Below are 71,420 nucleotides of genomic sequence, written 5' to 3'. Positions count from 1 at the left end.
TACAGAGTCACTAATTTTGCACCCTTGTTAGGTCGGTCATCAACAGTGCTGAGTTCTCTGGACTTTTCCTCCCACACTGGGGCAGGTGCTGGTCTTAGCACTGACGCTTGACGTTGAGAGTTTCTTCCGGCTGTTTGAAAGTTATCTGGAATTGTCCTGTATTTTCCAATGTGTGTTTTTTGTACTGTAGGGAGTAATATATCGTTTATCAAATAAACTTGTTAAACATTCCAGTCATTGTGGGATACCTTGATACCAAGGTTATTATAGTTTTGCGTTTTAATATTAGTTTTTATTTCTACATTTTTTCCCTGAATTTCATTTGAATTTTTCTGACTTGTTTTATTTAGTTTGAGTTGTATACAAATATTTCAGTTTAGTTTTTATATTATTTAGTTATAGGGACAGAACATGTGCTGTACTGTTTTTGGGGCAATGTCACTACAGGTGGGCCATTATAAGGTGATAGGTCAGGTCATATGCTAGATTAGGTTTAAACTATAAAGTCAATGGCCCTGTTCGAGAAACCGTGATGTATCATGGGTAAATTGTTATACCATGATATTGATTTATAATGCAAGGTGATTTGTAGATTAGTCTGCCTAGCCTTTAAAGTGGCTGCAAAGTCAAATGCGCCCAGTATCAATGGATTTATCCATACTTGTGAACCTAAGCAACTGTTTAAATTTATACAGGTTATCCGGCACAAAATGTGTATCAGCCAATTAATTTACTTGCACGTGACAGAACGCTAAATTGTATCGAGGTCAATGAGTCAAATTTGAGCAATAAAAAAAATGAGGTTTATTTGATTGAATAGAAGTTTCACAATGCTTAAGTTACGAGTGTACTGATATAAGTAGTTCATGTGACCCTATACGCTATCTCGTCGTTGTCATTGATCAGGCGTACTGTTGTGTCGTCAACAAACTTAATGACAGTGTTGGAGTCTTGCTTGGCCACACAGTCATGGGTGAACAGGGAGTACAGGAGGGGACTAAGCATGCACCCCTGAGGGGGCCCCATGTTGGGGATCAGCGTGGCAGATGTGTTGTTGCCTACCGTTACCACCTGGGGGCGGCACGTCAGGAAGTCCAGGATCCAGTTGCAGAGGGTGGTGTTTAGTCCCATGGTTTTTAGTTTACAGATGAGCTTTGTGGGCACTATGGTGTTGAACGCTGAGCTGTAGTCAATGAACAGCATTCTCCTAGTTGGGAAAGGGCAGTATGGATCGCGATTGAGATTGCGTCATGTGTGTCTGTTTGGGCGGTATGCAAATTGGAGTGGGTCTAGGGTTTCTGGGATGATGGTGTTGATGTGAGCCATGACCAGCCTTTCAACGCACTTACTGGATAACAACGTGAGTGCTACGGGGCGGTCATTTAGGCAGGTTTTCTGTGTAATGTGGCTGGACCACGTAATTGTCGCAGATTGTGGCAAGGGTTCGAATCTCATATGAGTCTACCCCCTTTGGAAATGTAGATATACATGTATTGTGTTGAAAAGGGATGCCAACCGTTTGAAAATTAAGATTATGAATTTAATATGGAGCTATTTATTTTGTCAGACTTGCACAAAACACACTGCTATTGCCTAATAATCATATTGCATAGGCAATATGACATGGACGTGTACATTTAATGTAGGATTACAACATTATAATAATTATCTGCTTTGTATATGTTATTTGACTCGAGGAGGAAGAGCATTACAAAGTGTACAGTAGGATTGTAGTTTTCACTCGTTATCATCAGGTTGGTTGCAACCATTGCAGTATTGCAGTTATTTTAAAATAAGTTTATCGTGAGTCCAGAGGACTCGAATCGACAGTCTTACTGTAGGAAGACACTTGGCTGTCATTAGTATATTCTTGCGAAAGTATTCTCCCCCCTTGGCATTTTTCCTATTTTGTTGCCTTACAATCTGGAATTAAAATAGATTTTGGGGGGGGTTTGTATCGTTTGAATTACATAACATGCCCACCACTTTGAAGATGCAAAGTATGTTTTATTGTGAAACAAACAAGTAATAAGACAAAAAAACATTCAACTTGAGCGTGCATAAATATTCAATCCCCCCAAAGTCAATACTTTGTAGAGCCACCTTTTGCAGCAATTACAGCTGCAAGTCTCTTGGGGTATGTCTCTATAAACTTGGCACAACTAGCCACTGGGATTTTTGCCCATTCTTCAAGGCAAAACTGCTCCAGCTCCTTCAAGGTGGATGGGTTCCGCTGGTGTATAGCAATCTTTAAGTCATACCATAGTTTCTCAATTGGATTGAGGTCTGGGCTTTGACTAGGCCATTCCAAGACATTTAAATGTTTCCCCTTAAACCACTCAAGTGTTGCTTTAGCAGTATGCTTAGGGTCATTGTCCTGCTGGAAGGTGAACCTCCTTCCCAGTCTCAAATCTCTGGAAGACTCAAACAGATTTCCCTCAAGAATTAGGGAAACTAAATTCCCTATATTTAGCACCATCCATCATTCCTTCAATTCTGACCAGTTTCCCAGTCCCTGTCGATGAAAAATATCCCCACAGGATCATGCCACCACCATGCTTCACTGTGGGGATGGTGTTCTCGGGGTGATGAGAGGTGTTGGGTTTGCGCCAGACATAGCATTTTCCTCGATGGCCAAAAAGCTCATCTGACCAGAGTATCTTCTTCCATATGTTTGGAGAGTCTCCCACATGCCTTTTGGCGACCACCAAACATGTTTGCTTATTTTTTTCTTTAAGCATTGTTTTTTTTCTGGCCACTCTTCCGTAAAGCCCAGCTCTGTGGAGTGTACGGCTTAAAGTGTTTCTATGGACAGATACTCCAATCTCTGCTGTGGAGGTTTGCAGCTCCTTCAAGGTTATCTTTGGTCTCTTTGTTGCCTCTCTGATTAATGCCCTCCTGGCCTGGTCTGTGAATTTTGGTGTGCAGCACTCTTTTGGCAGGTTTGTTGTGGTGCCGTATTCTTTAAAAAAATGTATAATGGATTTAATGGTGCTCCGTTGGATGTTCAAAGTTTCAGATATTTTTTTAGAACCCAACCCTGATCTGTACTTCTCCACAACTTTGTCCCTGACCTGTTTGGAGAGCTCCTTGGTCTTCATTGTGTCGCTTACTTGGTGGTGCCCCTTGGTGTTGCAGACTCTGGGCCTTTCAGAACAGTGCCTTGCGAAAGTATTCGGACCCCTTGAACTTTGCGACTTTTTGCCACATTTCAGGCTTCAAAGATAAAGATATAAAACTGTATTTTTTTGTGAAGAATCAACAACAAGTGGGACACAATCATGAAGTGGAACGACATTTATTGGATATTTCAAACTTTTTTAACAAATCAAAAACAAAAATTGGGCGTGCAAAATTATTCAGCCCCCTTAAGTTAATACTTTGTAGCGCCACCTTTTGCTGCAATTACAGCTGTAAGTCGCTTGGGGTATGTCTCTATCAGTTTTGCACATCGAGAGACTGACATTTTTTCCCATTCCTCCTTGCAAAACAGCTCGAGCTCAGTGAGGTTGGATGGAGAGCATTTGTGAACAGCAGTTTTCAGTTCTTTCCACAGATTCTCGATTGGATTCAGGTCTGGACTTTGACTTGGCCATTCTAACACCTGGATATGTTTATTTTTGAACCATTCCATTGTAGATTTTGCTTTATGTTTTGGATCATTGTCTTGTTGGAAGACAAATCTCCGTCCCAGTCTCAGGTCTTTTGCAGACTCCATCAGGTTTTCTTCCAGAATGGTCCTGTATTTGGCTCCATCCATCTTCCCATCAATTTGAACCATCTTCCCTGTCCCTGCTGAAGAAAAGCAGGCCCAAACCATGATGCTGCCACCACCATGTTTGACAGTGGGGATGGTGTGTTCAGCTGTGTTGCTTTTACGCCAAACGTAACGTTTTGCATTGTTGCCAAAAAGTTCAATTTTGTTTTCATCTGACCAGAGCACCTTCTTCCACATGTTTGGTGTGTCTCCCAGGTGGCTTGTGGCAAACTTTAAACAACACTTTTTATGGATGTCTTTAAGAAATGGCTTTCTTCTTGCCACTCTTCCATAAAGGCCAGATTTGTGCAATATACGACTGATTGTTGTCCTATGGACAGAGTCTCCCACCTCAGCTGTAGATCTCTGCAGTTCATCCAGAGTGATCATGGGCCACTTGGCTGCATCTCTGATCAGTCTTCTCCTTGTATGAGCTGAAAGTTTAGAGGGACGGCCAGGTCTTGGTAGATTTGCAGTGGTCTGATACTCCTTCCATTTCAATATTATCGCTTGCACAGTGCTCCTTGGGATGTTTAAAGCTTGGGAAATATTTTTGTATCCAAATCCGGCTTTAAACTTCTTCACAACAGTATCTCGGACCTGCCTGGTGTGTTCCTTGTTCTTCATGATGCTCTCTGCGCTTTTAACGGACCTCTGAGACTATCACAGTGCATGTGCATTTATACGGAGACTTGATTACACACAGGTGGATTGTATTTATCATCATTAGTCATTTAGGTCAACATTGGATCATTCAGAGATCCTCACTGAACTTCTGGAGAGAGTTTGCTGCACTGAAAGTAAAGGGGCTGAATAATTTTGCACGCCCAATTTTTCAGTTTTTGATTTGTTAAAAAAGTTTGAAATATCCAATAAATGTCGTTCCACTTCATGATTGTGTCCCACTTGTTGTTGATTCTTCACAAAAAAATACAGTTTTATATCTTTATGTTTGAAGCTTGAAATGTGGCAAAAGGTCGCAAAGTTCAAGGGGGCCGAATACTTTCGCAAGGCACTGTATACTGAGATCATGCGCGAGATCATGTGATACTTAGATTGCACACAGGTTGACTTTATCCTTTTTGGGATAGGGGGCAGCATTTTCACTTTTGGATGAATAGCGTGCCCAGAGTGAACTGTCTCCTACTCAGTCCCAGATGCTAATATATGCCTATTATTAGTATTGAATAGAAACACTCTGAAGTTTCTAAAACTGTTTGAATGACGTCTGTGAGTATAACAGAACTCATATGGCAAGCGAAAACCTGAGAAAAATCTAACCAGGATGTGGGAAATCTGAGGTTTGTAGTTTTTCAAAGCTTGGCCTACCGAATACACAGTGTCTATGGGGTCAAGTTGCACTTCCTAAGGCTTCCACTAGATGTCAATCATCTTTATAAACTTGTTTTAGGCTTCTGCTATAAAGGAGGGGGAATGGGAGCTGAATGAGTCATGGGTCTGGCAGAGTGTCTCAGGCTCGTGACGCGCGTTACCGACAGAGTTAGTTCTCGTTCCAGTGCTTTTCTACAGACAATGGAATTCTCCTGTTGGAACCTTATTGATGATTTATGTTAAAAACATCCTAAAGATTGATTCCATACATCGTTTGACTTGTTTCTACGACCTGTAAGGGAACTCTTCTAGTTTTTGTCTGGACGTAGTACTCGCGCCTCATGAAGATGGATTACTGGGCTGAACACGCTAAAAACAAGTGGCTATTTGCACATAAATGATGGACTTTATGAAACAAATCAGTCATTTATTGTCGAACTGGGATTCCTGAGAGTGCATTCTGATGAATATCATCAAAAGTAAGTAAATATTTTTAATGTTATTTCTAACTTCTGTTGACTCCAACATGGCTGGATTGGGCTCTGAGCGCCGTACTCAGATTATGCTTTTTCTGTAAAGTATTTTTGAAATCTGACACAGCGGTTGCATTAAGGAGAAGTCTATCTTTAATTTTGTGAATAACACTTGTATCTTTATCAATGTTTATTATGAGTATTTCTGCAAAATCACCAGAAGTTTTGGAATCAAAACATTACTGCACGTAACGCGCCAATGTAAACTGAGATTTTTGGATATAAATATGCACATTATCAAACAAAACATATATGCATTGTGTAACATGATGTCCTATGAGTGTCATCTGATGAAGATCATCAAAGGTTAGTGATTAATGTTATCTATATTTCTGCTTTTTGTGACTCCTATCTTTGGCTGGAAAAAATTGCTGTTTTTTTTACTTGGTTCTCCCCTAACATAATCATATGTTGTGCTTTTCGCTGTAAAGCCTTTTTGAAATTGGACACGTTGGGTAGATTAACAAGAAGTGTATCTTTCATTTGCTGTATTGGACTTGTTAATGTGTGAAAGTTACATATTTAAAAAAAATATTTGTGAATTTTGCCTTTTCAGCGGAATGTTGTCGAGGGGTTCCGCTAGCGGAACGCCTGCCCTAGAAAGGTTATTTAACTAATTATGTGACTTCTGAAGGTAATTGTTTGCACCAGATCTTATTTAGGGGCTTCATAACAAAGGGGGTGAAAACATATTGACGCACCACTTTTCTGTTTGTTTTTTTTTTCATTTTTTTTCATTTCACTTATTTTGTGTATGTCCGTTACATGAAATCCTAATAAATATCTATTTAAATTACAGGTTTAAATGCAACAAAATAGGAAAAATGCCAGGGTTGATGAATACTTTTGCAAGGCACTGTACACACAGGCCTACAGCCTATAGGCTTTTTATTATTATAATCATCCACTTCCTCAAATGCATTTTGAAGAAAGCACTGGCAATTAACAGTTTTTCCTCAACAGATGACAGAGGGGCTCAAACCCACAATTTCGAGTCAACCTCTTTAGCAGTGTGTGCCACCTAGATGCGATGGTGAAAGTCTTAGCCTACATGAATGCAATTTGTCAAATCCATAAGGCTCTTATTGTTGTAAGGATCTAATAGCTATTTTTCCCATGAAGGCACAAGGATGTGTGTGAAACAGATAAACAAAAATTGTGCCAGGACATACGGTAACTGCCACCTGTTGAGGTTAGCACAACCAACCTTGTCTCCCATTAGTTATGTAATAGACGCAGTCATTCTGGGTCTGTTTTGAGCCCCACCTGTTTAGCTAAAAAACGACATATACTGTATATACACACACCGTAGTTACAATAGTCATTTACGACATTAACAATGTCTACACTGTATTTCGGATCAATTTGATGTTATTTTAATGGACAAAAAATGTGCTTTTCTTTCAAAAACAAAACAATTTCTAAGTGACCCCAAACTTTTGAATGGTAATGTATATACAGTTGAAGTCGGAGGTTTACATACACTTACGTTGGGGTCATGAAAACCCGTTTTTCAACCACTCCACAAATTTCTTGTGAACAAACTATAGTTTTGGCAAGTTGGTTAAGACATCTACTTTGTGCATGACACAAGTAATTTTGCATTCATTTGTTTACAGACAGATTATTTCACTTATAATTCATTGTATCACAATTCCAGTGGGTCAGAAGTGTACATACACTAAGTTGACTATGCCTTTAAACAGCTTGGAAAATTCCAGAAAATTATGTCATGGCTTTAGAAGCTTCTGATAAGCTAATTGACATCATTTGAGTCAATTGGCGGTGTACCTGTGGATGTATTTCAAGGCCAACCTTCAAACTCAGTGCCTCTTTGCTTGACATCATGGGGAAATCAAAATAACTCAGCCAATACCTCAGAAAAAAAAACCTTAGACCTCCACAAGTCTGGTTCATCCTTGGGAGCAATTTCCAAACACCTGAAGGTACCACATTCATCTGTACAAACAATAGTATGCAAGTATAAACACCATGGGACCACGCAGCCGTCATACCGCTCAGGAAGGAGACGCGTTCTGTCTCTTAGAGATTAATTTACATTGGTGCGAAAAGTGCAAATCAATCCCAGAACAACAGCAAAGGACCTTGTGAAGATGCTGGAGGAAACGGGTACAAAACGATCTATTTCCACAGTAAAATGAGTCCTATATCCACATAACCTGAAAGGCTGCTCAGCAAGTAAGAAGCCACTGCTCCAAAACCGCCATAAAAAAGCCAGACTACGGTTTGCAACTGCACATGGGGACAAAGATTGTACTTTTTGGAGAAATGTCCTCTGGTCTGATGAAACAAAAATAGAACTGTTTGGCCATAATGACCATCGTTACGTTTGGAGGTAAAAGGGGGATGCTTGCAAGCCAAAGAACACCATCCCAACCGTGAAGCACAGGGGTGGCAGCATCATGTTGTGGGGTTGCTTTGCTGCAGGAGAGACTGGTGCATTTCACAAAATAGATGGCATCATGAGGAGGGGAAGTTATGTTGATATATTGAAGCAACATCTCAAGACATCAGTCAGGAAGTTAACGCTTGGTCACAAATGGGTCTTCCAAATGGACAATGACCCCAAGCATACTTCCAAAGTTGTGGTAAAATGGCTTAAGGACAACAAAGTCAAGGTATTGGAATGGCCATCACAAAGCCCTGACCTCAATTCCTATGTGAGTCTGGAAGGAGAGTTTACAGTCTAACCAGACACCTAGGTATTTGTAGTTGTCTACGTATTCTAAGTCAGAGCCGTCCAGGGTAATGATGCTGGACAGGTGAGCAGGTGCGGGCAGTGATCGGTTGAATAGCATGCATTTAGTTTTCCCTGCATTTAAGAGCAGTTGGAAGCCACGGAAGGAGTGTTGTATGGCATTGAAGCTCGTCTGGAGGTTAGTTAACACAGTGTCCAAAGAGGGGCCAGAACTATACAGAATGGTGTCGTCTGCGTAGAGGTGGATCAGAGACTCACCAGCAGCAAGAGCAACATCATTGATGTATACAGAGAAGAGAGTCAGCCCGAGAATTGAACCCTGTGGCACCCCCATAGAGACAGCCAGAGGTCCGGACAACAGGCCCTCCGATTTGACACACAGGACTCTATCAGAGAAGTATTTGGTAAACCAGGCGGGGCAATCATTTGAGAAACCAAGGCTGTCGAGTCTGCCAATAAGAATGTTGTGATTGACAGAGTCGAAAGCCTTGGCCAGGTCAATGAATACGGCTGCACAGTAATGTCTCTTATCGATGGCGGTTATGATGTCGTTTAGGACCTTGAGCGTGGCTGAGGTGCACCCATGACCAGCTCTGAAACCAGATTGCATAGCGGAGAAGGTACGGTGGGATTTGAAATGGTGGGTGATCTGACGATAGATGGGGGTGATCAATTCACATATGGTGTCCAGGGCACAGCTGGGGGCTGAAGGGGGTCTATAACAACTGGCAATGGTGAGAGACTTGTTTCTGGAAAGGTGGATTTTTAAAAGTAGAGGCTCTAATTGTTTGGGCACAGACCTGGATAGTTTGACAGAACTTTGCAGGCTATCTCTGCAGTGGATTGCAACTCCGCCCCTTTGGCAGTTCTATCTTGTTGGAAAATGCTATAGTTAGGGATGGAAATTTCAGGATATTTGGTGGCCTTCCTGAGACAGGATTCAGACATGGCTAGGACATCTGAGTTGGCGGAGTGTGCTAAAGCAATGAATAAAACAAACTCAGGGAGGAGGCTTCTCATGTTAACATGCATGAAACCAAGGCTTTTACGGTTACAGAAGTCAACAAATGAGAGCATCAGAGGAATGGGAGTGATGCTGGGGGCTGCAGGGCCTGGGTTAACCTCTACATCACCATAGGAACAGAGGAGGAGTAGGATAAGAGTATGGCTAAAGGCTATAAGAACTGGTCATCTAGTGCATTGGGAACAGAGAGTTAAAGGAGCAGATTTCTGGGTGTGGAAGAATATATTCAAGTCATAATGTACAGACAAGGATATTGTAGGATGTAAGTACAGTGGAGGTAAACCTAGACATTGAGTGATGATGAGAGAGGTTTGGTCTCTAGAGGCACCATTTAAGCCAGGTGAGGTCACCGCATGTGTGGGGGGTGGAACAAAAGGGCTAGCTAAGGCATATTGAACAGGGCTGGAGGTTCTACAGTGAAATCAGACAAAAATCACTAACCAAACAGCAATAGACATGGTATATTGACATTAGGGAGAGGCATTTGTAGCCGAGTGATCATTGGGTCCAGTGAGTAGCTAGGCGAGCTGGAGACACGGCAATTCAGACAGCTATCAGGCCGGGATAGCAGGCTAGCAGTTGGGCCTCAGGGGGACGTCGCAACGGAAGAGCCTGTTGAAACCTCCTTGGACGGATTACGTCGGCAGACCAGTCGTGATGGATCTGCGGGGCTCCGTGTTGGCAGCTCATGGTCCAGGCCAATTGGCAAAAGAGGTATTGAAACCCAGGAATTGTCTGATGGATCTCTTCGGCTAGCTGGGAGATGGGTCTAGCTCGAGGCTTGCTCCAGCTAACTGATGCTTGCTTCGGGACAGAGACTTTAGCCAGGAATAGCCACTCGGATAGCAGCAAGCTAGCTGCGATGATCCGGAGTAAAGGTTCAAAGCTTGCAGTAGTAATCCGGAGATTTGGTGGAGAATAAGGAGTCCAATATGCTCTGGGTTGATTTTGCGTTGTGCAGACTGGCAGGAATTGACCGGGCTGAGGCTGGCTGATAACAGTGATGACCGCTAGCAGTGGCTAACTGACTACTAGCTAGTAGCTAGTTAGCTGGCTAGCTTCTGATGGGGGTTCCGGTTCTAAAGTATAAAAAAATAGCAGATCCATACCACATTGGGTGAGGCGGGTTGCAGGAGAGTATGTTCAGTCCGTTGATGGAAATTGAAATTAAAAATCAAAAAAATATTTACGAAATACATACAAAGAAAATGATATATACACGGGACGGGACGGGACAAGACAAACAAAACAGACGCCCGACTGCTACGCCATCTTGGAAATACCTATAAATAATGAAAAGTAATAACATTGGCCAGTATTGCCTAATATCATTTTTCGGGCTTACCCAGAATTGCCGATGAGTATTATTTTCAAATGAGGCTTAGGTTTGTCCAATTACGTCATGAGTTAGAAACATCTGCTCTTTCCATGACATAGACTGACCAGGTGAATCTAGGTGAACGCTATGATCCCTTATTGATGTCACCATTTCAATTAGTGTAGATGAAGGGGAGGAGACAGGTTAAAGAAGGATTTTTAAGCCTTGAGACAATTCGTACATGGATTGTGTATGTGTGCCATTCAGAGGGTGAATGGGCAAGACAAAATATTTAAGTGCCTTTGAACGGGGTATGTCAGTAGGTGCCAGATGCACTGGTTTGAGTGTGTCAAAAACTGCAACGCTGCTGGGTTTTTCAAGCTCAACAGTTTCCAGTGTGTATCAAGAAGGACATCCAGCCAACTTGACACAACTGTGGGAAGCATTGGAGTCACCATGGGCCAGGATCCCTGTGGAATGCTTTCGAAACTTTGTAGATTCCATGCCCGGGTGAATTGAGGCTGTTCTGAGGGCAAAAAAGGGGTGCAACTCAATATTAGGAAGGTCTTCCTAATGTTTTGTACACTCAGTGTATTTTAACAGCATGAATGTACATGTATTTATGTACAGTTGAAGTCGGAAGTTTACATACACCTTAGCCAAAGACATCTAAACTCAGTTTTCACAATTCCTGACATTTAATCCTAGTAAAAATTCCCTGTCTTAGGTCAGTTAGGATCACCTCTTTATTTTAAGAATGTGAAATGTCAGAATAATAGTAGAGAGAAGGATTTATTTCAGATTTTATTTCTTTCATCACATTCCCAGTGGGTCAGAAGTTTACATACACCCAATTAGTATTTGGTAGCATTGCCTTTAAATAGTTTAACATGGGTCAAAAGTTTCGGGCAGCCTTCCACAAGCTTCCCACAATAAGTTGGGTGAATTTTCACCCATTCCTCTTGACAGAGCTGGTGTAACTGAGTCAGGTGTGTAGGCCTCCTTGCTCGTACATGTTTTTTCAGTTCTGCCCACAGATTTTCTATGAGATTGAGTCAGTGAGTGTGTATTTTACAAATATATGTACATACATTTTATTTATTTATATATTTGATAAATACATTTTCCTAATATATTTAAATATATTTATATTTTATTTAAATATATTCCAACATATTATTTTTCCTTGTTCGAAACACAATCCTCATTTTTTTGTCCAGATAAATGTTCTTAATTTATTCAGCTGGTTATTGATTTGAACAATTTGTGCCAAGTCTGTTGAAAAATAAGCTATAAAACATGTTTAGTACATTCCTGAGATTTCAATATTCCATTCACTGCAGTGCACACAATCTCCTCCCAGCTCAGAAAGCAAGAAGCCTGGCATCTTGGAAAGTCCCTCAACAACTGATCCAATTATTTGAAAGTGAACCTTATTATTCCCATTGAATGAAGACACTCCGTTTAAAATGAATGAACCTCGGCTACTGAAACATTTCCACCACCAGAGGGTGGTCATATGATGTTATAAACTCAGCAAAAAAAGAATCGTCCCATTTTCAGGACCCTGTCTTTCAAAGACAATTCGTAAAACCCAAATAACTTCACAGATCTTCACTGTAAAGGGTTTAAACACTATTTCCCATGCTTGTTCAATGAACCATAAACAATTAATGAACATGCACCTGTGGAACGGTCGTTAAGACACTAACAGCTTACAGATGATAGGTAATTAAGGTCACAGTTATGAAAATTTAGGACACTAAAGAGGCCTTTCTACTGACTCTGAAAAACACAGGGTCCCTGCTCATCTGAGTGAACGTGCCTTAGGCACGCTGCAAGGAGGCATGAGGACTGCAGATGTGGCCAGGGCAATAAATTGCAATGTCCGTACTGTGAGACGCCTAAAACAGCGCTACAGGGAGACAGGATGGACAGCTGATTGTCCTCGCAGTGGCAGACCATGTGTAACAACACCTGCGTAGGATCGGTACATCCGAACATCACACCTGTGAGACAAGTACAGGATGGCAACAACAACTGCCCGAGTTATACCAGGAATGCACAATCCCTCCATCAGAGCTCAGACTGTCCGCAATAGGCAGAGAGAGGCTGGACTGAGGGCTTGTAGGCCTGTTGTAAGGCAGCTCCTCACCAGACATCACTGGCAACAACGTTGCCTATGGGCACAAGCCTACCGTCGCTGAGCCAGACAGGACTGGCAAAAAGTGCTCTTCACTGACGAGTCGCGGTTTTGTCTCACCAGGGGTGATGGTCGGATTCGCGTTTATCGTCGAAGGAATGAGCGTTACACCGAGGCCTGTACTCTGGAGCGGGATTGATTTGGAGGTGGAGGGTCCGTCAAGGGTCGGGGGCGGTGTGTCACTGCTTCATCGGACTGAGGTTGTTGTCATTGCAGGCAATCTCAAGACTGTGCGTTACAGGGAAGACATCCTCCTCCCTCATGTGGTACCCTTCCTGCAGGCTCATCCTGACATGACCCCCAGCATGACAATGCCACCAGCCATACTGCTCGTTCTGCTCGTTCGCGTGATTACCTGCAAGACAGGAATGTCAGTGTTCTGCCATGGCCAGCGAAGAGCCCGGATCTCAATGTCCTTGAGCATGTCTGGGACTTGTTGGATTGGAGGGTGAGGGCTAGGGCCATTCCCCCCAGAAATGTCCTGGAACTTGCAGGTGCCTTGGTGGAAGAGTGAGCTAACATCTCACAAAAATAACAGGCAAATCTGGTGCAGTCCATGAGGAGGAGATGCACTACAGTACTTAATGCAGCTGGTGGCCACTCCAGATACTGACTGTTACTTTTGATTTTGACCCCCCTTTGTTCAGGGACATATTATTCCATTTCTGTTAGTCACATGTCTGTGGAACTTGTTCAGTTTATGTCTCAGTTGTTGAATCTTGTTATGTTCATACAAATATTTACACATGTTAAGTTTGCTGAAAATAAACGCAGAGTGAGAGGATGTTTCTTTTTTTGCCGAGTTGATATGGGCCTACTCAAGGATTTCAGGAATCCTGCTAGGGTTCTATCAGCTCTCACTGTTCCAAGGTGTGATGATAGTCACCCTAACCACCATAACCACCATGCCATGATCAATTCATATCTTATATAATATATTAATACACTCAAGAGTTGATCTTACTTTTGATAAATATGTTCAACATTTGATTTCATTATCATAATGCAAAACAATGAGCAGTCAGAGTATCAAATAGGAAATATCTTACATTTTCCAATAGGAAATATAGATTTAGACAGTAAAGGTATTTTATTGTATTTCAAGCACTTGCAACAGTAGAAGCAATCTTTGTCATTCTGATTTTTATATTTAGAATAACATTTACTAGTGGGAGAACTACAAAGAAAGGGCAATAGATGGAAGTGAAACATTTTAACATATATTTGTTATTTTCCTATTGCTGAATAAAATATATAAAAATCAAATCTCTATGAATATGATCTGTTACTAAGCTGTGCTCTTCTCTTCCAGGACCTCTGTAAGACATGCATATCTGTTACTAAGCTGTGCTCTTCTCTTCCAGGACCTCTGTAAGACATGCATATCTGTTACTAATCTGTGCTCTTCTCTTCCAGGACCTCTGTAAGACATGCATATCTGTTACTAAGCTGTGCTCTTCTCTTCCAGGACCTCTGTAAGACATGCATATCTGTTACTAAGCTGTGCTCTTCTCTTCCAGGACCTCTGTAAGACATGCATATCTGTTACTAAGCTGTGCTCTTCTCTTCCAGGACCTCTGTAAGACATGCATATCTGTCTCTCGTGTATCAGATGAAGCAAGTGCTGACATTAGCCTTGCTTAGAGTTCTTTGCACACATATGTTGTGGTGTGTCAATGTTTTATGACAGTTGGGGTGTGGTACCAGCCTATAATTGGTTACTTACAACAAACATAAAAAAGTTATGGACCATTATTGAGTTAATTAATAAAAATCTAAATTATTTGTGTAATAATCTGTCTTTTTACCGTTATAACTGTGTAGATTCCCCAGGAGATTTCTTTCTGGCACAGAGAGCTAGAGAAAGAGAGAGAGAGACAGGCGGGGGGGGGGGGGGGGGGGTATACTGGTATCTGAGAATGGCTCAGCAGCCTCTGTGTGGTAAAGATAACACTACTGCATACACAGAAGACTGTTTCTTCGGAATTGGAGGTCTGACCCCAATGGCCACTGGACTGCCACCGCTGTCCCCCCTCCCCATCATCTTGTCATAACCATATCATAGAACTGCTCAACTGTATATTATAGGTTCCACTTTGTCAGTTTATCTTTCTCTCTCTCTGTGTGTGTGTGTGTGTGTGTGTGTGTGTGTGTGTGTGTGTGTGTGTGTGTGCGTGCGTGCGTGCGTGCGTGCGTGCGTGCGTGTGTGTGCCAGTGCATAGACAGAGATATAAATGTGTGTGTAAATGTGTTTTTTAGCTTATGTACATTTGTGTATTAAGAGTGACATGGCTTTGCAGGTTTTCAGGTTTTATTGGTTGTATGTACAGGAAACACATGGTATACTCCGTCCAACAAAACGCTTATTTGCAGGTTCCTTCTCAACAATTCAACAACAGTAAGAAATAATAAAATAAATGAATACGAACGTAAAGTAAATGGCTCAGTAGAATAGAATAAACATTTTATGATTAGTATAATACCTACTGTATATTCCTCTGTGTCTGCTGGGTGACAGTGTTCCTCTGTGTCTGCTGGGTGACAGTGTTAGGCCCGTAATTCCCGGCCTCCCCCTTTCATCTTGATAACCTCTTATCAGAGACAAGCAGCTCACTGAGTGCCACCAGCCACATCCCTCGCCACCGCTCTCCGCCACTCTCCTCTCCTCACACAAACCTAGCTGTACACAGCCAGGACCTCATCCTCTCTCTCTCTTCTTCATTGTTTTCTCTTTCTTTGAGTGAGCTATAAGGCTCAAAATTATCTCTCCGATTTAAGATTGAATACTTAATTCATCAACAGATATAGTTCCTCTGAATTGTTCTAATTTGAATATTGTGTATTTGAATGCTCTCTATCACCATGATAGGAACAGGGACTATACAGCAGTTGTTCATGTAAATTCTCTTACGTTTCCACTTCAAAAAGACAGTTACAGGCAGTGAGCTACAGTAGGACGTGTTTCTTGTGCAATGAAAGGTTTCACTTCTCTCTAACTCTCTCCTAATTTCCATGAAAACTGTAAATGAACAAAGGAGGAGGAAAGTCGAGGATGCTTTGACTACCAAATGATTGTGACAGAGTGAGGCCTGTCTGAAGCCTGCCTGTGTCCAGACCATATCTCTCTCCATGATTGCAGCACCTCTCCCAATTTGCATTACTGTCCTACACTCTAAGCTGTGCAGAACCACAGAGAAATGTATTCTTTGCATTTTTTATTTGTTTTGTTAAAATGCCCATCTCTCTTTTTTACGATGTTGGTCTTATCAGCGTTGTATGCATAGCCATCAACAGACAAAAATAGTCCCTGCTGCAACTGGCTGCATAACTCAATGAAGATTGTAATTCAGGAGCAGACACTGAGAAGAATTCCAGTGCGCAAAATTCAGTGAAATTCAGAGACAGTGAAATTCTGACGTACAAATTTTATTAGTCCAAGACATTGGTCGAGACATATAGTTGAAGTCGGAAGTTAACATACACTTCGTTTGGAGTCATTAAAACTAATTTTTAAACCACTCCACAAATGTCTGGTTAACAAACAAAGTTTTGGCAAGTCGGTTAGGACATCTACTTTGTGTAAGACACCAGTATTTGTTCCAACAATTGTTTACAGACAGATTATTTAACTTATAAATTTGTTAATTTGTGTTTTTAATAAGTTTCTAGAAGCGAAGAAGCAGGGTGTTCCATGATGTTATATCCTGGGTTTAATTGATTGGTTGCTTACTGTGTAATCTGCATTGCCATTGGCTAGTTATGACTGGTTAATCACTTTGTTTTTGTAATGATTTGTATTTGTCGTTTGTCTCAAAATTCCAGTGGGTCAGAAGTTTACATACACTAAGTTGACTGTGCCTTTAAACAGCTTGGAATTGACATCATTTGTGTCAATTGGAGGTGTACCTGTGGATGTATTTCAAGGCCTACCTTCAAACTCAGTGCCTCTTTGCTTGACATCATGGGAAAATCAAAATAAATCAGCCAATACCTCAGAAAAAAAACCTTAGACCTCCACAAGTCTGGTTCATCCTTGGGAGCAAATTCCAAACACCTGAAGGTACCACGTTCATCTGTACAAGCAATAGTACGCAAGTATAAACACCATGGGACCATGCAGCCGTCATACCACTCAGGAAGGAGACGCGTTCTCGCATCTCCTAGAGATGAATGTACTTTGGTGCGAAAAGTGCAAATCAATCCCAGAACAACAGCAAAGGACCATGTGAAGATGCTGGAGGAAACAGGTACAAAAGTATCTATATCCACAGTTAAACGATTCCTATATCGACATAACCTGAAAGGCCACTCAGCCCAGAAGAAGCCACTGCTCCAAAAACGCCATAAAAAACCCAGACTACGGTTTGCAACTGCACATGGGGACAAAGATTGTACTTTTTGGAGAAATGTCCTCTGGTCTGAGGAAACAAAAATAGAACTGTTTGGCCATAATGAGCATCGTTATGTTTGGAGGAAAAAGGGGGAGGCTTGCATGCCAAAGAACACCATCCCAACCGTGAAGCACGGGTGGCAGCATCATGTTGTGGGGGTGCTTTGCTGCAGGAGGGACTGGTGCACTTCACAAAATAGATGGCATCATGAGGATGAGAAATGATGTGGATATATTGAAGCAACATCTCCAGACATCAGTCAGGAAGTTAAAGCTTGGTTGCAAATGGATCTTGTAAATGCACAATGACCCCAAGAATACTTCCAAAGTTGTGGCAAAATGGCTTTAGGACAACAAAGTCAAGGTATTGGATTGGCCATCACAAAGCCCTGGCCTCAATTCCTGTAGAAAATGTGTGGGCAGAACTGAAAACATGTGTGCGAGCAAGGAGGCCTACAAACCTGACTCAGTTACACCAGCTCTGTCAGGAGGAATGTCCAAAATTCACCCAACTTATTGTGGGAAGCTTGTGGAAGGCTACCCGAAACGTTTGACCCAAGTTAAACAATTTAAAGGCAATGCAACCAAAAACTAATTGAGTGTATGTAAACTTCTGACCAACTGGGAATGTGATGAAAGAAATAAAAGCTGAAATAAATAATTCTCTCTACTATTATTCTGACATTTCACATTCTTAAAATAAAGTGGTGATCCTAACTGACCTAAGACAGGGAATTTTTACTAGGATTAAATGTCAGGAATTGTGAAAACTGAGTTTAGATGTCTTTGGCTAAGGTGTATGTAAACTTCTGACTTCAACTGTAGCCACCAAACTCAACCCCACGATTTGAGATAGAGTTGAGCGGCGACTAGTGTGGGCGGACTGGAGCTCCGACCAAACATAAAATGAAAATGTTATAAAAAAATGACAGATTTCAGCACCCAAAGAACAGCACGCATTTACAGTCTATTGTTGGGGTGCTGAAATGTGTCGTTTTTGATCAAAATAAATAATTTTATGTGACGTTGGAGCTCCAGTCCCCCCACACTAGTTGCAGTTCAAATCTATTGTAAATCGTGGAGCTGAGTTTAGTCGGCTAGTCCAGATATTACTGACACAAGCCACATGAATACCCATCAACTCCCCTTTTTTATACAACACTAACTATAACTAACTATAGTAACTAACTAACTATAGTGAGTCTACCCTAACAGACAAATTAGATCTCTTGGTATAGCAGGACAAGGAGGTGTGTCTTTCAAAAAAGTTCTCCCAACCCCTCCCATCGCACCCTTTCTAACCTTAATCTCAGTCATTTTCGAGGGGTTCTAGAACTCAGTTAGTCTTCTGGAGATTTTCCCACACATACACAGATACAAACCTCAGGCTGATCTCTTAATCTCTCACCTAGTTGGGTATCCTTCTACTGCGGCCGTACTTTCCTCACCTTTGACATCCACTCCTCACAGGGACCTCAGGTAGGTACAGCTTTTCTGTCACATTACAGTGCCACTGTACACACTATCAGCCTGTGAGTGACAGTGGACGTGTAATGGTGTGAAACTAGAACCTGTGGAAGTTCTCATTCTGCATTACTCCAGATCATTCGTTGTTTGATTGGCTGCAACACTATGGGAGATAAAAGTGATAAGTGGCAATGGCTTCGTTAGATAAAGTTCTTAAACTTTTTCATCATGTTACATTTTGGTAACCCTAGCTACAACTGTAACACTACAGTTACAGTAAAGGAGGGCATGGTTGAATTATTTATATCCAGACAAGTGTACACTTATCAACATGGGTCTTAATTGCTCATCATGTCTTTATTGCTAGTATGCTAGTATTTAGTTGGATTAATAATTTGAGTTGAATCTTAATTTAACATAAAGCATTTTCATTCAATTAATTAACATTTTGAATTGTAACTATTTCACTTTACAATTTTGACATCTATTTATTTTTGCCATAACGGCTGGTATACAATGAGAGTAAAACTCTGCTATACCATTGGATATTTACAGTGTCATTTCACTATTTCCTATTGTGATTATTTGGGCAAATTGTTTTGTTGTTGTTGTCATTGCAGTGATAGCATTGATTTATTATGCACAAGTTTTTTATTAAGAGAAGTTCCATAACAGTGGTTTTCTATGGTCCACCGGCTGTTAGTCAGCAGTAAATGTGTGACAATAGATTTCTACTAAATCAGATGAGATTAGTTGATTCCATCATATGCTAGATGCTAGGTATATAAAGTAGGACAATAATGTAGTCTATCTGATTTTCTCAGACTCCATCAGACCCTATTATGATCCTCTTTTCTCTTATCACAAGTGACTAAAGATATGGTGCAACATTGTGTCTACTACTAACTACTAACACCCTACTAACACCCTGCACTGTGTGTTACAGAGCAGACCATACTTCCGTTGTTTCAAGAGATTCATTATTTGTTTTGGCTACAATAACTATTTGTTACATTATACCATCAATTCCATTAAATGTGATAAACTCACTTTATATTATGCAAAATTGTCACTGAACTATATCAAATTATCTAAGCACCAGCACCATGCAAGTGCTGAACATCTATAAACAGATTATTTCCATTGAATTAATTTTCAATGGAAATTCAATTTCATTATTACAATTTTTATTTGTTTTTTCCTTAGAAGAACTCAATGTTTTAGCCCAGGGATGTTTCTCTCAATTTCTGTTTTTACAATAATAATATGAATTCCTATAAAGGTCATTTGTTGTAGTCAGCAAACGTTTATTCACTGTTTGTAATTTCAGATAGGTTTATTAATTATTAGGGTCTACTTTCAGCCACGGGCAAATGAGGATTCTTGAAAGGGAAGTTAGAAAAGAACTGCTGCTGTCGAGGGACCATCATGTCTTGAAGTTACATGGGTTTCTTTAAAATGGCATCCACACAAACAACATTATTTGTAAACACTTGAATGTAAATCACATCGGCCTACTGAGATGCCGGTCCTGTCTGGTTGTTGCCATAGGTCAAATCAGGTCCCAACTAGATCTATTCCCCGGGACTCCCTAAGAATGGCAGATTTCTCCAAATCCTTTCTGTTGTTTCAGAGTCAGTGGTTATCTCTGTAAACATGGAGGATTCCACTGAACAGTCTCACTGGGTGTCTCCGGCTCTGCTCAGCTCTGATCCCCTGGCCAGCTTCTCCTCAGAGCCTGGCTTACTACCTCCAGGAGAGGAGGGAGAGCCCTTCTTCTCCAACCATGAGACTGATTTCACCAGCCTGCCCTCCTACTTCTCCAACCCCAGCCACAGCAGGGCTCCATCAGCCTACAGACACAGCTCAGGTCAGCAGTGTGGAACCTTACATAACTTTACAACGTTTATGTTGACCTTTCAGAGTTTAAATTAACATTGAATATAAAAGTATTTGAAAAATGTGTAATGAGGGACTCCCCTGACAACTATGCCCTTCTATTGTATCTCTCTCATACAGTTCGCCAAGTGTACTCCTCACCCTCTCTCCCAAGCAGCCTCCAATGGCTGGAAGGGCCTGGAAGCCACTCTCTGAGCTCTCCTTACAACCCATCAACCTCTACTTGGACCAGTAACCCTTTCACCAAGACTCCACTGCACCCACACACCCCAACCTCCCTTTATGCCTCCAGTGCCACATCCTCGTTTTCCTGCAGAAATGGGTACTCCTCTCCAGGCAGGGATGGCAAGGAAAGTCCCAGGCTTCAGGAGGCCTTGAAGGCCGAGCGCTTGAGTCCTTTAGGGGGAGGTGGTGGAAGCAGTTTTCTGAATCTGACTTCAGCTGCTGGGGGTGTTTACACACCATCTCCCCACTCCCACTCGCAGATGCTGGGCCCCTACAGCTCGTACATAACCTCTCCACAGGACTACAGCACAGCAGGCCTCTACTCTCCAGGGGCATGGATTAACCCCTCCTCCTACTCTCCCAAACTACGTAATAAGATGAGGCTGTCCCCACCAGGTGAGCAAAATCCAGATTTTGGGGGGGTTCAGTAGAGATTAATTACAGACATCTTTATGTGCACTAACTAATATCGTAGGCTAATTATTTGGGGTTCAATACCTGAGGAAGTGGAAACTCAAAACACATGAACTAGATTGCTAACTCTAAATATAATACCCACTGCTAGTAGCCATGTATTCATCCAACAGTAAATGTAATGTCCTAAAAAAACTTTGCAGTTGTAGGCTACCACCTACAGTAGGGCTGTGGGGGTCATTACATTTTGTCAGCCGGTGACTGTAAAGAAAATAACTGCCGGTCTCATGGTAATTGACAGTTAATTAACATAAACAAGTTAAGCATCTCCTGGCTTCCATGTACAGCCTACAATTCACTGATGCAGACATTTGGAACATCTACATTTTAAAAAGTCCATTTAATCAATTTTAAATCCATTTAATATAGCCTACACCATCACAATGAATCCATTATTTATTTTAGACAGGTTTAAAGAAACATGATATGAAGAAAATGTAGTCTATTTCAGAAAAACAGAATAGCATTCTCTGAGTTGTCTTTATGTTAGGCCCTGATATGGGTACATTTAAAAAAAAAAAAAAAAGAAAAGCATGCCATCTGGGTTGCTTAATATAAGGAATTTGAAATGATTTATATTTTTACTTTTGATACTTAAGTATATTTAAATTCAAATATTTTTAGGTTTTTACTGAAGTAGGATTTTACTGGGTGGCTTTCACTTTTACTTGAGTTTTCCTTCAAGGTACCTTTACTTTTACTCAAGAATGACAAGTGGGTACTTTTTCCACCACTGGCTGGCTATATGTTTAGATTTTTAATACATTCTAAGGCTGCATGATGCGACTCTAATGATGATTTGAAAAAGGTTGGATGAAAGGCATGAGCTTTTCTTTGTTTTTTTTGCAGGGTGCACACACTTCAACAGTCACTCATTTACAATTTGACAAACACTTGATAATATTCTCACCAGGCCTCGAATTTCCCGGTGGCATCCCCCTTGTGTGGCCGCAATGCCCCCTAAACAATCCATGCCTTTTGCGGCCAAAATGGGCGTTGTGCCATTGGGCTGAATATAATACACTGAACAAAAGTAGAAACGGAACATGTAAGGTGTTGGTCCCATGTTTCATGAGTTGAAATAAAACATCCCAGCAATTTTCCATATGCACAAAAAGCTTATATCTCTCAAAATTTTGTACACAAATTTGTTTTCATCCCTGTTAGTGGGCATTTCTCCTTTACCAAGATAATCCATTCACTTGACGGGTGTGGCATATCAAAAAGCTGATAAACTCTATGATCATTACATCAATCAACATCAAAATCAACATCAATTGCTCTTAAATACAAGTAAAACTAAATGCATGCTCTTCAACCGATCGCTACCTGTACCTACCCGCCTGTCCAACATTACTACTCTGGACGGCTCCGACTTAGAATACGTGGACAACTACAAATACTTAGGTGTCTGGTTAGACTGTAAACTCTCCTTCCAGACCCATATCAAACATCTCCAATCCAAAGTTAAATCTAGAATTGGCTTCCTATTTCGCAACAAAGCATCCTTCACTCATGCTGCATCCTTCACTCATCCAGCAACTTCGCACAGCCATTGAAGAGGAACTGGGACAACATTCCACAGGCCACAATCAACAGCCTGATCAACTTTTTGGAGGCAAATGGTGGTCACACCAGATACTGACTGGTTTTCTGATTCACGACCCTACCTTTTATTAAGGCATCTGTGACCAGCAGATGGATATCTGTATTTCCAGTCTTGTGAAATCCATATAGTAGGGCCTAATGAATGTATTTAAATTGACTGATTTCCTGATATGAACTGTAACTCAGTCAAATATTTTAAAGTCTCTTGTTGCGTTTATATTTTTGTTCAGTGTAATTATTAATTCCATTCTCCCGGCTGCTGTGCTCCAAAGCACTCTCACTCACATGGCTTTCTCAGATATCTAAATTCTTATTAGCTAATGGCCATCACGTGGTCAGGTCCTTGTCACAGCTAAGAAGTAGGCTACAAGTGAAGACAGGCACATCGGGGATGCAATTGCACGTGTCCCTCTTATCAAATTCCGAGGCGCATATTGAAGATGTTAGAAGAACTGTCCAAATTTAGCCTACTTTTCGTCAGCCAATAAGATGAGCAGGCAAAAGCATTAGCCCATGTCAATCTACTAGCCCCCATCGTACAGAAGTTGACCTCTTCTATTGGACAACTTGTCCTTCTGTGCAATAAATAAATATTCCAAACATGCTCTGGGACAGTTGTGGGATGCGATAGATCCCAAATTAATACAACCACTCGCATCAATTTTTTTTAAAAAAGAAATTAGGCTAATACAACAGATCAGATAAACTATTAGACTATTTCTTCATATTATAAGTGTAGCAATGCGCACACGGCAGTGGGCTAAAAAAGTGTGATTTGTCGATAGTGCAATTCATTAGCGGAAAACACTGTTCTCAAAAATGACCGCAAATGCGATTATGCAAATGCACCTTTATTATAAAGGTGCATTTTTATGGTGAAAATGATTTTCCCCAAATTTGAAACTCGTGCTGCCTATGTATTTCTGTTAGGCTCTACACCCGTTGTAAAGAAGATTAATGTGCTTCATTTTAAGAAGTTATTTGGCCGCTTTAGATAGAGTCCTGGGTACCCGACAGTTGTCAAGTTTGGTAGGCTACTAATGACCATCAGCAGCATCAGAGCTTGGAGAAGCCAAGTTACCATGACTAAATGGTCATGTGGAATTTTATTGTGAATTTGATTGTGTGGTGGCAATATGTTCACCTTAACAGCCCTACAGTATTAACAATGAGACCTATAGGCCTATGCCCTCAACAACAATTGCATTTCGCTCAAGTTCTACTCAATACCTCAAAGCTATACCAAATAGTAGCTATTGAGCTGAATATTCAGAGTTGAGAAATAACAATTATAACTACAGAAAGCTGAGACCCTCCTCTCTTTGACAGTGACAAGGGAATGAAGCTTCCAAAGCTGTGTTTTAACTGCATTTGCATTTTTAAATGTTCAGTGGCGTAAAGTACTACTTAAGTACTTTATTATTTATATTTTTGACTACTACTACTTTCACTCAAGTAGAATTTTACTGGGTGACTATTACTTTTACTCGAGTCATTTTCTATTAAGGTATCTTTACTTTTACTCAAGTATGATGGTTGGGTACTTTTTCCACCACTGGAAATGTTATACGATCAGAACACATTTTTCTCTCAAGCACATGTGGGGGAGAGGAGAGTGGCTCACTCATCACAGCAGCAGGCCTCAGCGAGTGCACAGGCACAGGGGCAGGGCAGACAGTTTTAATACAGGAATCATGAGCATAATGCACTTTACTCTTTGACTAAATCATGCTTTTAGCCTCCCAATAAACTTGATTGAGGTGACAATGTAGAATGTTTTTTGTTTTCTTTATTTTTTTATTTCACCTTTATTTAACCAGGTAAGCCAGTTGAGAACAAGCTCTCATTTACAACTGTGACCTGGCCAAGATAAAGCAAAGCAGTGCAACTAAAACAACAGCACAGAGGTACACATGGGATAAACATACGTACAGTCAACAACACAATATAAAAATCTATGTACAGTGTGTGCAAATGTAGTAAGAGTGATAGATGTGCAGATGATGATGTGCAAGTAGAGTTACTGGGGTGCAAAAGAGCAACAAATAAAAAAAATAACAATATGGGGGATGAGGTAGTTGGGTGTGGTATTTACAGATGGACTGTGTACAGGTACAGTGATTTTTGCAATGCGTACCAGTCATTGGCAGCAGAGAACTGGAAGGAAAGGAGGACAAAGGACATGTTGACTTTGGGGATGACCAGTGAAATATACCTGCTGGAGCACATGCTACGGGTGGGTGTTGCTATGGTGACCAGTGAGCTGAGATAAGGCGGGGCTTTACCTAGCAAAGACTTATAGATGACCTGGAGCCAGCGGGTTTGGAGACGAATATGAAGCGAGGGCCAGCCAATGAGAGCATACAGGTCGCAGTGGTGGGTAGTATATGGGCCTTTGGTGACAAAACGGATGGCACTGTGATAGACTACATCCAATTTGCTGTGTTGAGTGTTGGAGGCTATTTTGTAAATGATCGCCGAAGTTGAGGATCAGTAGGATAGTCAGTTTTACAAGGGTATGTTTGGCAGCATGAGTGAAGGAGGCTTTGTTGTGAAATAGGAAGACAATTCTAGATTTAATTTTGGATTGGAGATGCTTAATGTGAGTCTGGAAGGAGAGTTTACAGTCTAACCAGACACCTAGTTATTTGCAGTTGTCCACATATTCTAAGTCAGAACCGTCCAGCGTAGTGATGCTAGTCGGGCGGGCGGGTGCGGGCAGCAATCTGTTGAAGAGCATGCATTTAGTTTTACTAGCATTTAAAAGCAGTTGGAAGCCACGGAATGAGTGTTGTATGGCATTGAAGCTCATTTGGAGGTTTATTCACACAGTGTCCAAAGGGCCAGATGTATACAGAATGGTGTCGTCTGCTTAGAGGTGGATCAGAGAATCACTCGTAGCAAGAGCGACATCATTGATATATACAGAGAAAAGAGTCGGCACGAGGTTTGAACCCCGTGGCACCCCATAGAGACTGCCAGAGGTCTATTTGAGAAGTAGTTGGTGAACCAGGCGAGGCAGTCATTTGAGAAACCAAGGCTATTGAGTCTGCCGATAAGAATGCGATGATTGACAGAGTCGAAAGCCTAGGCCAGGTCGATGAAGACGGCTGCACAGTACAGTACTGTCTTTTATCGACGGCGTTTATGATATTGTTTAGGACCTTGACCGTGGCTGAGGTGGACCCATGACCAGTAGAACCTTGAATTGTTTGGGCACAGACCTGGATAGTATGACAGAACACTTCAAGCTATCTCTGCAGTAGATTGAAACTCCGCCCCCTTTGGCAGTTCTTATCTTATCTTGTTGGATAATGTTGTAGTTGGGGATGGAAATTTCAGAATTTTTGGTGACCTTCCTAAGCCAGGATTCAGACACGGCTCGGACATCTGGGTTGGCTGAGTGTGCTAAAGCAGTGAATAAAACAAATTTAGGGAGGAGGCTTCTAATGTTAACATGCAAGAAACCAAGGCTTTTACGGTTACAGAAGTCAACAAATGAGAGCGCCTGGGGAATGTGAGTGGTGCTGAGGGCTACAGGGCCTGGGTTAACCTCTACATCACCAGAGGAACAGAGGAGGAGTAGGATAAGGGTACGGCTAAAGGCTATAAGAACTGGTAGTCTAGTGCGTTGGGAACAGAGAATAAAAGGAGCAGATTTCTGGGTGTGGTAGAATAGATTCAGAGCATAATGTACAGACAAGGGTATGGTAGGATGTGAATACAGTGGAGGTAAACCTAGGCACTGAGTGACGATGAGAGAGGTTGTGTCTCTGGTGGCACAAGTTAAGCCAGGTGAGGTCTCAAAATGTGTGGGGGGTGGGACGAAAGAGCTATCTAAGGCATGTTGGGCGGGTTTGGGGGATCTACAGTGAAATAAAACAATAATAACTAACCTAAACAGCAGTAGACAAGGCATATTGACATTAGGGAGAGGCATGTGTAGCCGAGTGATCATAGGGTCCAATAAGCAGCAATAGGTGAGTCAGGGAGCCGTTCGGTCATCGCTACTACGCTAGGCGAGCTGGAGACACGGCGATTCAGAAAGTTAGCGGGCCGGGGCTAGCAGATGGGTCTTCGCGACGTCGCAACGGAAAAGCCTGTTGAAACCACCTCGGACGATTACGTCAGCAGACGTAATAATGGATAGTGATGGATCGGCGCGGCTCCGTGTTGGCAATAAAGGGCCCAGGCCAATTGGCAAAAGAGGTGATGTAGCCCAAGAATTAGCTGGTAGACCTCTTCGGCTAGCTGGGAGATGGGCCTAGCTCGAAGCTAGCTCAAGGCTAACTGTTGCTTCGGGACAAAGGTGTTAGCCAGCAGTAGCCATGTACTCTTTCTACATTTATAGGAGCTCTTTCTGTTTTTTACTATCCATGATCTTAGCTGTCTAACTGATGACACTAGAGTCTGGGAGTCAGAACAGGTCTCTGCTGATGTCGCATTTGACTTTGAATGTGAGTTTGCATGACCTCAGCTCAGCCTATCACAAAACTGTCCGTTGCACACTAATCAGCCAAAGGCTCATTATATACTAAACAAAAATATAAACGCAACATCGAACAATTTCAACAATTTTAATGAGTTACCGTTCATATAAGGAAATCAGTCAATTGAAATAAATTCATTAGGTGTCACGTCCTGACCTTAGCTCCTTTTTTATGTCTCCATTTTAGTTTGCTCAGGGCGTGAGTTGGGGTGGGCATTCTATGTTTTGTGTTCTATGTTTTCTATTTCTATGTGTTTGGCCTGGTATGGTTCCCAATCAGAGGCAGCTGGCAATCGTTGTCTCTGATTGAGAACCATACTTAGGTGTCTGTGTTTTCCATACAGAACTGTTTCGTCTTTTTTCATTTATTTCTCTTGTTCTTTTATATTCTGTGTTCAGTTTATTAAATATATTATGGACACTTACCACACTGCGCATTGGTCCGATATTTCATACTCGTCGTCAGAGGAAGAAGAAAACCGTTACATTAGGCCCTAATCTATGGATTTCACTTGACTGGGCTGGGGCGCAGCCATGGCTGGCCATGGGAGGGCATAGGCCCATCCACTTGTGAGCCAGGCCCACCTACTAGGGAGCCAGGCCCAGCCAATCAGAATGAGTTTTTCCTCACAAAAGGGCTTCATTTTAGACAGAAATACTCCTCAGGTCTCCTGAGTGGCGCAGTGGTCTAAGGCACTGCTTCGCAGTGCTAGCTATGCCACTAAAGATTCTTGGTTTGAGTCCAGGCTCTATCGCGACCAGCACATTGGTGCGGCTGGCTTCCAGATTAAGTGGGCATTGTGTTGGGTTGTGTTTCGGAGGATGCACGGCTCTCGATCTTCGCCTCTCCACACGGGAGTTGCAGCGATGAGACAAGACTGTAACTACCAATTGGATACCATGAAAAAGGGGGTAAACATTTTTACAAATTTAAATAAAAAATAAATAAAATAAATTAGTCCTCAGTTTCAACAGCTGTCCGGGTGGCTGGTCTTAGACTCTCCTGTAGGTGAAGAAGCCGGATGTGGAGGTCCTGGGCTGGCATGATTACACATGGTCTCGGTTGTGATGCCAGTTGGACGTACTGCCAAATTCTCTAAAACGACGTTGGAGGCGGTTTATGGTAGAGAAATTAATATTCAACTATCTGGCACCAGCTCTGGGGGACATTCCTGCAGTCAGCATGCCAATCGCATGCTCCCTCAAACCTTGAGACATCTGTGGCATTGTGTTGTGTGACAAAATTGCACATTTTAGAGTGGCCTTTTATTGTCCCCAGCACAAGGTGCACCTGTGTAATGATCGTGCTGTTTAATAACCTCTCTGGGCTAGGGGGCGGTATTTTCTCGTCCGGATGAAAAGCATGCCCAAAGTAAACTGCCTGCTACTCAGGCCCAGAAGATTTGGATAGAAAACACTCTGAAGTTTCTATAACTGTTTGAATAATGTCTGTGAGTATAACAGAACTGATTTGGTAGGCGAAACCCCAAGCACAATCCATCCAGCGAATTTGTTTTTTGAGGACAATCTATTTTCTATTGGTTTTCTATGGCAAGCCAGTTTTAATAGAAATATGCTTGCAGTTCCTAATTGGTTGATGTTTTTCCTTTGAGTAGTGAAGAAGTAGCCCTTTCCATTCTGGGTGTATAGCCAAGTGTACTCTTTTGTTTGGGGCGCGTGACCTGAAGCTCGCTCCGCCTTTTTGAAATCTGACATGGTGGCTGGATTAACAACACGTTCAGCTTTAATTTGGTGTATTGCACTTGTGATTGTATAAAAGTTAAATATTTTGAATAATTTAATTTGAATTTGGCGCTCTGCCATTTCACCGGGTGTTGTCAAATCAATCCCGCTAACGGGATCTGATCCATAAGAATTAATCAGCTTCTTGATATGCCACACCTGTCAGGTGGATGGATTATCTTGGCAAAGTAGAAATGCTCACTAACAGGGATGTGAACAAATATGTGCACCAAATTTGAGAGAAAGAAGCTTTTTGTTCATATGGAACATTTCTGGGGATCTTATATTTCAGCTCATGAAACATGGGACCAACACTTTACATGTTGGGTTTACATTTTTGTCCAGTTTATATTAAGAAATTGCGCAACGTGCCCATGGTCCGCCAGCCATGTTAGGTTTTTGAATTGTTTTATTTTTATATAGTTTAAGTTTTGTGTATTAATTTCAACCAGCCCACCCAACTAAAAAATGGTCCAGCCCAATAGGTATTTGCCAGAATTTCCAGATGGCCAATCCACCCATGCTTTCCTCTGAACATCCTTTGGGATTTCAGAGTATTCTTTGGGACAAATGACTGGTAGGAGACTGATGTAGTGTGTTTGTGATTTGTGGTAGACGCCAGGGAGTGCGTCAACTGTGGAGCCACTAACACCCCTCTATGGCGTCGAGATGGGACAGGACACTACCTGTGTAACGCCTGTGGGCTTTATCACAAGATGAATGGCCAAAACCGTCCCCTGATCCGGCCAAAGAAAAGACTGGTATGATATGGCACAAGGATTGGATAAGCTAATCAGTTGTAAATTCTATTGTGTTGACATGCCAATCTACTGATTGAAAAACTCAAAGATTCCAAATGAACATTGGAACTCACCTTTCATCCACAGAATTGATGTACATTCCTCTCTCTCTGTTTCAGATTATCAGTAAGCGGGCTGGGACACAATGTGCCAACTGTAACACCAGCACCACCACATTGTGGAGACGGAACGCCAGCGGTGAGCCTGTGTGCAACGCCTGTGGACTCTACTTCAAGCTGCACAACGTGAGTCAATGAACAAGATACACTGATACAGTATACTGACTGCTAGAGAGCTACTATTACCAGCTTCTAGCTAGCACCCCTTCACTGGTTAAAAAGACAAAACCCCACACAACTCCAAGCTACTGAACCCTAGTCATTGAACCGCAATAGCGGTTTGTTTTAGATCTACCTCATGTAGTATAGTAGTTTCAGGGTAATAACGGAGAAAGAGAATGTACTAACTTATGTATATGAAGTAAAGGCACACTTCTCTTTTCACAGGTCAACAGACCCCTTACTATGAAGAAAGACGGTATCCAAACACGAAACCGTAAAGTGTCCAACAAGAACAAGAAGGGCAAGATGAGTGCCATGTTGGAGCAATACCCTGACCTATCACAGGGTCCCACCCTCGATTACCACGGGGGCCCTTACTCCCTGGGCCCAGGGTCACTGCTCTCCTACAGCCACACCCCTCACTTCCTCCCCCCCCCTTCCGGCCTGCACCCATCTGCCAACCTGTCCTACACCCAACACCCTAACACTGCCATGGTGCCCACTCTGGTGTGAAACAGACCTGGGCATATGCAGACCCATAAAGGCAGCACCATACAGAGCATACAGACACAAAGTAGCCTACTGAGGAAAAGCTTCTTTGTAGCAATGGATGCCCTGTACATAAATGCATTTATACTTGCTTACCAATTTTGTGTGTGAAGTTGATCTTGTCTAAACACTGGTCATAATATGGTGGCAAATTTTTTCAAGATCAAAAAATTTAAACTTTTACAGAATAATTTGACTGTATTTTGTTAAAAGGCATATTCTATGTTTCTGAAAAGTAAAACAATAAAAGTAAAGTTTATACGTCCCACTGTGGTCATTGATACGGCTAACACTGGTATGAGCTTGTAGCTGTATTTTGTAAATACGCACCGACTACAGTTGCCACATCCCTTTCAAATGTTTATGATTTTAGTAGACCAATGTGAAAGGGCATTCAAATGTGAAATTGTTTTGCATTTGCTACATTTCTATATTTGTCATTTCTTACAAGCTCCACATAAACAATAAAACATGAATGGTAATATTAAGAAAACTTCTATATTATTTCTGGTTAATTACTAAACAAATACCTGGGTTTTAGGCACAAGTTGGTCATTTTCAATGTGTAAATGGTATTTAAATTATCAGCACTGTTTCAGGTGCTGCAGTGAGTATCACTATAGTGGCATTGTACTCTCACTTGCTGAGGTATAATGGTGTCTTTGTCCAGGTTCTGTTGGGGTAAGGCTCTGACAGTGGAATTGTATTGGAAGCACCAGACATGCAAATCCTCGGTTTTCCATTAAGCTGCGGGAAAGTGACAAAACATTTAACTCAAGTGAGGAACTTGTGCCAGGTTCTAAATGTAGATTGATGTGGCATTACTTACCGTTAGGTGAACAAAAAATGACACATGCGCACAAACACACACACCATGGGCACATAGTGTTCCACAAACACCTGCATGCTCATGGTGTTTCATGCATTACACCATTTCCCTGCTGTTTGCTATGGTGCGTGAACGCAAAGGTCATGTATTAACAACAAACAACATTTGCTTTGTAATAACTCAGAAACAAATATGATATGACAGTTTGATGTTCTGATTAAAATCAGAATACAGGCAGAATAAATATATTCAAATCAATACGATGTGATAATATCTAACTGTAAGTCGTTCTGGATAAAAGCATCTGCTAAATGACATTTTTTGAATGTAAAATGTAGCATGGCTGAACTAGGCAACATTCAACCTGCTATATGTACAGATTGGTATGGACAAGTACATCTCAATATAATATAGAAGTTGTGACCTCGAAAGTCTCTTTTTCTATTTCATGGTGGGGAGTGGGGTTGGGGTTATTCAGTACAGTGGCTGTCGGACTACTGATAACTTATCACTGAAGCCACACTCTAAACCACCCACCTGCTGCCAAAAGCCAATCATACACACTCCCCTCCAGTTACTCACTAAGAGGCTCTGCAGTGCACATAGGTACTCAGCCCAATGGTCACGCATGCTTCAACAGACTTAATCTAACAATAGACAGACTATTCAATCTAAACAGACACATCAATCTAACAATAATGATTATCACAGTAATATTAATCCAATGATAATATCAAACTAATAAATGACAGTATGACAACAGTCACATTTGAATAAAAAACGTTATTTGTGGTGTCAAGCTATTCATGAGGCATGACCATAAAGAAGGCTACATTTGTGAGCAGCTCTCTAAAGATAATAATTTTGACTTCAGTATTACTGTACATTCCTGTACATAAACTTATTTTCAAAAACACAATAATATCTTCTTAAACATGCCAAGCTGTGGACATAAATCCCGACAAATAGATTCAATGGACCAGATCTAGATGTAAACAGTCATTTGCAAAGTTGTGTTTATACACCCTTGAATCCACGCTTCACTGACATGACGGTCACAGGGAGAAAGGACTCTGACATGACGGTCACAGGGAGAAAGGACTCTGACATGACGGTCACAGGGAGAAAGGACTCTGACATGACGGTCACAGGGAGAAAGGACTCTGACATGACGGTCACAGGGAGAAAGGACTCTGACATGACGGTCACAGGGAGAAAGGACTCTGACATGACGGTCACAGGGAGAAAGGACTCTGACATGACGGTCACAGGGAGAAAGGACTCTGACATGACGGTCACAGGGAGAAAGGACTCTGACATGACGGTCACAGGGAGAAAGGACTCTGACATTACCTTTATTTATGCCACATTGGACCTTTATTTATGCCACATTTTGTTTCAGCCTTGTGAGCACACCACCCTGTTGCAAGAAGAGCCAGTGAACATAGGGACATGCCACCTAGACTCAAGCTTACATCCACTTTCATTATGAGAGCGGATCATAATCGTCTTCAGCCTGCTTTTGAAGAATGCATATCAAAAATGAACTTCATACAGTATGATTTCCAGGGCTCTCTGACCATAGTGTCAAGCCAATGTATATGAAATAAATCACTGAGAATTCAGCCATCTCTATCCCTCCTAATATTATATATAGTATATATACAATACATGCTCTCTATAATAATTTATTTTTGAATACACAACTTTGCCTGTTTTTCTTCCTCTCACTGTTTTGTGAGCTTAAACAAAAGTTGAGTTAGTGAATATGACATGAGAATATGAAGAGTAAGAGTTAGATTCTCCTAGAGGCTGGTGAGTTTCCATAGTTTATTCAGCCTTTCCTTAATTGGCTTTATCTGCTGGTGCGGCCAGCTATGGTTTGGGGAAATGGCAAAAAATGACAGGGAGAGATTAGCAACCACAGGCCATCCGTTGGTTCCCATCTGTCTATTCCATTGACACTTTCAGTATTATTCTTTGAGAAGTCATTGCTTCATGTGTTTTGAATATCGTACACTCCAATGAATAGATATATTAGTATGTTATCAGAAATAACCTAAAAGTTTGGTATCAGCCTATGTGATCATTTTTCAGAGTAAAACATCAAACATTGTGTAAGAAAAAACACCACTATGTGAATCTAATTCTGCTCTTGTGAAATGACTGCAGTTATGTTTTGTATGTGCTGTACATGTTCTGTACCTGCTCTTGAATATACATTTACGTTGAAAAAGACAAAAAAGTAGGATAAGAAATAAATATACATTATTTACAACTACATGTATATATATACAAATATTGAATTCAAAGGGATTGTTATAGCCAGGGCTAATCATGTCAGTGCACAAGCAGACTGGGCTTATGTAAACATGACAAACTCTTAAGTTCTATTTTCGTTGATTTAGCGTTTATGTGCTGGAGGTAAACTAGATGTGGCTCGTATTACACATCATTGGTGTTTACAATGATATACATTCAAATATTAAATTAAAAGGGATTGTGATGTCTTCTTTTAATTGTGCAAGGGTAGAAGGACTATGATTCCAAACCAAGTTGGATGTTTCACTGCCATCAGTACTGTAGATAATTTCCAAACTCTACTAGCGAGGAGCTCCGAGAGACAATGTTATATTGGCAGTATATTAGAGGTAGACTTTTCAGAGCAACACTTTCTCTGGGAAACAGGACAAGGTATTCCTGACATGTTGCACATGATTTGAGGGTGAAAAATAGTCGCTTCAGAAATTGTATTTGTTGAGAACATGCACCCCCTAAAGGCATATTATGAGAATGCAGCATGGACAAATCTGAATTAATTATTTTCTCTATGTTCTCACTATCTGTGTTGAAATGTTGTCTGTGAATCACATAGAAAACCCCCACTTAAAACATAAATGTTTTATTATTTAGTGCATGCCTGAAACTCCAGTACAGCAAGGAAAGAACGTAACATTTTAAAGAAATTGTCACATTGAAACTAAAGGTTTCAGTTAAAGGCCCAATGCAGTAAAAAACATGATATTACTATGTTTTATATATATTTTCACTAAGAGGTTGGTAGAATACTGTGAAAATGATGATAATGCCCATTTTGCAAGAGCTGTTACCCCTCCCTACTAAGACCACAACCAGAGTCCTAGCTGAAATTCCCTTGCTAAGGGAGTAAAAAATAAATTTAAAAAAATTACCATTTTCATTGAAATCACAGTAAGGTACTTAATTGTTGCACCGAAATGATTACATATGAAGATAAAAACAGCAGCATTGGGCCTTTAACACAAAATAAAAAAACAATATTCTAAAATCTTCAATGTAATTGGTCAAATGTCAATTTGGAAAGAATGTATTTAGTTGGTACTAGGGTAACACACAAACCTAAAAATAAAAAACCCTGTAAAGGGTAACACACAAACCTAAAAATACATAAACAATCTCCTATGTCCTACCACACCAGCTGTAGTTTTCCCATTCACGCATAGCTTCAGGTCCATTTAAAGCACCTCCAGTCTCAAATGCAACACCCTCTATCCAAGTTTTTTAAAAATAAAACCAATAATAATTATAAAAGTAAGAAAATAATGTCATAAAATGTTATTTTACATATTACTTTTCAAATGTAAAAACAAATGTTACAGAGTGCAGGACAGGAGAGGTGAGTTGTGAGACATCTCACCAAGCTACATATTCATTGCCCAAAAACTGTTATAGCCATGGCTAATCATAAGGTTTCTGTCAGTGCACAAGCAGACTGTGCTTATGTAAACAAACTATAAAAGTTATATTTTTGTTGATTTTGTGTTTATATGTGCTGGGGGTAAACTAGATGTGGCTCATATTACACCACTTCATTGGCGTTTCTTCATGATGAGAGTGCCGACCAGCACTCCTGAAAGCAGAATCACCCCAACTAGCAGCCATTTAATTATGCTCTCCTGGGACCGTCGAACGTCTGCAGCAGCATCTCTGCCAAAGATCTCTGCAAAACGGTCCTTTCAAGGAACAGAGACAGAGGAAGATTAATACAGTGAACTATGTGTTAGCAGCCCAGCTGTTTGCCAGAGTACTTCTCTGTAGCTTCACCCTTTAGTATAGTCTATCATGGTATTCTCTATTTCTCAGAGTGGGTGCAGCAAAGGATGCGCACGCACGCGCACACACACACAATAGTGTTGACAATGAGAATGTATTACTAAATCCCATAACAAGGATGTATAATGTGCAGATTAAAGTATCAGCTCCAACCTACCCATCCGCCTTGGCTCTGGATCCAGGGCTGGATATGGTTGTCCAGATAGGTGGTCATCCAATCTGCGATGCGCGCCACCAGCGGGCTCATATCCTTCTCAACACACTCAACACACAAGGCCCCGCCGAAAGCAAACAGACCCACCACGCGACCCCAGTTGACCCCGTCCCTGAACACTTCGTCCATCACACTCTCAAAGCTGTGGTAGGCTGTGGCAGGGGTGATGTGGAGCTGGGAGGAGAGGTCACTGAAGGCACGGGTGTAGCGTAGCTCAAACTCATCCACTGAGTCCCGTAGTGCTGCTTTCACTGGCTCCATGCCCCCCTGTGGAGATGAGGGCTTCGCCAAATTGCTTCTGCTGTTCCGGTAGTTCCCCACAGACCCATTTGCAATGGCCTCATCTCCGTCAGTCCGTCCACTTGCACCCTCCAGCCCCAATTGACAACATGAATAATTCCTCTGGGACAGTCTATAGCTTATAAAAAACACCACCAGTTCCCTGTTACTGTAAGACATCTTTTCCACCTTCTATGCACCCTCTTTAGCCATTGACTTTTCACTCTATTTGGATTCCCAGGGCTCTTCTGCCATACCTCACACTAACTGAGATGTCTGGAATAAAGGCTTGCTGTCTGGCAGTTTCCTCTGGGCTGCAACAAGTTATCATACCCTGGAAGAAAAAAAACACTCACAAATTCTCTGGTGCAGAAAACATGAAAACACTGGATTCTATTGTTCATTGTTATTAAGAATGGAACTCTGCCCCAGCAGCATCACAATCACCTTGAAATACTGCACTGCTAAACCCAGGTCTGTTGGGTATGGTAGATGTTTATTTTTTATTTTTTTGACACATAACTGTATGAAACTTATTACGCCATACCATTGGGGCGCCGCTTTGATGTCAGGTAACGTTAGCAAGCTATCGGTCTTGGCTATCTAAAGCTATAACCATCATGTTAATCATTTCCACCGAACAATGCACTTTTTTGGCTATATACAACGAACCAACTAATATAGCTACTATTTTACATTATAGCACGTTTGACAAGAGTGCATACCAAATTGTCAAAATGTATTTGCGTTAATGCTGCGCTACTGCCATATACATGGATTTCAAAGATCAAAAACAAACGTATTGAGATCAAGTTAATACCACCTAGGGTACAAGTGACAAACAAGCAGACATTTCCTAATACGGTATTCATAAAATAAGTCAAATGTATGTATGTATACGTAACTAGCAAATTAGCATCGCCGCTACCTAGCTACACATGACAGCTGCTTTTACACTCACTATACAAGCTTCCCATCTCCATAGCAATATTTCTAAACCAATCTTTTTAAAATATCATGGTCTGTCATACTTACAATTGCAAATAAGACTCAAGTACCGTTCAATAAATAAGTATCGATTTTTTAAAAGGTAAATTCCATTTTTGTGCATAAAAGCATTTAAAATAACGACATATTTCAAGCGAATTGGAGCGGAGAGAAGGCCAATAATGCCATTGGCCAGTTTTGTCACGTAGATCGGATGTTCCGCCTTCTAACAAAATGAATCACCAATCAAAGACACACCGGAAGTTGAGATCGTGTTCAAATTATCGCGGGCAGATTATCCGTGTTCAGATATTTATGTCAACGTGTTCCCACAAAGATTTTGGAGTATAATCTCTAGTATAGAGAGTGGTGCAGCGTCTAATGCACTGCATCTCAGTGCAAGAGGTGTCCCTAGTTCAAATCCAGGCTGTATCACATCAGGTTGTGATTGGGAGTCCCATAGGGCTGCGCACAATTGGCCGAGGTTTGGCTGGGGTAGGCGTCATTGTAACTAAGAGTGAGTTCTTAACTGACTTGACAGCACCAGTCAAAAGTTTGGACACATATTTTCAACATTGTATAATAATATTGAAGACATCAAAACTATGGAATCATGTAGTAACCAGTGTTAAACAAATCAAAATATAGATTTTAGATTCTTCAAAGTAACCACTCTTTGCCTTGACAGTTTTGCACTCTTGTCATTCTGTCAACCAGCTTCACCAGGAATGCTTTTCCAACAGTCTTGAAGGAGTTCCCACATATGCGGAGCACTTGTTGGCTGCTTTTCCTTCACTTTTCGGTCCAATTCATCCCAAACCATCTTAATTGGGTTGAGGTCGGGAGATTGTGGAGGCCAGGTCTTCTGATGAAGCACTCCATCACTCTCCTTTGTCAAATAGCCCTTGTCCTTGTCCTGTTGAAAAACAAATGATAGTCCCAAAAAGCACAACCATGGCATATCGCTGCAGTAGCCAAGATAGTTAAATGTGCCTTGATTTCTAAATAAATCAGTGTCACCAGCAAAGCACCCCCACACATCACACCTCCTCCTCCATGCTTCACGGTGGGAACCACACATGCAGAGATCATCTGTTCATCTACTCTGCGTCTCACAAAAACACAGAAGCTGGAAGTAAAAATAAAAAATTTGGACTCAGACCAAAGGACAGATTTCCACCGGTCCAATGTCCATTGCTCGTGTTTCTTGAACCAAGCAAGTCTCTTCTTATTATTGGTGTCCTTTAGAAGTGGTTTCTTTGCAGCAATTCGACCATGAATTTGATGCCCGAGATGTGTCTGTTATTTGAACACTGTGATGTATTTATTTGGGCTGCAATTTCTGATGCTGGTAACTAACAAAATCATCCTCTGCAGCAGAGGTAATTCTGGGTCTTTCCTGTGTTGGTCCTCAAGAGAGGCAGTTTCATCATAGCGCTTGATGGTTTTTGGGACAGCACTTGAAGAAACTTTCAAAGTTCTTGACATTTTCCATATTGACTGACCTTCACGTGTTAATAAGGTAATGGACTGTAATTTCCCCTTGCTTATTTGTTCTCGACATAAATAGGGCTAACTTCTGTATACCACCACTACCTCGTCATAACACAACTATTTGGCTCAAACGCAGCAAGGAAAGAAATTCCACAAACTACCTTTTAACAAGGCACACCTGTTAATTGAAATGCATTCTAGGTGACTACCTCATGAAGCTGGTTGAGAGAATGCAAAGCTCTCATCAAGGCAAAGGGTGGCTACTTTGAAGAATCTTAAATATATTTCAATTTCTCACTTTTTTGGTTACTACATGGAATCATGTGTTTTTTCATAGTTTTGACATCAAAACTATGAAAAAACACATGATTCCATGTAGTAACCAAAAAAGTGAGAAATCGAAATATATTTAAGATTCTTCAAAGTAGCCACCCTTTGCCTCGATGAGAGCTTTGCATTCTCTCAACCAGCTTCATGAGGTAGTCACCTATTATTCTACAATGTAGAAAATAGTACAAATTAAAACTATTGAATGAGTAGTTGTGCCCAAACTTCTGACTGGTACTGTTAGTGTTGCACATTTTGGGAAATATTCAGAGATGGAAACTTTCCATTGGAATTAACAGGAATCTATGCAAATTAATATTAATACAATTTAAATGTAGATTATTTTTGCATTGGATAAATGTACCATATTATATGGAGGCAGAAACATAAACCTTTTACCTTATTATAAGTAGACAATTGCAAATTATTAAATCCTTCCAAAATAAATAAAATAATTAGTTACGAATTGAACTTTAATTAAATGAGTTGACTCTCCACATAGGATGATTTCACTGAACAAAAGAAAGGGAATATTGAATCATCCATCGCATCTCCCAAAAAACATTTAACATACATCTGTAAAATGAAAGTCTAGAAACTAAAGCTTTGGTTGTCTTCCTCTCAGGCTTCCACGTCTTCTCCCTCGACCTACTCAATGTCCACCTCTTGAACATCAGAGGCCTCATCTTCATTGTCACTTTCCAACCTTGAGGATGGCTCATTGTCAGGCCCAAAAAGCCTAAAATTTGCCCAGATGGCAACCAATTTTTCAACCCTTGTATTGGTCAGCCTGTTGCGTGCCTTAGTGTGTGTGTTCCAAAACAAGGACCAGTTGCACTCTGAGGCAGCTCATGGTGGGATTTGGAGGATGGTGGAGGCAACAGGGGAAAGAGCCTCAGATTCACAAAGTCCCTTCCACCAGGTGGCTGATGAGATATGTTGGCACGACTGCCATATTGCATATCCATCCCAAAGCCCTTGCTTGGAAGTGTACTTCGCCATACTGCCAAGAACCTTGCCCTTATCCAGGCCAAGGTGGCGAGACACGGTAGTGATGACACCATAGGCCTGATTGATCTCTGCACCAGACAGGATGCTCTTGCCAGCATACTTGGGGTCCAACATGTACTCTGTATGGGCTTCAGGCAGAGGTCTTCATGCTTTTTGATGCATTTCAGAACTGCAGTTTCCTCTGCTTGGAGCAACAGTGAAGTGGGCAGGGTTGTACGGATTTCTTCTCTTACATCTGCAAGCAGAGTCTGAAAATCAGACAGGATGGCATGGTCTCCCTCAATCCATGCAATGGCTACTGCTATAGGTTTCAGGAGTTTCAGTCTGCTTACCACTCTCCCAGAATACATCATCCAGGAGGATCCTCTTGATGAGGCTGTCCATATCGGCAGACTGTGATATGGCCATTTCTTGGAGACTCCTTCCCCTCCAGGACTGTCAAACATGATGACAACAGCACCCCAACAGATGTTGCTGGGCAGCTTTAATGTCGTGCTCTTATTCTTCGCACTTTACTCAGTGAAGTAAATAAATTGCTGCTATAACTTGACCCTTCACATACCTAACCATTTCCTTGGCTCACTTGTAGAATGTATCCATTGTTTTCAGTGCCATGATGTATTGAATCTGCTCAAGGACATGAACAGCACAGCCAATAGGTGTGATGTGAAGGTAGGACTCCTCCACTTTAGACCAAGCAGCCTTCATGTTCGCAGCATTGTCTGTCACCAGTGCAAATACCTTCTTTAGTCCAAGGTCATTGATGACGGACTTCAGCTCATCTGCAATGTGGAGACCGGTGTGTCGTGTCTGTTGTCCCTTGTGTCTGTGCTCTTGTAGAATACTGGTTGAGGGGTGGAGTTGATGTAGTTAATTATTCCTTTCCCACAGACATTCGACCACCCATCAGAGATGATTGCAATACAGTCTGCTTTCTCTATGATTTGCTTGACCTTCACTTGAACTCTGCACCCAGCAAATTAGTATATAAAGCATGCCTGGTTGGAGGGGTGTATGCTGGGCGAAGAACATTCAGAAATCTCTTCCAATACACGAGGCCTGTGAGCAGAGGTGAACCAGTTGCATACACAGCTCGAGCAAGACATTCATCAGCATTTCTCTGATTACATTGCTCCATTGAGTAAAAAAACTGGATTCCAGGAGGATCATGAGCTGGTGCTATCGATAAGGTGTCCGATTCATCATTTTCACCTTGAATAGAAGTAGAGGGACTTTTGTCAGAGGTTGCTTGTTGTGAGCACTGAGGAAACTTTATGCACTTGGCCAGATGATTCTGCATCTCACATATGCATTCTTCACATATGATTTGGCACAGTATTGGCAAATGTACACAACTTTTCCTTCTACATTAGCTGCAGTGAAATGTCTCCACACATCAGATAGTGCCCGTGGCATTTTCCTGTACAGATTAGGGGGGAAAATGAGTAAAACAATATATATAATTCCTTGTACAGATAAATAGTTAAGCAGTTAAACTCCTTTGTAAGATAAATTATTTAAAATGAAACATGTATGGAAAGAGGTTAATTAACACTCAGTTAGCAGGCTCAAGCAAGTCCAAATCCACATGGTAGCAAAAACTGACTTGCAGAAATTAACAAGTTAGAAATGCTTTAAAACACACTTTGCTGTAAGCTACCATTTACTATTAACAAAAAAATAATGTAATGTCATACAAAATATATTCACCCACCCATTATTGTAATTAAAACTTACCAGAAAGCAAGTAGTCCTTTGCTCAGACAGTGTAGTAGTGTGGGCTCAATAGCATTTTATTAGCATGCAAGATCTTGAGAATCAGCTGTACATGTGATGGAAGAATGCACTGTGCCTTGCAGAGGGTTGCAATTCCATTGAATTGAGGTTAGTTTAACCAAAATATGCCACAAGATCTAAAATTTCCTTGTGTATCCCACAAAAAAAAGGTTCACTGTTATAAGCTAACCTTCTTGATGAATTTAAGCAAAATTCCCCAAATCCAGGGCTTAAATTCCCATGGAAAATTTCCCGGAAAGTTTCCGACCCTTTGCAACCCTAGGTACTGTATATATTTTTTTTTTATTACAATGGAGTATAATGGAGGGGCACAAAAACATTTTATAGTGTTAGTCAAATGAAGGTTCTTTGAAAAAGCTTTATTAAACCAATTTCTTTGTTTAAACAAAAGTGAACATAGGTATGTATACATGTTACCCTGCTATCTCTAAAATTGAAATGACAATAATACATCATATGGGAGGACAATCCATATGCCTATAAGAAGTGAAAGTTTTTGAATTTTACTTAAAACTGACAGTCTAAATGTATGCATAATCTAATGTAGGCCTACTAAATATGTACAATGTTCCCACCAATATTAGCTACAGACACCATACATCTTCTTTTGCACCATTTCAGCATACCTTTATCTGGAGCCAGACGTTTTAACAGCTATTTTCTATACTTGTGTAGTTCCTAATTTATGAATGAGTAATTATTCTTTACTTAAACTGAGCATCCCACTGACTTTATGAAGTCTTAATTTGTCCTGTCAGTCTCCCCTACCTTCCCCGACTTTCCTATAACTGAAGAACTGCAGTGTAAGGATTACCTGCACCAAACCCTCATGCTTCCCCTGTACCGCAGGTCTTTTAGGCTGCTCTCATTTTGATGCATCATCTTACCAACCCAAGGCACCTTATTTAGGCCTAGAGTCTGTAGTAAACTAACAGAAGGCGATTCAGGTTTTTGATCAACCATCTTGATAAGGGCCCATCTCTATTTTAGGCCCCTCAATGCTTGGAGAGTTCTCTTCTGGCAGGTTTGATTTTCCTTAAGACGTGACATCCACAGATTTTGGTGTGTCAACTTGCCCATTCTCAATGGAACAGTCCTCTGGTTCCGACTCACTATCAGACGAGTCAATAGATATGGGTTCTGTGTAAGTACTTAGCTTGAGGGTACAGTTAATGGTCTCGCATTGCTTTCTTTGGTCTGTGTTAAGTGTCGGCCTAGACTTAAAGGCCTTCTCCACTGACGTGATGGGGAGCTTGGTTTTCTCCTCAAAGTCCATGTCATGCTTCAGTCCCTTGAGTGCCTGCATGTCAAAGCCAAGTAGCACTTTCAATTTCCTGGTCTCACAGTCTCCCTCACATGACCTCCGTCGATTAGCGAAGTGACTGGCAATGTCAGACTTCCAGAGCCACAGGCTTGCAGACAGCTTCTCTTCTTCCTGTGAAGTTAAATAGGGGCAACGATTGAAATAGGTCGTGAGGAAGGCTTTGCGTGCTTCATAAGTCTTGTGCTCATAGTTCCTAGGGTCCAACACTAGATCCACAGCCTCCCCTGGCTTGTCCATATTCATGGGGGAATATACAACATCATTTTTTATCTTCATCCTCTTGGAGCCAGACATGGGTTGGGAGGGTAGCTGACGCTTTAAGAACCCTGCACCAGAGGAGTTGAGTGTCAAGGCAGACTTTGGTCCCAGGCCCTTCTGGGCCCTTCCCACAGCTCGACACTGCACAAGGTGCAGAGTGATCGTGGAGGCCACCATGTTGCTAGTATAGACGCCCAAACAGTGGATGCACTTGTATGTCATCTTCTTCTCCACAGGGTGCATTGTCTGAAGCACTTGGTGTCGTTCTCTCAGATGCTGTGACAAGGCATCAGATATAGGACCCTTGAGGATGGTAAAACATAGTGGACATAAGGTCTTGCCAACCTCATTGCTGCCAGATACAGTGGCTTGACTTCTGGCAAGCAGGTCTTTCTTATTCACTGGCATCTTTGAAGGCATACTCTTCACTGGAGTGTGGAAGCTGTTCTGGGCATGGGAAGCCATAGACTGCTCCTGAACAGCTACAGGTTCCTTCATGTTATAGGTTATAACAATAAGCTGTATGATTTTGTTCTTAGCCTGCCCAATCGTGAGGTCGAAAGTAAGCGGGGAGGCGGCTGGAGGACCAACAAAGTCATCTGGATGAGCCTGCCCCACATGATCTAGCATTTTCTCCACATTATTGAAGCTGGCATGACACTGTGGGCAGGTGAGCCCATGAATCAGCATGTGGTTAAGCAATGTGTCACTGGGCAGATATCGGTTGCAAAGCAAACACTTACTGGTGAAGTTGTGAATCTTCATGATATACTTGGCAATTGCCCATACCTTCTTAGCCCTGTGTGCCTTCTCAAAATGAGCACTGTACAGGTTTTCAGGGAAGAGCTCATTGCAGACCGTGCACATTTTCCACTTCTGTGTTTGGGATGTAAGACTAGCATTAGCACCTTCTCCCAAACCACCATTGCCAGGAATGGTCAAACGCTGGCCAGCAATAGAGGACTGACATGTCACATTCTTTAGTCCAGTAGGTCCCTGCTTTAGATGGACCCCTACCATATGGCTAACCTGTTCAGACGTCAGGGTACGACCCCCAGTCATCACAGAACCCTTCGGGGCCATCGCATAGCTTTGCGGTCTGGACACCACAACATTAGCATGTCCAATCATGGTTGTCACCTGAGAGCCAATGCGCTCATGATATTCAATGACATGCTGCACTAGCGCCTCATAACTACGGGTGGAGAACTGACAGCGCTTACAGAGGATGTTGTTGCCGTTGACAGCATTGGCTCCATTTTTGACTGATGTTTCTGAGACCATGGCAACATAGGGCGAGACCACATGCTGGAAGTGCTCCCTGTAGATGTGCCTTCGCACAACATTGTACAGAGGGTCCCGGAAGTTACACTTCTTGCAATAGTACATTGCCTTCTCCACCTTGTTATTTGCCCCCACAGCAGCCCCCTGGTAGCCCCCTAGACCCTGACGTGCCACACTAGATATGTGGAAGACCTTGACATGCGTTTCCATTGTCTTCTTGCTCGCAGTGAAGGTGCAGTAAGGGCAGTTGAGCAGGATGCGGTTCTCAAAGTTGTGCCTGTGGACATTTCGGAAGTGGTTTTTGTAGCCCGAGTAGTACTTGGAAGAGAAGTTGCACTCTGTGCAGCAGAAAGGCTTTGACCGGTACTCCTGTAAAAAAACAAAATAATATACAGGCGAGTTTAATAACGTTGTTTAATTTTTCAAACTTTGTAATCACAACATTTACAAACCTGAAATGGTTACTCCTTTATCCAAAACTAGTTGTATTTATGATTGTGACAAACAAAATAGCACTATAATCATTACAAGCCCCAGAATTGTTTTACATTTATTTTACCTTTACAGCAGGAAAGTCAGTTAAGAACAAATTCTTATTTTCAATGACGGCATAGGAACAGTGGGTTACCTGCCTGTTCAGGGCAGAACGACAGATTTGTACCTTGTCAGTTCGGGGATTTGAACTTGTAACCTTCTGGTTACTATTCAAACGCTCTAACCACTAGGCTACCCTGCCGCCCACATAAGTGGTAATTAACTTAATTATCTTGTCCCTTTTCTAGTGTGAGTCATTTACCTGTGTTTTTGAGAATGTCGGATCCCATGAACAAAGTTCCAGACAGAGAGTATTCTTCACATAGTTCTCATCTGGGCAAAATTCTTTGAGGTCCTATGTGAGAGGGACAATTATTCTGATCAGAAATCACAGTACTGTATGCTGGAACTTGTCAAATTAGATTATATGCCTATTAATTTCTACCACCATAATTTTTTCAGAAGCACAAATGACTATAAAAATATGAGTGAAACTCTTACGTTAGGCGCACACACACACTAAAACCTTAGTGATAGGTAAAAGCTATGACTTGTTTTATTTTCTCTCACCTCCGCTTGCTCCTTACAGTACTCCAGCCCAATGTCACAAAGTGCCGCCTTCACCTGTTTTCTTGCTCTTCGTATCCTAGTGAGGTTGTTCACAGGGAGCTGATACATCTTTCCAGACTGCGAGAATAAATGACAGAGAATTCTATTACTACTCATGTCAAACCCATATGGCCTGCTCATACCCAAAGCCAGCCAAGTACCTCAACTCCATGATGATTTTATCCAGGGTTGATCTCAGACTAGGTTTTTTTAAACGAACCACTGACTTGCTATGAAGTCAATACAAAAAAAGTATTCTTAAACCCTTACCTTGTACCAGTTTATCCTCTGATGTTGCGAACGTTTGTTTGTTGAAACGTTTTAATAAAACATTAATCAAATACAACCGTTACCATGTTGAGATTTAATTGGCACATGCGCATTCGTGCTGACTTGGCATCTTAGAGCTGGTTGTAGCTACTTCATTAACGTCTTGTTAAAAAGTATGCATTTCAGCAAACAAAGAAATGCACGCAAGAGGACAAACATTGTAATGTTTGACGCATCGACTGCATAGAGACTCGAATGCGTTGTAAGTTAATAAAAAACGATAGTCTACATTCAACTCAGTGTATGAAATCATCATGGAGTTGAGGTACTTGGCAATAACGTTAAGATTATTTGCATTCGAAGATCATAGCTAAATCACAAACAGCATTGATTGGCACAGACATGATGGGACTTCAGTTTTGGGACAACATTCTTCTCATCTATTGGTTTCCTGTACAGCTGAAACGTCCTTATGTAGCTATGCGGCCGTGACTACTTACCATAGCCACAAAATCATAATTTCTGCAATTTATCTTGAAGTGATTTTAAACCTAACCACAGTGCTAACCTTATGTCTAACCTTAAATTAAGACTAAAAAGCGAATATGGGCCTAACGCGTTAGCGAATTTAGCTAGCTAACATCACTTAGATCTGATGGTTAGTTACAAATCCTTTGTCAAAGGTTGGTTATCTAACTAACGTTATAATGTCTAATGTTAGCAATCATTATGAAGTGAGGTAAAGAAAATACAATGGATGCTTGTTAGATACCTTATTTGTTAGCTAGCGTCAGTTTAGCAGAAGGCGAACTGGCTAGCATGCAGTAGCTAGCCAACGTCTAGCCGAACAACTAGCTAGCCGATGATAGCCAGGCATGTTTGTTCGCTAGTTAACTTGCCGCCATAACTAGTTATACAAAATGCTGCGCCTCAACTCTAACCAATCTTACCTGGTATGTCTCCGAACCCAACCACACAAAAACTGGCTGCCCAAATGTTTGCTGAGATAAATGCTAGCTAACAAGAAACGGTAGCTCGTTGGCTAACAAATGAATCCAACTCAATGATGCGGTTGTTGTTCGTCCTCGCCAAGCCGGTGGTGCGGTTTAGCTAGTTAGAAAAATCTCTGCCATCTGCAATATACGTTAAATGAATTGCTAGCTAATAGCCACAGTATGTTGGGTGGATTTCTAGTGCATATTTTACAACATACATGGCCAATTGGACTGTTACAATTAAATCCGACAATCATCAGCACTTCTCTTGAACGTTCCCAACTAACCCGAGCCAAGTCAATCCAAAATGGCGAGGAGGAAAAGACGGAAGTGAATGTTTGGGGAGATAAGTTTTAAATCTACAATATTTTTTTTCTGAGATATGTGCTTCCCTTAGTACTGAGTATCTAATTGTTTCAAAAGTCACACCTATGTTTCTTGGGTGTAAAATCAAGGAAAGTGGTCCAAAAGCATCATATATTTTTGACTGGACCCACCCATCTATTCCACGACATGTGGGCCCATAGAAGACTAGGCCACAGACAGAACAATGAGCTAGTTATAAAAAGTATTTGACTAGGCTAATACACCCTGACCCTGTGATATAGTTTTAGTTAGTTTGGCCAATTTTTCTCTAGGTTAGCAACTGTAGCCACCACCATGAATAGGCTAATACTATTTAACTAAACAATCTACAGCATGGATGCTCAACAACAAAGCCATGCACTCGGATATATATTTTTTCAAGAGACTCCCAAGAAATTGGAAGTAGTATCTTACAGATCAATATATAGCTTTACAGATCAATTTGTACAAATCTAAAATAAAAACACAGAACACAATAGTTTAGCTAGTTCAGGAGATTTCTGGGGCAGGTTTTGGAGAATTTTGAAGGTACTTCTGGTTCCATGACCTCCAACACAATAGTGCGAGGTCCGGTCATCACCAGCCTGGTGACCTGGCAGTAATCCAGGTGAAGAATTCAATTCACCTGACTCACTTAGGCGTACAATAATAATCAGGAGAATGTCACAAAAAATAGGCCTACATATTAATATATTACTGTGTGTGGCACTATGTTTGTGTTACCTTAACCCCTGCAGCAGCAGCAGGGCTTCTAGGATCGACTGCCTGGACGTAAACTGGGGCCATACCTCTGACCACAAAGCCCCAGCCCACTGCATCCCCCATCACCTGAGATGCAAAACACTGTTATTTCCCCCAATAGAGACAAGACTAGAAAATGAAGGTCAAACACTACATATTTTATTTTACCAGGCAAGTCTGTTAAAGAACAAATACTTATTTTTAATGATGGCATAGGAACAGTGGGTTAACTGCCTTGTTCAGAACAACAGATTTGTACCTTGTCAGCTCAGGGATTTGATCGCGCAACCTTTCGGTTACTAGTTAAATGCTCTAACCACTAGGCTACGCCGCTGCCCCATATTTATTTGGACAGTGAAGCTACAACTTTTAATTTGGTTCTGCACTCCAGCATTTTGGATTTGAGACTTGGGAGAGGGTCTGAAAATGAAGACGTTCTTGCTCAATATTATTATTCAAAAATGTTGTTATCAGTGGCGATTTTATCATGTAAATCTTGGTGGGGCAAAAAAAAAAGTGGGATGCATGCCAGCAAAGCCACTACACAACACAACACTAAACAATACATCAATTGCACTATAATGGTAACTGTTCAAACGGCCAACTCATCTCCTTTCCAAGACCCCAACTTTCTTTTGGTTTTCCTATTGGAATGAGGTCACGCCAATCATCATAATTTTATTAACCAATAAGCAGTCTTCTGTCCCGGGACAGGGTAATACCCGACCAGGCAGAGCCTCAGGCAGTCTATAGTGTCCATTCTGATGATCAAGCTGTTTTTCTCTCCTGCTTATTTTACCTCTTCTGAAGAAAGTGCTTTTATTTCTGATGTTATTGTGCATGCAGCTAAATAACCACAATTAGTATCAGAGAGAGAGGTGTTGTATGCGTGTGTGTGGATCTTCATTAAATCCTTGATCTGGAACTACTGCTTCCTCATGTTCTGAACGGACACCCTGTGGTGGTTGCTACCGGCCTAAAACCCAGCACCTAACTATTTTACAGTAACAAATGGTGCCTACAAACTGTTAGGGCCTACATAAAGCTGTCCCAACAGCAGTCCCAACACCTTACCACTACTATACCTGGCTATCAGCGGAGCCTTGTCTGGCAGCGAAACAGTTCATTGAGCCTCATTTACTGCCTTTTAAAAAACATAGCTAATGGTTTCTACTGACAATTGAGATGTACAAACTATGGCACTATGACAAGCGGATAAGAGGCAATCCGTAATTTCGATTAAGACATTAACGATGGACGTAGTCAATTTAACTATTTGTTCAGCATTTTTGAAATGTACAGCGACAGAATTCAGAACATGGGCCATTCTTACGGTACAAGTCAGAAACGTAGGATAAATAAATGGGGCATATAACCAGACAATGACAACTCTTACAAAATTCAATGATTACATTTCCTTGAAACAGGTTATAGACTATAGTCACCACCAAGTTAGAACAGGAGGTGAAAATAGACCAAATTATTAGGGTGAGGCCTATTGAACGCCATTTCTATCTTTGCGTGTCAAAAAAGATGTACGTTATATAACACTATTTGACACGTTAAATAAGCTTTTAATTTGACGTGTCAAATAACACAAATCTATTATAGAATGTTGTGTGTGCTGAATTTGCACGTGCAAGCCAAGCACCACAACTACTATGTGTTTACAATACCGCATTGGTGAAAATAGACCGAATTATTAGGGTGAGGCACATGGGCTACTAACAGCTTACTACACAACATGCACTTAGTATTATGTTACTTTTTTAGCTACAGTACACATTTCTCCCTTGCATATTACATAATTTATGCAGTAGCATACAAGACTTTGCGATTTCCAACTTGTGTAATCTTTATGTACAATGGCCGATGAGCACCGATACGTTTTATCTATAATTTCTCTTCATTATTTTTCATCATATGACAAGGATTAAAAAGGATTTGCCAGTAGATTGTCAACTTGATGACAACTGATGATGACTGCTAGCTAAGACATTGAAAGTAAGATATTGACATGATCAACATCTCAATCAAAGTTCAATCAAAGTTACTGTAGATATAACATGATTTGATGTCATTCTTTCTGTGGCCAATGACCTTGAGCCTTCTTGGATGGGCACTTCTAATATAACTCTATGGCAGAATTCAAGAGGCTAACATTTTCGAGCTCTAATCTTAGAATTGGGTATGATGTACTGTCCCATGAGTGACAGAAAACTGAGCCAATCATGACAGAAAACTGAGCCAATCAGGTGCAACGCTCTGTATTTTCTGCTGGCTAGCCCCACCATCACAGAAAGCACTGAGCTAGGCTGTAACACCATCATTTTGGAGCAGCCTTACTCAAGAAAGCAAAAAAGAGACCATGTTTGTATGCGGCTTTGTTAACTCAATTACATTTGATTTTTTTTACATTGTTTGCAAACGGATATGTGACACGTATTAATGCCAAAATAACAACAAAAAAATTTACCTTAAAGTGTGGTGCTCTGCCTCACCTGCATCGAACGACGGATCGCCACTGGTTGCTATACTTTTCAGTTAAAACATATTTTGGCCCAAATGGCCTTCAGAAACAAACTGCTCAAGTAGACTACATACACCTGAGTAAGCCTGAAAATAACAAATTATGTCAAAGAAGAACAGAGGGACGATCTGACCTGATTTTGGATTTCATCTCACCACTGGGGCAGAGGAGAGTGTGGCAGGGGGTAAATATCCACTAGTATGTACAGTACCAGTCATAATTTTGGACGCACCAACTCATTCAAGGGTTTTTCTTTATTTTTACTATTTTCTACATTGTATGATAATAGTCTTCACATCAAAACTTAGAAATTATACTTATGGAATCATGTAGTAACCAAAAAAGTGTTAAACAAATCAAAATAGATTTTAGATTCTTCAAAGTAGACACCCTTTGCCTTGATGACAGCTTTGCACACTCTTGGCATTCTCTCAACCAGCTTCACCTGGAATGCTTTTCCAACAGCCTTAAAGGAGTTCCCACATATGCTCAGCACTTGTTGGCAGCTTTTCCCTCACTTTGCGGTCCAACACAAAGACAAGACGGTTAGAACCAAAAATCTCACATTTGGACTCATCAGACCAAAGGACATATTTCCACTGGTCTAATGTCCATTGCTCGTGTTTCTTGGCCCTAACAAGTATCTTCTTATTATTGGTGTCCTTTAGTATTGGTTTCTTTGCAGCAATTCGACCATGAAGGCCTGATTCACGCAGTCTCCCCTGAACTGTTGATGTTGAGATGTGTCTGTTACTTGAACTTTGTGAATCATTTATTTGGGCTGCAATCTGAGGTGAAGTTAATTGTACATTTCTGAGGCTGGTAACTCTCATGAACTTATCCTCTGCAACAGAGGTAACTCTGGGTCTTCCTTTCCTGTGGCAGTTGAAGAGGGTTAAACCAAGGCCTTATACCTTTTAAAGGGTTAATAAATTATGTTATGATAAACTGTAAGGTCTCTTCTTCAGGATACCTTTGTGTGTGTGTTAAAACCTTTTTTTAGTGTTGTGACCTTCAGACACTATCAGAAGGCGTCTACGTTCAGACTCCTCCTGTCTGGATCACACTGTGGCAATCTGGTTTTCTGAGAACACAAGGCTGCCACAGACCTGATGAAACCAGCCAGCTGTCAGAAGATGCTTACACTCATTCACATTGTTATGACTCTATACTTATGATGAAAGGTAAAGTTTCGGTCAAACCCACTTCTGAGCTTTTAATTGCTGATAAGATGGTTACTGCTGTCAGGGGAGGTTAGATTTATTAAAATGTTGTTGCCAGGGAAACTCACGCAAGGAGGACTGGGAGAGGCTATTTGAGTTACAGGATGTCTTAGACATTTTGCAGAACTTGGGGAGAACTATCATATATTGTTATACTGTACTCTGTACCAACTTCTGCCTACAGTTGTATTACTAAAGGGAGTATTTTAATACTTAAACAAAGAGTCTGTGTTTCCTTTCCATTACTAATGTATGTTTGATAATAATATAGACCTGATCATTTGTTGAAGAAATTTACTAAAACTTTGGCGAGCTTGCCAGGAGCGAGTGACCACTTCGCTGGACTGACCATTGATCCACGTGCATGCGCTACAAAATTACAAGGTAAGCAGACGCCTGTTATATCTAAAGTCTGAATTTGTATAGCAAGCTGTGGTTAATGAGTCATTCTGGCAGGTAAGTGGCGCCTCGCTGTTAAATTTATATGAACCTAAATTTATTTGTAACAGTGGAATAATTGAAAGTGTGAAATTATTGTTACACAACTCGTGGGAGGAAGCACAGACGGTTGGAAATAGGTTATAAATTCCTGGGTTAATTGTTATTATTATTGTGAGACTTGGTGATAGGTTTAAGGCGAAATTCCAAGTATAAACGCCGATTGTTATGATTATTGTGAGACTTGGTGATAAGTTTAGGGCAAAATTCCAAGTATAAACTCCAATTGTTATTATTGTGATGACACTTGGTGATAGGATTTAGGGCGAAATTCCAAGTGTAAACGCCGATTGCTGAGATTATTCTGATAAGGTATTCTGTAATTGTTCTATGTATTTTGTAATTGTTCTTTGTGTCATGTCTTCTGTGTGGTATGGCTGGAGGGTGGGACATTAAATCAGGAGTTAGTCATAAACAATATAATGCCTGTGTATTTGAATTAACTGAGTGGACATTCGGATCAGATGCTCGAAGAGTTGCCTGTGGAGGTATGAACCTTAATGCATACACCCTTGCTGTATTAGGAAATAGACCTACCCGTGTGGTACTGACTCATGTTATTTTAAAAAGAAATTGTTTTGAAGTAATAGTTTCTCCCTTGGAAGGAGAAGGTTATCACAGAGATACTAGGATTATTGTGGAGGTTACACCAAAGTTTATACCAGCTATAAGTCCTCTTGAACCCTTTACTATGTTGTGGTTGCTCCATAGAGGACGATTATTTTACACCACCCATACATTACATGGTATTCTGTTATCATTTACTTAATACCCTGCTTTAAATAAACTTATGTGAGTTAAGGGATAGACTATACACATATAGGGTTATTTTGCATTAATTTATCTGTATTCACATTACAAGTAGAGCCTAATTAAAAATAATAATAATTAAAAATAAAAACAATTTAAAATAGAGAAAAATACTACAATAATAATACAAAAATGTAAAAATAAAAAAAACATTTTGGAGATACGGGAGATGGGAGATCAGAGTTGTCTGAGGGGGCCGGTCACAATGAAAGCCTGCCACCCCTCTACAGTTTTTAGTTGGGAAGTACCACACTATGAAAAAAGACAACCTGGGTTTTCATGAAAAGGCATGATTGGACTAAAGACGCCACTGAATATAGAGGGCCTACGGACGGGTCATTTAATAAAATCAAATATCAACATGTGCAGGACATCGTGAAAAGAAGACAGGGGAAAAAAAGACCATGGGAAAGAAAAAAAGAAAAAAATCCACCGTATTTTCTGTGGCTGCTTTGTCGATGTTCAAAACTGAGGGTAACCTATTCTGGACTCAACAGAAAGCTACCTGTTTGGAAAAGGAATTGACAAAGATTAAAGACCCTGCCTCCGTCAAGACACAGAAGTTTCCTATAGAATGCAGCGCTCCACCATAAGCTCCACCAACCCCCACCTACTGCGGAGATAGGTTTAAAGGAATTTATCCACTACTCCCAAACTAACTAGTAGCTCCAGGTGCTTGGTCTCCAGGACCAGAGGGAGGAAGAGCCGAGACAAAGAGGGGATTCGGATGGTAACAGGAGGGTTGTCTTTACTGGAGACTTAACTTTTCTGAATACGGAGACACAGGAACCGGGTCCCCTGCCAGACCAAGATGACAAGTCTCCCCCACCATCGGGTAGAATGTATCAAGAACTAGGAGATATATGGAATGATGCCAAGACACAATCAACACCTCTATCCTAGAGTACCACGGCATAGGAGCTCATGGCAGCTCAAGAAAAGAAAGTACAGAGAGAAATGGATAACGCTGTTGAGGTTATCAGACGTGGTCGTAATGATGAAGATAAAGAACAAAGTCTAAGTGGTAATCACACAGTGAATGAAGAGAACAGAAGAGAGGAAGAAGAACTGGTACGATTGAGAACAGAATATGAAGAAAAAATGAACAACACAGGAGACAGTGGGAGGAGAAGAAGAGAGAGGAGAGAGAACATGGATAATTCACTGAACACGAGAGTGGAACTGCCCTTCACCCATTTCAGACAAGCACTCTACTGACAGGTGAGGGAAATGTTTCCCACCACCAGAGGTGTTGCAAGACTGGGTGGACTGCTCTTCACTGAAGATGATGATATCCTCGACTGGATGGATAAGATGAAGACAGAATAGCAAGGAGAAACCACTGAGAGATTTGAAGGCTGTAATAAGGAGGACCACATTAGACACCACTGCAGAGCCTGGAAAAAGATGAAGACTGAAGAAAAAGCAAGGAAGACTGGACTTGATACACAACTCGAGAAGGCCCAGCTGGCCCAGCTTGACAAGGGGAAGACCAGCAATCTAATGGTGGCTGTAATCCCAGCTGCTCTGCAGCAGCAGCCTCCTCCACCACCTGCTCCACAGTTTACCCAAGCACCCACTACTCAGTTCCCTCCTCAACCATATAGGAACCCACAACCATACCTACCCACAATGAGACAACCGCTGGTGTGCTGGTACTACGTTGTGGCAGGCCATATGAGAAACGTGCCCTCACCAACCACAGAAGCAGCAGCCACCCTTGCAGCAGAGAGGGAGAGGTCAATGGAGAGGGAATGCTGGCAGAGGGAACTTCCAAGGTGGAAGACCAGCCTACACTGGACAGCCTCAACCTGGCTTTTCTCAGACTCAACCAATGAATGGTCGACAATATGGATGGCCCCAACAGCCTCCTGTGACAAACCAGGCGTGGTTCCCACCGCAGAATAATCAACAATAGGGATGCCCTGACCCCCTTCTCCAATGTCACCAGTACATATTTCCGGATGGTACCAAAGAACCAATCATTACTCTGAAGGTCAACAATCAAGAGGTACCATTTTTAATAGATACTGGAGCTCACACCTCCTGCATTGGATCTACAGGCCAACACCTCGGCCTGGGACTCACATCTAAGTCAGTGAGGACGATGGGAGTCGCTGGGATATCGCAAAAGCTGTACTGGACTGAAGATAAAACAATTGACCTGGGGGAAGGTAATACTATTAAGGCACCCTTTCTGACCTCTCCGGTCACTCCCGTTAGCCTACTAGGTAGAGACATTTTCCTGATCAAGTCCAACGTGATTCCAAGGCCCGACCTGACCTTTATGATGAACCTCTTGAGCTCCCTGATGTTACTGTCTTTGTTGATGGCTCTGCCTTTATTGATAGGGAGACTGGTAGGAAACATGCAGGTTTTGGTATAGTCTCACTGGATAGGTCATTGTTGATTGAACAACAAGCTGAGCTTCTAGCACTTACTGAAGCATCTAAATTAGGTAGTGGTTTGAAGGTTAACATTTATTCTGACTCTGCATATGCCATTGGTGTTTGCCTGTCTTGGATAGGGGTTTGGAAAGGTAGGAATTTTGTTAACGCGTCTGGTACCCCTATAAAACACTGTTTACAGATAGAAGCCCTGCTTTAAGCTAAGTTGCTTCCTGCCAAGTTGGCTATTCTTGAGGTCAATGCCCACACAGGCAATACTGATAGCGTTAGTTTAGGTAATGCAGCTGCTGATGCTGCTGCTAAGAATGCTGCTTCTAGATGCCATACTCATGCTGTTATGCTTTTCTACCCGTGTACGTCTGAAATGACTGATTTGGACCAACACCAGGCTGCTGATGCACTGAATCACCCTTTGTGGGAGTCTAGAGTCTATTCCAGAGGCCCTGGTGGCCTGTGGAGACAATCACTCTCTGGCAAACCAGTTCTGCCTCTGCCTCTCGTCTCCTCTGTGTGTCACCTGGCCCACATGGTGGGCCACTCGCCAAGGGGGAGATGGCTAGACTAATAGCTGTCCAAATCTGATTGAAATGTGCAAAACACACATGTATAAATGTACTACATGCATTGGTAAGGGTACCCCCCTGAAACCAGAGAAATGTCCAGTTCCGGCCGGCCCATTCACCCATTTACAGTGCCTTGCGAAAGTATTCGGCCCCCTTGAACTTTGCGACCTTTTGTCACATTTCAGGCTTCAAACATAAAGATATAAAACTGTATTTTTTTGTGAAGAATCAACAACAAGTGGGACACAATCATGAAGTGGAACGACATTTATTGGATATTTCAAACTTTTTTAACAAATCAAAAACTGAAAAATTGGGCGTGCAAAATTATTCAGCCCCTTTACTTTCAGTGCAGCAAACTCTCTCCAGAAGTTCAGTGAGGATCTCTGAATGATCCAATGTTGACCTAAATGACTAATGATAATAAATACAATCCACCTGTGTGTAATCAAGTCTCCGTATAAATGCACCTGCACTGTGATAGTCTCAGAGGTCCGTTAAAAGCGCAGAGAGCATCATGAAGAACAAGGAACACACCAGGCAGGTCCGAGATACTGTTGTGAAGAAGTTTAAAGCCGGATTTGGATACAAAAAGATTTCCCAAGCTTTAAACATCCCAAGGAGCACTGTGCAAGCGATAATATTGAAATGGAAGGAGTATCAGACCACTGCAAATCTACCAAGACCTGGCCGTCCCTCTAAACTTTCAGCTCATACAAGGAGAAGACTGATCAGAGATGCAGCCAAGAGCCCCATGATCACTCTGGATGAACTGCAGAGATCTACAGCTGAGGTGGGAGACTCTGTCCATAGGACAACAATCAGTCGTATATTGCACAAATCTGGCCTTTATGGAAGAGTGGCAAGAAGAAAGCCATTTCTTAAAGATATCCATAAAAAAGTGTAGTTTAAAGTTTGCCACAAGCCACCTGGGAGACACACCAAACATGTGGAAGAAGGTGCTCTGGTCAGATGAAACCAAAATTGAACTTTTTGGCAACAATGCAAAATGTTATGTTTGGCGTAAAAGCAACACAGCTCATCACACTGAACACACCATCCCCACTGTCAAACATGGTGGTGGCAGCATCATGGTTTGGGCCTGCTTTTCTTCAGCAGGGACAGGGAAGATGGTTAAAATTGATGGGAAGATGGATGGAGCCAAATACAGGACCATTCTGGAAGAAAATCTGATGGAGTCTGCAAAAGACCTGAGACTGGGACGGAGATTCGTCTTCCAACAAGACAATGATCCAAAACATAAAGCAAAATCTACAATGGAATGGTTCAAAAATAAACATATCCAGGTGTTAGAATGGCCAAGTCAAAGTCCAGACCTGAATCCAATCGAGAATCTGTGGAAAGAACTAAAAACTGCTGTTCACAAATGCACTCCATCCAACCTCACTGAGCTCGAGCTGTTTTGCAAGGAGGAATGGGAAAAAATGTCAGTCTCTCAATGTGCAAAACTGATAGAGACATACCCCAAGTGACTTACAGCTGTAATCGCAGCAAAAGGTGGCGCTACAAAGTATTAACTTAAGGGGGCTGAATAATTTTGCACGCCCAATTTTTCAGTTTTTGATTTGTTAAAAAAGTTTGAAATATCCAATAAATGTCGTTCCACTTCATGATTGTGTCCCACTTGTTGTTGATTCTTCACAAAAAAATACAGTTTTATATCTTTATGTTTGAAGCCTGAAATGTGGCAAAAGGTCGCAAAGTTCAAGGGGGCCGAATACTTTCGCAAGGCACTGTAGCTATGGATTTCACAGACATGGCTGAACGAAAAGAAAGAAAGAGATACTGCTTGGTAATAATTGGCCGTTTTACTAGGTGGGTTCCAACTGTGCACTGTGATGCTAAAACGGTAGCAAAACTTTTGGTAAGAGAAATTCTCTCCACAGACTACACCCATTTCACAGGAGATGTGGTTGCACAGGTGACTGCCCAATTGTGGATAGATCAGAAGTTTGTTTGTATGTACCACCCACAAAGTAATGGGATTACTGAGAGGGCTAATCAAACCATAAAAGAGGGGCTTACCAAAGCATGCCACTCCACCGGGAAGTCATGGGTAGTGTCTCCCCTTAGTCTTGATGAAAATGTGCAATAATATAAACTGCGGAACAGGGCTTAGCCCACATGAGCTCTTAACTGGCCATCCAATGAACGTTCCTTTACACAGACCAATGACTCCAAAACTGACTGACCTGACTGCTCTGGACGATGATTTGAACAAATATATGAAGGAACTAACCCATGCTGTTAGGTCTTTGTATTCCCAATACAGGAAGGTCCAGGAAGTTCCAGAACAGGGCCACCCAGACAGCCTGCCCGTTGATGTTGGAGAATGGATCAAGCTGAAGGTCTTCAAGAGAAAATGTAACCACCCCAGATGGATGGGCCCATACCAGATCATCACAGCAACACCCACAGCTATCACCTATCACACTGCCAAAAGACGTACCAACCATCATAACAGATAAGAGTGCACATCCAGACCCAGATGTTGTTACACATGACCACTATGGTCATATTGTTAAAAACAAAACTTGGGGTAAACCTTTAAGGTACATGTTTTTGGTGCTTCTTATTCTGCACCAGCAGTCTCTGCTCGGAGGAATAGAGATCCAGGGAAACCAATTGAAAACCAGTAATCAATGGGTAAACATTGGTCCAAAATCTGAGTAGACGAGCCACGCCAAGTGGTTTGTATGTAGTCGTTTTGAAAAACCCTCAGAGTCAAAGTGAGTTGTTAGGATCAATTGTCGTAGGTGATTGGATTAACAACATCACCTACTCCATGCAGGCCCATATGAATTTGACTATTGCTGGTTTTGCCCTTCTTTCTACTGATGTTCAGCATCTTAAAGCTGTTTCATCCAGGCATAGCCTGGCATTAGACTACATCCTGGCTAAGGAGGGGGGATATTGCAGGGCCCTAAATTATATTTCCCCCACTGAATGTGTTATGCTTCTCCCTGACTCCTCTGATAATATGACAGAGATATTGAAAGGATTAACACTGTTGGCTGATACCTACACTCCCACAGGAGAAGACTCCTGGTTCCCCTTTGGGTGGTTGAAAGATAAACAAGGACATTTTGGATTTAAGTTGTTTTCCATTTTGGTTCCGTTACTGCTCCCACTGATTGTTTTGTTAATTTGCATTTGTGCATCTGTGCATCTGGCAAATGTGTACTTCATAAGGCTATGCCAGGCATGTTTATGCTTCATGTTCCTCATCCCCCAGGCCCTTATTTCTATCCTCAATCTCCTGAGGATTGCTTGCAATCTAAGGCATCTTTTATGGATGATTCTTATAATTACGATGCTTGAGTTGCTTTGCTTTTGTTGAGGCCTGCTGGCCTCAAAGGGGGGGATGAAGAGGGTTAAACCAAGGCCTTATACCTTTTAACGGGTTAATAAATGATGTTATGATAAACTGTAAGGTTTCCTCTTCAGGAGACCTTTGTGTGTGTGTTAAAACCTGTTTTTGAGTGTTGTGACCTTCAGACACTATCAGAAGGTGTCTACGTTCAGACTCCTCCTGTCTGGATCCCACCGTGGTAATCTGGTTTTCTGAGAACACAAGGCTGCCACAGACCTGATGAAACCAGCCAGCTGTCAGAAGATGCTTACACTCTTTCACATTGTTATGACTCTATACTTGAAAGGTCAAGTTTCGGTCAAACCCACTTCTGAGCTTTTAATTGCTGATAAGATGGTTACTGCTGTCAGGGGAGGTTAGATTTATTAAAATATTGTTGCCAGGGAAACTCACGCAAGGAGGACTGGGAGAGGCTATATGAGTTACAGGATGTCTTAGACATTTTGCAGAACTTGGGGAGAACTATCATATATTGTTATACTGTACTCTGTACCAACTTCTGCCTACAATTGTATGGCGTAGCAGTGAAGACGTGTTTGTTTTGTCCTCTCGTGTACTTTTGTATTTTTTCATATTTTTTGTATATATATTTCAATTTATTTTCAATCTCTTTTCGATTTTTGATTCGATTATACCTTCCGGTAACCTGCCTCACCCAATGTGATACGGAATCGCTATTATTTTCAATTTTAGAACACCGTCAAGAATCTCCAGAAGCTAACCAGCTAATTAGCTACAAGCTATTTAGTCATTGTTAGCCACTGCTAGCGGCTTTTACCTTCTGCCCAGATGCCAGCCCTGTTTTTAGCCTGGATAATACTCGCCTGTCTACTAATATCGCTTGTCTACCATTATCGGACTGTCTCTCCACAACAAAGCCGGATTCCTGCCGTAATCCCTGGACCACTACTTCTGATCTTCACAGCTAGCTTGCAGCTAGCTCACAGCCTGCAGCTAGCTAGCTCACAGCTAGCTTCCACTCACCGTGGCACCCAGTACCGAAGCTATTCCCTGAGGCCCACCTCCCGGCCTACTCAGCTGTTCACCCGAACCCCACTCATACACGGCTAGAGCCCAAAACTCCACCGGATCCCTGCTGTAAACTCTGGACCTTGGCACCGGATCACCGCTGCTACCGATTGGATATAGTGGCTAACGCCACTGCCACGAAGCTAGCATTAGTTAGCCGTGAGCCAGGCACATCTCCCGGCTAGCAAACTAAATTCCGCAATACCTCTTTCACCATCTGGCTTGGATTCTCTGTCGACACGGCGCCCCCGCCGCACCTCCACGACTGGTCTGCCGACAAATACTCCATCCACTGTTACAGACCTATATCCATCCTGCTCTTCGAAAGCCAAGTCAACAAACAGATCACTGACCACCTTGAATCCCACCGTACCTTCTCCGCTGTGCAATCTGGTTTCTGAGCCGGTCACGGGTGCACCTCAGCCACGCTAAAGGTACTAAACGATATCATAACCGCCATCGATAAAAGACAGTACTGTGCAGCCGTCTTCATCGACCTGGCCAAGGCTTTCGACTGTGTCAATCACCATATTCTTATCGGCAGACTCAGTAGCCTCGGTTTTTCTAATGACTGCCTTGCCTGGTTCTCCAATTACTTTGCAGACAGAGTTCAGTGTGTCAAATCGGAGGGCATGTTGTCCGGTCCTCTGGCAGTCTCTATGGGGGTGCCACAGGGTTCAATTCTCGGGCCGACTCTTTTCTCTGTATATATCAATGACGTTGCTCTTGCGGCGGGCGATTCCCTGATCCACCTCTACGTAGACGACACCATCCTGTATACTTCTGGCCCTTCCTTGGACACTGTGCTATCTAACCTCCAAACGAGCTTCAATGTCATACAACACTCCTTCCGTGGCCTCCAACTGCTCTTAAACGCTATTAAAACCAAATGCATGCTTTTCAACCGTTCGCTGCCTGCACCCGCACGCCCGACTAGCATCACCACCCTGGATGGTTCCAACCTAGATCATGTGGACATCTATAAGTACCTAGGTGTCTGGCTAGACTGTAAACTCTCCTTCCAGACTCATATCAAACATCTCCAATCCAAAATCAAATCTAAAATCGGCTTTCTATTTTGCAACAAAGTCTCCTTCCCTCACGCCGCCAAACTTACCCAAGTAAAACTGACTATCCTACCGATCCTCGACTTCGGCGATGTCATCTACAAAATGCAGTTTATCACAGTGCCATCCGCTTTGTTACTAAAGCACCTTATACCACCCACCACTGCGACCTGTATGCTCTAGTCGGCTGGCCCTCGCTACATATTCGTCGCCAGACCCACTGGCTCCAGGTCATCTACAAGTCCATGCTAGGTAAAGCTCCGCCTTATCTCAGTTCACTGGTCACGATGGCAACACCCACCCGTAGCACGCGCTCCAGCAGGTGTATCTCACTGATCATCCCTAAAGCCAACACCTCATTTGGCCGCCTTTCCTTCCAGTTCTCTGCTGCCTGTGACTGGAACGAATTGCAAAAATCGTTGAAGTTGGAGACTTTTATCTCCCTCACCAACTTTAAACATCTGCTATCTGAGCAGCTAACCGATCGCTGCTGCTGTACATAGTCCATCGGTAGATAGCCCACCCAATTTACCTACCTCATCCCCATTCTGTTTTTATTTATTTACTTTTCTGATCTTTTGCACACCAGTATCTCTACCTGCACATGACCATCTGGTCATTTATCACTCCAGTGTTAATCTGCTAAATTGTAATTTTTCGCCTACCTCATCATGCCTTTTGTACACGATGTATATAGACTCTTTTTTTCTTTTTTTTCTTTTTTTCTACTGTGTAATTGACTTGTTTATTGTTTACTCCATGTGTAACTCTGTGTTGCTGTCTGTTCACACTGCTATGCTTTATCTTGGCCAGGTCGCAGTTGTAAATGAGACCTTGTTCTCAACTAGCCTACCTGGTTAAATAAAGGTGAAATAAAAAAAATACTAAAAGGAGTATTTTAATACTTAAACAAAGTCTGTGTTTCCTTTCCATTACCAATGTATGTATGAAAGCAATATAGACCTGATCATTTGTTGAAGACATTGACCAACACAGTTCTCATGAGAACCAGTTTCATCATAGTGCTTGATGGTTTTTGCGACTACACTTGAAGAAACATTCAAAGTTCTTAACATTTTCCGGATTGACCTTCATGTCTTTAAGTGATGATGGACTGTCGTTTCTCTTTGCTTATTTTTGCTGTTCTGCCATAATATGGACTTGGTGTTTTACCAAATGGGGCTATCTTCTGTATATCAACCCTACCTTGTCACAACACAACTGATTTGGCTCAAACAAAATAAGAAGGAAAGAAATTTCACAAATTAACCTTTTAAGAAGGTACACCTGTTAATTGACATACAAGCTGGTTGAGAGAATTCCAAGAGTGTGCAAAGCTGTCATCAAGGCAAAGGGTGGCTACTTAGAATAATCTAAAATCTAAAACCCTTGAATGAGTACTGTCTATATATATATATATATATATATATATATATATATATATATATATATATATATATATAGAGAGACAGTATATATATATATAGACAGTACTCATTCAAGGGTTTTAGATTTTAGATTATTCTAAGTAGCCACCCTTTGCCTTGATGACAGCTTTGCACACTCTTGGAATTCTCTCAACCAGCTTCATGAGTTAGTCGTGCCTTCTTAAAAGGTCATTTGTGGAATTTATTTCCTTAATGCTGTTTAGCCAATTAGTTGTGTTGTGACAAAGTAAGGGTGGCATACAGAAGATAGTCCTATTTCGTAAAAGACCAAGTCCATATTATGTCAAGAACAGCTCAAATAATCAAAGAGAAACGACAGTCCATCATTACCTTACGACATGAAGGTCAGTCAATACGGAAAATCTTAAGAAATTTGAAAGCTTCTTCAAGTACAGTCGTAAAAAACATCAAGCGCTATGATGAAACTTGCTTTCATGAGGACCGCCACAGGAAAGAAAAACCCAGAGTTACCTCTGCTGCAGAGGATAAGTTCATTAGAGTTACCAGCCTCAGAAATTGCAGCCCAAATAAATGCTTCAAAGAGTTCAAGTAACAGACACGTCTCAACATCAACTGTTCAGAGGAGACTGTGTGAATCAGGCGTTCATGGTCGAATTACTGCAAAGAAACTACTACTAAAGGACACCAATAATAAGAAGAGGCTTGCTTGGGCCAAGAAACACGAGCATTGGACATTTGCCTGGTGGAAATCTATCCTTTGGTCTGATGAGTACAAATTTGAGATTTTGGGTTCCAGTCGCCGTGTCTTTGTGAGACGCAGAGTAGGTTAATGGAAGATCTCTGCATGTGTGGTTCCCATCGTGACGCATGGAGGAGGAGGTGTGATGGTGTGGGGGTGCTTTGCTGGTGACACTGTAGGTGATCTACTTACAATTCAAGGCACACTTAACTAGCATGGCTACCACAACATTCTGCAGCGATACGCCATCCCATCTGTTTGCGGTTAGTGGGACTATTATTTGTTTTTCAACAGGACAATGACCCAACACACCTCCAGGCTGTATAAGGGCTATTTGACCAAGAAGGAGAGTAATGGAGTCTGCATCAGATGACCTGGCCTCCACAATCCCCTGACCTCAACCAAACTGAAATGGTTTGGGATGAGTTGGGCCGCAGAGTGAAGGAAAAGCAGCCAACAAGTGCTCAGCACATGTGGGAATTCCTTCAAGACTGTTGGAAAATAATTCCAGGTGAAGCTGGTTGAGAGAATGTCAAGTGTGTGCAAAGCTGTCATCAAGGCATAGGGTGGCTAATTTGAAGAATCTAAAATAGAAAATATATTTTGATTTTGTTTTTAAGCACTTTTTTTGGTTGCTACATGATTTCACATGCATTATTTCATAGTTATTCTACAATGTAGAAAATATAAAAAATAAAGAAGTTTTGACTGGTACTATATACAATATATGAGAGGACCACAAAAAGCATCATTGTCATGCCCTGACGTTAGAGAGCCTTGTTTATTCTCTATTTGGTTAGGTCAGGGTGTGACTTGGGTGGGCAAATCTATGTTTCTATTTCTTTGTTGGCCTAGTATGGTTCCCAATCAGAGGCAGCTGTTTATCATTGTCTCTGATTGGGGATCATACTTAGGCAGCCCTTTTTCTCACCTTAGATTGTGAGATCTTGTTTTTGTATAGTTGCTGTGTTAGCACTACAAAACCTTACGTGTCGGTTATCTTTCTTGTTTTTTTGGTGTTCATTTAATAAATTCAAAATGTACGCCTACTACGCTGCACCTTGGTCCAATCCATCTTTAAACGATCGTAACAATCATAGTAATTGGTTATGATAGAAGTAATTTAAGTAGGCTAGCAACTGTGAGGCTGAGGAACCCGTATTACCTCCAAATTTAATTTATTTAACATTTTATTTTAGTAGGCAAGTCAGTTAAGAACAAATTCTTATTTTACAATGACGGCCTACACAGGCCAAACCCGGATGACACTGGGCCAATTGTGCGCCGCCCTATGGGACTCTCAATCACGGCTGGTTGTGATACAGCCTGGATTCGAACCAGGGTGTCTGTAGTGACACCTCTAGTACTGAGATGCAGTGTAATGGGCCAAAGGTCAAAAGGTAACATCTCACAACGGGATGAATGATGCCATGCTCCAGCAAGGCACGGCAGAGCTCCAAACCCTGGCGCCTGCTCTCTGTCTTTCCATTCTATAGCAACTAGTCGATCAACTGGCAGCCAGGGAAGGAGCGCTGGTATGCAACACCCTGCGCCTCCCTTAGATGCAGAATGGAGTCTGCCAGTTATTACACTGCAAAACACAACACACACACAAAACATGTCACATCCATTTTGCACTCGAGAGATAGAATGAATGGAACAGTTACACACAAACTTGTGTACACAATTGGTAGAGTTGAATGTTTCAGTCCATAATCACCAAAACCAGCACATACTGAGAACATTCTGTAATTCAGATGATGTGGCTACCCTTCTTCCCAAGCTAGGCATGACTTCTTCAAGGGCACCATTTCCTACCAGGCAGAGACCCCCAGGGTAAACAACGTAGTTCTTACTGCTTATACAATCATTGTCCTTGGATGATTACCTTGACAGTGTTCAAAGATATGCCATCATCCTTACGGAAACGGTACAGCAATTTTGCATCCTTGAACATAGGGTACTTGTCACAAACTAAAGAGATCAGAGAGGAAACATTTCCTGAAAATGTTTTCACATTGCCCTACTTTATAGTTCAGCATTTTGGATCTCCTGTATCAATGTTAGTATATTGGCAAAGCTCCTTGGCTCTTGGTATCCCTGATGTAGGAGGAACTGTATAACAGGAGTTGAATATACACTTGGTCCTGTGTCAGGGCTATAGGCTCTTGGAAAAGTTCTTACTATGCATTTTATATCCCCTTAGAGATGTTACTGTGGTGCCCTACAGTACCATGGTGCACAATGTCATGTCCATAAGGTGTTGCAAGAGGCAGACCACCGTTGCCCGATCGAGGGCTTCCTTGTGGCTGTTCAGCCAGTCTGTAAGCTCTTGGGCCAAAAAGTAGTTGGGGTAAGTGCGCAGATGGTACAGTCGGTCCTTGATCAGTTTGCCATCATGCAGCCTCAATGTTGATACAATGTACAATTAATCAGCTATAACTATTATAAGTAGGCAAGGGCACATTAAGAAAAAATATTGAAACATGTTTTTAATCAATTTCAGTTATGACATTTCTGCATGATACAGTGGGGCAAAAAAGTATTTAGTCAGCCACCAATTGTGCAAGTTCTCCCACTTAAAAATATGAGAGAGGCCTGTAATTTTCATCATAGGTACACTTCAACTATGACAGACAAAATGAGAAAAAAATATCCAGAAAATCACATTGTAGGATTTTTAATTAATTTATTTGCAAATTATGGTGGAAAATAAGTATTTGGTCAGATCTTGCGTGGATCTTGCGTGGAGCCCCAGATTGAGGGAGATTATCAGTGGTCTTGTATGTCTTCCATTTCCTAATAATTGCTCCCACAGTTGATTTCTTCAAACCAAGCTGCTTACCTATTGCAGATTCAGTCTTCCCAGCCTAGTGCAGGTCTACAATTTTGTTTCTGGTGTCCTTTGACAGCTCTTTGGTCTTGGCCATAGTGGAGTTTGGAGTATGACTGTTTGAGGTTGTGGATAGGTGTCTTTTATACTGATAACATGTTCAAACAGGTGCCATTAATACAGGTAACGAGTGGAGGACAGAGGAGCCTCTTAAAGAAGAAGTTACAGGTCTGTGAGAGACAGAAATCTTGCTTGTTTGTAGGTGACCAAATACTTATTTTCCACCATAATTTGCAAATAAATTCATTAAAAATCCTACAATGTGATTTTCTGGAGAAAAAAAAATCTAATTTTGTCTGTCATAGTTGAAGTGTACCTATGATGAAAATTATACAGGCCTCTCTCATCTTTTTAAGTGGGAGAACTTGCACAATTGGTGGCTGACTAAATACTTTTTTGCCCCACTGTATATTGTATCTATTATTGTTAGATTTTTATGGGAAGGTCGGCTGAAGAAAATATGTGAACTATCTGAAATGAACTTGTTGGATTTCAACACAGTATGTTTCTACAGGTAGCATAACTGTAAAGAAAATCAAGCTTCTCTTTCTCTCTCTTCCATACCTCAGTTGTTCTACAGCAATCATAATTTCAGCCTTGTGCAGTCTGGTCATTGCTTTTATGTTTCTGCTGCATTCCATTTTCTCCATGTTCCTTTACTGACACTGGTCTAAAAAAACTACTAATTTCATTAGAAGCCAGTATGTTTACCAAATAACCAGTGCCCAGCAGCAGCCTCTGACTATGTGGGATAGATGTTGTGCATAAACCCAGAGAGAGAAGGAGAGAAATCCTGATGGTGTTTAGAATAACTGCAACACTCACATCAATCAGGAGGACACTTGGTTTCTGATGAGGTATTCTCATCAGAATCTGTTCTGCCATGGACAAAAAAAATGAAGAGGGAGAGAAAGCTAGGCCAGACCCTATAACCAAGGGGCCAGACTGGGTGGAGGGGGGTATTGAGAACCACAAGCCACCATCATCATACTTACTTACTGTGCATGCTCTGTACACTCTGACATGATAAAAAGCCAATATAAAAAAAATAATTAAGGAACAAATGACAGGGTAAATATCAGACAATGACAAAACGCTAGCTGTCATTCACTGCTCAGTATACCCTGAGGGTCAATAATGACGTTTTCCTCATATCACCACAAGGGGTCAGCATAGATCTATAAATATACAATTTGGCTACCAGAACTCTCAGGAGAAACCCCATAGAAATACAATTATTTATAATTAGCCTATTTCTAACTCTATGGTCCACCCTTTATGCTTGTCCATATAATATAACCAGAAATCAAATAATAGCACATACAAGTGGAATATAAAGATTTATTTTCAGTGGGCTAGTCATGGACTAGAGAGAGTATAGGCTATTTGTTTATTATGGGCGGTGGTGGATTATTGCAAACGCACAACAGCTCTATTAGGATTCTTGAATTATGTTTTTGCATGATGGACTTCCACTTAAATATAAAGACCACTGTCCAAATACAATTGTGCCTTTAAAACTGTGATAGTTTTATGTTATTTATATGGAAAGTCAGATGGTAATTTAGTGCGTCTACATTTTTAATAACTAGCCCTATTGACTATAATATATCCCTGGACATATAGCCTACAGACTACATATTTAGTCCTCAGATGCTTTGCATTCCAGCATCAGTTCCCTTGTGGTCTTTCACAATACACTATTTTAATATATCAAGTGGTGAGGTAGTGTGTGTGAGAAAGAGAAACATATGCACAAATTAAATAAAGTAGACAGACAGTAGCCTGTAAAATGTCTAGTCTACAATATGTCTTTGCAGGTCTATGTAAAAGAAATGTTGGGCATCATTCTACATTCAACCTTTGTTGGATTGTCAAAACGCACACATCAGCTATTATGCAAATTACCCTTCTCGTCGTCTTTTTATTGGAGAAGAGCAGGGAGGTGTAGTCTATACCGTGTGACATCATGCAACCGTTCTTTATGAAGAAAGTGCGCTCGCAAGCATAAACCAGTACAGCTACACATATGCAGAGCTTTTGGCCCCGCCGTGGACTCAGAGCACCTTTCTTCTATCTGATTAAGAGGACGGTTTTCTTTCCATTTTTACGCACGCGTGTTTTCACTGTAGATTTAATTTGACGGACTTACTAATTGTATGAAGCGTCTCATCAATAGTGCAATTGTTGCAAAAGACTGCATGAAAGAATAGAGTTTTGTGCCCCTTGGAAGTGGCCAAGACAAATAGATCCTGGAAAGAATGACCGCGGAATCGCATACAAATCTGGGTCTGCCGAAAACCCCTTTGGGTTATGTCAGTGAATTCGACTTGATGAAGTTCGAAGTGAAGAAGGAGACAATGCAGGGGATTGATCACTCGTTCATTGGGCCGTGCAGCGAGCTCCAGAGACCGGACTCAGTCTCCTCTACACCGGTCAGCACCCCTTGTAGTTCGGTGCCATCGTCACCGAGTTTCAATCCGGGTGAGCAAAGGAACCCTGATGATCTTTACTGGACGCCCAGCAGTGGAGGTTATTCTCAGCAAATGTATCCCCACACTTTTGGCCTGACACCTGAGGACGCAGTGGAGGCCCTTATCGGTACCACAGTCCACGGGCACCAACCCACTCCAAACGGTCATCAACATGCTCTCCAAGCAGAATTCGAAGGGTACGGGGCGGCACATAACCTCAGCGGCCATGTCCAGCAGTACCCTGGACTTATCCGTCAACCCGACGGTCTCTCGGGTCACCCTGATATGCAAGATATGCACTGCCAAAATCAATATCACCACAAGCAGGACCTCGACAGCTCGGCTCCGCACTCACCCGACTCCCAGCTTAGTGCGCACCACCTCCATCAGCAGAATCGCCACGACAGACGACTCAACGTGGAGAGCGCCTTCTCGGACGACCAGCTGGTCTCCATGTCAGTGAGGGAGCTCAATCGACACTTGAGGGGTCTGACCAAGGACGACATGATGCGTCTGAAGCAGAAGCGCCGAACCCTGAAAAACCGTGGTTACGCACAATCGTGCCGCTACAAACGCGTTCAGCAGAAACACGTTCTTGAGCACGAGAAGACCAGCCTTGTCACACAGGTGGAGCAGCTGAAGCACGAGCTCAACCGACTGGCACGCGAGAGGGACGCATATAAACTCAAATGCGAGAAATTGACTGGTTCGAATGGTTACCATGAAACTGGGTCTACCAGTGACAACCCTTCCTCGCCTGAGTATTTTATGTGAGTTTATTCTTTGTATCAGCTACCAAAGTTATTTTACTGATTTTATTGATAAACTTATTTGTTTCAACAATATTAATGATTTCTTACCAGTTCTTGATGCAAACCTACCATTTAATTCACCTTTTCAAATAAAGATAATAAGATTTGTAATATGAATCTATAATCAATCATGCATGCTGGACATGTATGGAACTGTCTATTTAGTAGGTCTAAAATCTGTTGTACATTGTCACACAAGTCTTCGTGAAAATACTTTAAATAGTTCCTCTTACTTTTGTTGAATTGAAAAAACAGTCTGGTTTATGAAATTACATTACTTTTGGATTCATGTACTAGGCCTACTCTCAATTTAGTCTTAAATGGAATCATCCATCAAAACAATTTGAAATTATTTTTATTTTTTGTGTTAAAATCTTCACTTGAGTGGTATTCATGTGTTAATTCTGCCTGCTGTAGGCTATCTATTATAACAAATATAATGAGTACATGGGTGATGATGATGTATCTACTTGTTCTAGATATCCTTTTATGTTATATTACATTTTGAGGAGCTGGTTCTGCTGGCCAGATGTGGCTAATGGTTTTGTTGTTTTCTTTCACATACATTTATGTTAACTGTACAAGAAAAAGTGCGAGATTTTTTGAAAGTATTATTCATGCATTATTGCCTGCAAATGACCATCATTGTTACCTGTCCAGTTGTGTTGAAATCTATTGTCACCTGCTTTAGACTTGTAAAGATCAATAAAGCCATTAATACTTTTATTCTGCAACTTTGTGTTTAATCTGTTGAGTAATCATTGGATCCACTTATAGACATTGTGCTGGCTCACTTAGCTATGTATTAATTTGGAGCTGGTCTGATTAATTTATTGATAACATTTATTGAGCATGGAAGCCAGTGGCTTTAAAATAAAAATCATATATTTTTTTCCAGAATGTTTTGTTTTTACAGAGATAAAGGTTTGCTTCATGTGGCCATATTGTTAGCAGTATGAGAGTAGTTTTTCTCATGTCTATAAAGAAGAAGTGAAGTGCGACTGGCAGACATAATGGTAAAGGAACATCTTGCTTACATCTAATTAAGCTAATTGATGTAGAAATATTTGATTGCTGAAAAAGAAAGAGTCATTACAACAAGAAGGAGCTCAATAAAACGCAAAATTCAAAGCTGTGACCAATGTGTTTTAGAATTTTTTTAAAACAAATACAGTTGAGTGATTGATTGATTAAAACAAATGTCTCTTCATTTACACTCTTTCTTTCACCTTACTATACCTTCTATTATTACTTTCATCATGGAAAAACAAGTGCAAACCTTGCACCTGGTGTGTAAATCAGGTGCCAAGTAAGCTGCGGAATCCTTTTTTAAAAGTCTGTTCTGTGCA

General features: G+C 41.4%; 5 protein-coding genes across 9 annotated transcripts; 2 read left to right on the top strand and 3 right to left on the bottom strand.

Moving 5' to 3' along the window:
* Positions 1–18,498: 18,498 nt before the first annotated feature.
* Positions 18,499–31,304, top strand: gata1a (GATA binding protein 1a). Of its 2 annotated transcripts, XM_021569745.3 has the most exons (6): positions 18,499–18,755; positions 20,377–20,613; positions 20,763–21,263; positions 29,797–29,942; positions 30,101–30,226; positions 30,488–31,304. In XM_021569745.3, the coding sequence occupies exons 2-6, from the start codon at positions 20,400–20,402 to the stop codon at positions 30,773–30,775; spliced, it is 1,275 nt and encodes a 424-aa protein (XP_021425420.2). In that variant the 5' UTR covers positions 18,499–18,755; positions 20,377–20,399; the 3' UTR covers positions 30,776–31,304. The 2 variants fall into 2 exon arrangements, with proteins under 2 accessions (XP_021425420.2, XP_090062205.1); XM_090206079.1 differs by lacking the exons at positions 29,797–29,942; positions 30,101–30,226; positions 30,488–31,304 and adding an exon at positions 24,770–26,599 and having other exon boundaries at positions 18,524–18,755.
* Positions 31,305–34,526: 3,222 nt separating this feature from the next.
* LOC110494565 (bcl-2-like protein 1) lies at positions 34,527–37,466 on the bottom strand. Of its 2 annotated transcripts, none has more exons than XM_021569743.3 (3): positions 37,261–37,466; positions 35,890–36,559; positions 34,527–35,632 (listed from the first exon to the last, which is right to left on the bottom strand). In XM_021569743.3, the coding sequence occupies exons 2-3, from the start codon at positions 36,403–36,405 to the stop codon at positions 35,489–35,491; spliced, it is 660 nt and encodes a 219-aa protein (XP_021425418.1). In that variant the 5' UTR covers positions 36,406–36,559; positions 37,261–37,466; the 3' UTR covers positions 34,527–35,488. The 2 variants fall into 2 exon arrangements, with proteins under 2 accessions (XP_021425418.1, XP_021425419.1); XM_021569744.3 differs by having other exon boundaries at positions 36,673–37,424.
* A 4,713-nt stretch (positions 37,467–42,179) lies between these two features.
* On the bottom strand, positions 42,180–49,284 carry adnpa (activity dependent neuroprotector homeobox a). Of its 3 annotated transcripts, none has more exons than XM_090206078.1 (4): positions 46,121–49,284; positions 45,812–45,928; positions 45,504–45,596; positions 42,180–45,076 (listed from the first exon to the last, which is right to left on the bottom strand). In XM_090206078.1, exons 2-4 carry the CDS (start codon positions 45,917–45,919, stop codon positions 42,878–42,880), a joined length of 2,400 nt encoding a protein of 799 aa, XP_090062204.1. In that variant the 5' UTR covers positions 45,920–45,928; positions 46,121–49,284; the 3' UTR covers positions 42,180–42,877. The 3 variants fall into 3 exon arrangements, with proteins under 3 accessions (XP_090062204.1, XP_021425415.3, XP_021425416.3); XM_021569740.3 differs by having other exon boundaries at positions 47,071–49,284; XM_021569741.3 differs by having other exon boundaries at positions 47,403–49,284.
* A 9,538-nt stretch (positions 49,285–58,822) lies between these two features.
* On the bottom strand, positions 58,823–67,521 carry LOC149976095 (DEP domain-containing mTOR-interacting protein). The gene is given in 7 exon segments (XM_090204200.1): positions 58,823–58,867; positions 65,305–65,470; positions 65,472–65,483; positions 65,749–65,866; positions 66,126–66,146; positions 66,149–66,303; positions 67,350–67,521. Coding segments are annotated over 7 exon segments (603 nt in total). The 5' UTR covers positions 67,436–67,521.
* mafbb (v-maf avian musculoaponeurotic fibrosarcoma oncogene homolog Bb) lies at positions 64,631–70,797 on the top strand. The gene has a single exon (XM_021569739.3). It carries the CDS (start codon positions 69,047–69,049, stop codon positions 70,031–70,033), a length of 987 nt encoding a protein of 328 aa, XP_021425414.1. The 5' UTR covers positions 64,631–69,046; the 3' UTR covers positions 70,034–70,797.
* Positions 70,798–71,420: the final 623 nt, after the last annotated feature.

Source organism: Oncorhynchus mykiss, chromosome 17 (assembly GCF_057628025.1).
Source record: "Oncorhynchus mykiss isolate SJ-2025 chromosome 17, ASM5762802v1, whole genome shotgun sequence".
Lineage (NCBI taxonomy): Eukaryota > Metazoa > Chordata > Actinopteri > Salmoniformes > Salmonidae > Oncorhynchus > Oncorhynchus mykiss.
Note: the sequence above shows the minus strand (reverse complement) of the source record. Positions and strands in the feature narration are given on the sequence as shown.

Excerpts from the sequence above, each read along its gene's own strand:
- gata1a (XM_021569745.3), top strand. The coding sequence starts at position 20,400 with ATGGAGGATTCCACTGAACAGTCTCACTGGGTGTCTCCGGCTCTGCTC. Across the intron at positions 21,264-29,796 it reads GATGAGGCTGTCCCCACCAG|ACGCCAGGGAGTGCGTCAAC; the intron begins GTGAGCAAAATC and ends GATTTGTGGTAG. Across the intron at positions 30,227-30,487 it reads TCTACTTCAAGCTGCACAAC|GTCAACAGACCCCTTACTAT; the intron begins GTGAGTCAATGA and ends CTCTTTTCACAG.
- LOC110494565 (XM_021569743.3), bottom strand. The coding sequence starts at position 36,405 with ATGTCTTACAGTAACAGGGAACTGGTGGTGTTTTTTATAAGCTATAGA. Across the intron at positions 35,633-35,889 it reads TCCAGAGCCAAGGCGGATGG|GACCGTTTTGCAGAGATCTT; the intron begins GTAGGTTGGAGC and ends GTTCCTTGAAAG.
- adnpa (XM_090206078.1), bottom strand. The coding sequence starts at position 45,919 with ATGTATCAGCTCCCTGTGAACAACCTCACTAGGATACGAAGAGCAAGA. Across the intron at positions 45,597-45,811 it reads ACTGTAAGGAGCAAGCGGAG|GACCTCAAAGAATTTTGCCC; the intron begins GTGAGAGAAAAT and ends CCTCTCACATAG. Across the intron at positions 45,077-45,503 it reads CGACATTCTCAAAAACACAG|GAGTACCGGTCAAAGCCTTT; the intron begins GTAAATGACTCA and ends GTTTTTTTACAG.
- mafbb (XM_021569739.3), top strand. The coding sequence starts at position 69,047 with ATGACCGCGGAATCGCATACAAATCTGGGTCTGCCGAAAACCCCTTTG.